At 39.0% G+C, this 72,089-nt stretch overlaps 1 protein-coding gene across 1 annotated transcript; it reads right to left on the bottom strand.

The window, feature by feature from the left end:
• Positions 1–46,133: 46,133 nt before the first annotated feature.
• LOC107826878 (transmembrane emp24 domain-containing protein p24beta3-like) lies at positions 46,134–51,878 on the bottom strand. Its single transcript, XM_075257329.1, has 4 exons — positions 51,554–51,878; positions 48,917–49,103; positions 48,484–48,591; positions 46,134–46,578 (listed from the first exon to the last, which is right to left on the bottom strand). Exons 1-4 carry the CDS (start codon positions 51,779–51,781, stop codon positions 46,445–46,447), a joined length of 657 nt encoding a protein of 218 aa, XP_075113430.1. The 5' UTR covers positions 51,782–51,878; the 3' UTR covers positions 46,134–46,444.
• Positions 51,879–72,089: the final 20,211 nt, after the last annotated feature.

Raw genomic sequence — 72,089 nt, 5'->3', positions numbered from 1 at the left:
CCTACAAGTTTTCAACAAAAACTTCTTGAAACCAATCGATTCCAATAAGAATTATTAGAAACTTAGCAACGTAAAATTTTGCGGTTCTAAAGGAGTACAGTGCAACCTTTTCCAAGAACATCATACGGATTTTTCCTACACGAATATGTTAAGTCTAAGCCCTTTTTTTATTTTGGCATAATCCCATATAAATAAATCGCGCATGAATTAGATTTTTGAGCTTATCCTATTCAACCAGTGATCTTCTAGGAATAATAAATATTTATGAGAAAAACTTTGGCAATATTTGTTATGGTTATTCATAACAGAAACCGTACAATTTGTTTCAAATCAAATGGTTAGGTAATTATTTAATAATAGTTGAAAAATTATATTATATACATTTTTGAGTGAACGTGATTTTTCTATAAGGTATTTGTATAAATTTGTATATAAAAGAAAATGAGTTTCTTTAACTTTTAGGAAGCAGATTGCATTTAAAACCTTTACAAAGTAGATATATTCCTTAAAGACAAACATAACAGAAATAAGGAAATTTTAAGATAAAGCATCAACATAAGTAAAAGATTTTTTTGTATTTGATAGCGAGGCATAAAGAAAAATTCATATCCTAGAATTTACGTATATTTTTCTAGTTTTGTAAGTCACAGTATTCTCCTTATAAGGACTCATACTCAATTGAGTATTTCCTTCTTCCAGTCAAGAGAGCAGAGAGTTTATATATAAAGTATTACATTATTTTCATTACCATCGAGCTATAATCGATGGGCAGGCCCTATTGGGCAACCTCTGATCAGATGGTAAGTTATATACCGAGCCTACTATGGCCGAGCGCTTATGAGCGAGCCCAATTGGTCTAGATACAGAGCCTAGTATGGCCGAACGCCTATGAGCGAGCCTACTACGGCGGAGCAGTTATATATATACCAAGCCTACTGTGGCCGAGAGCTTATGAGCGAGCCCAGTTGGTCGAGATACAGAGCCTAGTATGGCCGAGTGCCTATGAGCGAGCCTACTACAGCAGAGCAGTTATATATATATATATATATATATATATATATATATATATATATATATATATATATATATATATATATATATATATATATATACACACACATATAGGGACGGACAACTATTTTACTTACTATATTGAGAGAGTTGAGTTAGTATCAGTAGATAAGCATACCTTCAGATTATCTTTGACTTCCAGTTACTTGCAGTTATTATATTATCAGTTTAGTTTTAGCTTTCAGTATATTGCCTTACATACTCAGTACATTATTTCGTACTGACATCCTTTTTGCCTAGGGACGTTGCATTTTATGCCCGCAGGTCTAGACAGACGGGTCAAGAGCCCTCCAAGTAGGCTATCAGCTCAGCGGAAGATGTTGGTGTGCTCCATTTGCTTCGGAGTTGCGTGTTTGATTAGTATAATTTAGACGTATACTGTTTGGTGTGGCGAGACTCTATCCCGACCTTTATGATATTTATGTACTCTTAGAGCCTTGTAGACATATGTTGTGTACGTGAAAGATTGTACGGCCTTATCGGCCTATGTTTTGAATTTATAAATGATCATGTTGGCCTATTAGACCCGTATATCACGTGTATATGATGATGTAATAAGAATGATACGTTACGTTGGTACTCGATTGAGTAAGGTACCGGATGCCCTTCACGGCCCATCGGGTTAGGTCGTGACAAAGATATACAATACTGATGTATATATATTTTCTAGAGTTAAGGTATAACAAACAAAAGTATTTTATGCTAAAGAAATAAAGTTTAATGGACATAATAATTTACCAGATCGTTGTAGTCGATGCATGAATCAGTTATAACCACTTCAAATATTGGAGGATTCTCCTCTTCATTATCACTACTAGTAGAAGATTAGGCACCACTCCTAGTAGAAGAGTAAGAAAGAGCTCATTTGGTAGAGGAAGAGTCATCCATAGTTTAGGGTTTGAATTTGTGAGTGTGTTTTATGTTTTGAGTATGTGACTATATATATAGGGACACGCGTAGCATATCGCGGTTAAATACTATATTTTTTGTGAATATATATAGCGCAGTTGAATACTACATTTTGTGTGTTGTCTTGTCGGTCTGAAAAGCTGACCGACTGCGAAAAAGCTATTTCGTTTCAGAAAAAGTCAATATGTATAGCGCGGTTAAATACTAACGTTTTGTGTGTTGTTTTGTCGGTCTGAAAAGTTGACCGACTGCAAAAAAGCTATTTTGTTTCAGAGAAAGTCAATATGTATAACACGGTTAAATACTACGTCTTGTGTGTTGTCTTGTCGTTCTGAAAAGCTAACTGACTACGAAAAAGCTGTTTCATTTCAGAAAAAGCCAATATGTATAGTGCAGTTAAATACTACGTTTTGTGTGTTGTCTTATCATTCTGAAAAGCTGACCGACTGCGAAAAAGTTATTTTGTATCAGAAAGAATCAATATGTATAGTGCGATTAAATACTACGTTTTCTGTGTTGTCTTGTCGTTCTGAAAAGCTGACCGACTGCGAAAAGGCTGTTTCGTTTCAGAAAAAGTCAATACGTATAGCGATGTTAAATACTACGTTTTGTGTATTGTCTTTTCATTCTGAAAAGCCGACCGACTGCAAAAAAGCTTTTTTGTATCAGAAAGAATCAATATGTATAGCGCGGTTAAATACTACGTTTTGTGTGTTGTCTTGTCGTTCTGAAAAGCTGACCGACTGCGAAAAGGCTGTTTCGTTTCAGAAAAAGTCAATATGTATAGCGCGGTTAATTACTACATTTTGTGTATTATCTTATCGTTCTGAAAAGCCGACCGACTGCAAAAAAGTTGTTTTGTATCAAAAAGAATCAATATGTATAGCGCGTTTTAAATACTACGTTTTGTGTGTTGTCTTGTCATTATGAAAAGCTGACCGACTGTCAAAAAGTTATTTTGTATCAGAAAAAATCTTTTACACGCTAAGCATATCGCGGTTAAATACTACGTTTTGCGTGAATATATATAGTGCGTTTAAGTACTACGTTTTCTGCGTTGCCTTGCCTATAAATAACGGACGCATTCTAATTATTTTCTGTGCTTAACAATAACCAATACTAAATACTTCCATAAAAGCAAGGTTTTTTTATGTTTTAACGAATGTCTGAACCCCTTTATGTACCAAGGTGCGAGTGCGGCAAAAAATGCATGATGAACGACTGTTGGGATGATGGTGAAGCTGGACGCCGCTACTGGATGAGTATGAACAAGTTTTATAGGGTTCCCGACGAACTTGTTTGCAATTTTGAGGTATGGATTGATGAACCCTGTTAGCAGGACAAAGAAAAGTTGCAGTATCTTCATTATATGACCAGAAAACAGTGGGAATATGAACGACAATACAAACAAGAAGTTGCGGAGTTGAAGGAGAAACTCAAAGAGGTGGAAGAAGAAAAAAATAAGCTGGAAGAAAACTTTAAGTGGTTGGAGCAGAGAATACTAAGTGGTGGTGACTAAACAATGACATGTATGTATTGAGCGTAGTAGTGTATCTCTAAGTTTCCTGTGTCATCTATTTTTATTAGTTGTACTGAATTTAAGTTATGTTAAGTTTCTATGTTTGTGTTTGTATTGTAGTGTTAAAATAAAGAAGAAACGGGGTAATAAAAACATAATGCGCATATTATGTAAGCATAAAAAATTATTGTTATTATTTACATAAAATACAAAAAAAAATCAATGAGTCTCACAGCCCTTGTACTTCAATGCAGCCGCTGGCCTGAGGCACATCACCTCCCGTCTGGATACACTGTAGGGATTATCCTCGTCACGTCGCCTCTTTATATGAGGATGCGCTGCAGCATGATCGTTAGTTGGGCTGGCAGGGTCGGTAGAAGGGGCCGTCGGTCCATCAACAACCTACAAAACAATAAGTAAGCAGTATATGAAAATGTATTTTAGTAATGTACGTGTTAAGTCAAAAACATTTTCTTACCATGGTCTCGTCGGGCTCCTGAATTTAAGCATCTGTGGTGTCCTCAGCATCGCACAAAGTGGCCTCCGTGATGGGCTGGGATGAAGCCTTAATAAAAAAATTAAAATTAATTTATGGCGAATCAATGAGAAAAAAACAAATTAAAATTTAATAGTAATACAAACATACCTGCGCCTATGATAGATCTATAGCACCCGACGACGATGGGCCAAAACTCAACGTGCACCCACCATCCATGTCTCGGATCGGCCGATCCTCAACTGTGGTCGATGGGCCTGAAAAGAACTGCTCCCAATCTTCGGTGAAGCTCGTGCCTATAATCAACAATGGCTCTGACGGGGTCACCTGCGATATTGGCAGCGACAGTTGAAGGCTGTACGACAGCATGCTGCTGGGATGGTCTTCTGGCTGAGGAATGCCACCCGGCAGATCAGCTCCAACCTCCTCATCAGGTGCCTCAATGACTCTTTGTCGGGGACCACCTCCTCACCGGCCCCCACGACCCCATGGGGCACCCCTGCCTCGTGGGATAGCCCTGCCTCATGGGACAGCCCTGACTCGTCCCCGTCCCCTCGGGCGTGCGACAGTCCTACCCCGATGGTAGTGCTCTGGAACCATATTATCAGGATCATGATCTAAGCGTTTGCCCTCTCTAGCTCGTTACAGTGTTCGGACAGCCAGCTCTGTCACCTGCCGGCCATACTCCTGCAAAGCGACCGCAGGATTGCCGGCATGCTGTTGCATCTGCAGTCCCAACTGGTGGAATAAATGTAGACCAATAGCTTGCACAACATGTAAAATATTAATTACAGAATGCTATATCACAGTTATAAGTAAGAATACCAAATAACACACCAGTGCCTCGTGCCTTCCGGCGTATAGTCTGTACCGACCGCCAGCTTGATGAATGGGATTCCCGACAAAAAATTTGGGTAACGCGGTGATACCATGACGTATAGAGCTAAATAGTTGTCATCCGAATCTGTGAAGGTGGGGGCGGAATCAGGTCTTCCCGCTGGTCCCAAGTATGGACATGCGCCTCTAGCCATGCTACAAATGCGTCGTCTGCCCTGGAACGATCATCCTGCTAATAATGTGTAGCCTCCCATGTAGGCCCCTCGGTATATACTGCGGACGGCCAAACTGGCGAAGTACCCGCTCCGTGGCATGTTGCTCCACTATATCGAGGCACATCAGCAGGACAAAAGTGCTCCAAATTAGTCGGTCGGCCGAGCAATAATCGGGCAAGCCACCTATCAAGCCACCGTTGTATGGCGTCCAAATGAACTATCAAATAAGAACATAAAAGTGAGTATGCGCAACATAAGTGAATCTATACCAAGTACGTTTAGGTACACATTTACCTATGTGCCCTCTAGTATATCCAACACATTCCTACAAAGGGGGAGATTATGATGAGCATTATAATCTCGTACATATCTACGCCGGAGAACCCACCTCCTAGCTAGAGGGAGAAACGGAGGTGGTACATCTGGAGGTAATAGTGGTAGAGGTGGCTGCAACTGTAGGAACCGATCCCAGGCCCAAACCTAACATACAAAGTTGACGTAAAGTTTAAGATAAATTTTGACTAGATAGAATTGGAAGTAATGAATAGAGTATTTGAATATGTTGTCACATGTAGAAGCGATAGAAAACCACATACGTCGCTTTGGGTGCCCATGCTCTCCCGACACAGATGCCTGTACATGTAAGCGAGAACAGCAGCACCCCAGTTGTACTGGGGTAAAGCATCTAGCAGCTGAAGATGATGTAGAAATCGTAAACACAATAGATTTTCTAAAGTGTTCGGGAACAAGACGCCCCCCCCCCAAAAAAAAAAAGAAGGAGCAGCACCAACCTCATATACCAGTGAATATGTAGATCATGTGTCTCGCCGGTGATGTCGGGGTGCAATATCTCCAAATGTTGTCTAATAGCTGTCAAACTCGTGCGACTGGCCCCTGAATGTATAGTCTCATCCTGTGGCCTGAAACCAGTAAGCTGCTGTAGCAAGTCCAAATACTGCACACGCGTCATATATCTCATACCCTGAGGCAGTGCAACGGGCAGTCCATCAATAGGCATCCCATATAAAACCTTCACGTCCTACAGCGTGATGGTGGCCTCGCTAATGGGCAGGTGAAAAGTGTGCGTCTCCGGCCGACACCGCTCTATCAAGGCCATGATCAGAGACCAGTCGAGCTGCAACCGCCCAATCTCAAAAATCCTATAGAAGCTCGTATCCCACAGGCGCTGGACTACACGGGGATGGAAATCTCTGCTCCTCATAAAGTCCTACAAGTCATCCACTCTCCTGGCGCGGAGAGGCTGGACCAATAGCTCTCCCTCCCATACGTAGACGGACCTATGATCTCCTTGTAACACTAATAGCTCATCGGAGACAGGTCCATGATGCACAGGCGGCACGTCCATGTCGTCTACTGTAAATTAAACAATATTAATTGTGTGTTTGTTTTATAAATTAAATAATTAATTTTTATAAATTGTAATTGGACAGAGTATATATCTATGGGTTCCAGACTCGATATTTGAGGCCCAGTAACACCAAGCTATCCTGAATTCTTATGTGTATCAATATTTTTATAATTTTGTGTGTTTGTTTTGTAAATTAAATAATTAATTTTAATTATCTAATCGGACCGAGTATATATCTATGAGTTTCAGGCTCGATCCCAATAGTACCAAGCTATCCTGACTTCTTATGTGTGTCAATTTTAATATTTTTATAATTTTGTGTATTTGTTTTATAAATTAAATAATTAATTTTTGTAAATTGTAATTGGATAGAGTATATACCTATGGGTTCCAGGCTCGATATTTGAGGCCCACTAGCACCAAGCTATCCTGAATTCTTACGTGTGTCAATTTTTATATTTTTCATAATTTTGTGTGTTTGTTTTATAAATTAAATAATTAATTTTTATAAATTATAATTGAATAGAGTATATACCTATGGATCCAGACTCGATATTTGAGGTCCAGTAGCACCAACCTATCCTGAATTCTTATGTGTGTCAATTTTAATATTTTCATAATTTTGTGTTTTTAATTTATAAATTAAATAATTAATTTTTGTAAATTGTAATAGGACAGAGTTTGTGTTTAATCTATCAATATAATAGATGCTTAAACTACAGGTATTCTACGCTAAAAGACTCTATATTTTACTACATTAAAAGGGCACTAGTCTTTAAGCAAAATAAATAATCTAAGCTAAATAAAAACAACAAATATATTTTAATAACATAACATTCACAAAATTACATATAAAACAGTAAAAAAAATTTATAAACATTTCTATTAACAAAAAAATGATTTCTCAATTTTTAAATATTTTTTAAAACACTAATATCTTAATTCGGATAAAAATAACATACTAGTTTAATCGCAAATAAAATACAAAACAATATGGAAACACATTCAAGACAACTAATATGCATTATTATACGAGTTTCGACATAAACAAAATTGGAATACATCGATTTATGTTTTTCAAAAAGTCGATAAATTGAAATTTTGAGCCCGAAACGAGGAAACCACAACAATAGAAGGCTTGGGTAGGATGTGGGACCTACAATCTTATCTTTTTTGTGACGGGTGGGGTCCACTCGGATTTTTTTTGGAAAAAAATAGGAGAGGACCGCAGTTTTGTTTTTTTAAATATGGGGGAAGTCGTCTGGTTTCTATCGTTGGGGAAGAATGAGGGTTTATTAATGAGAAGGTATAGCACGGTATATAAATGCGCTAAACCCAGTATAGCACGGTTATATAATGTGTTATACCTCTCTGTCACATCATGTCAGCATAGCGCTGTTTATTCATGCGCTATACATATATAACGCAATTTTACACCGCGCTAACGGCCAAAACACCGTTAAAATATAGTGCGGTATAAAACCGCGTTATATATAGAAATGTACCTTTTTTTAAGCATTAAAAACTTATTTTGAGTCAAAATCAATAACATTTAGGCTCCGGACTCGCCCCAGTGCCACTGCCAATCCCACCCCGATATTCACATCCCAAAACCACCCCTGTAATCACCTCACATATTTTCTTTCCCTTTTAAACTTTATCTCTTCGAAGGTATATATTATTACAAATAATTAAAAATATTTTTTGGAGCTTATATCTCAATTTCGAGGAAGTATGATCAAGGTTAGAGTTGATTTTGACTAAATTTTTATATTGCAACTTGAAAAAAATACATGACATGCAAAATACTTACTAAGGACATAAAAAATACATATAACTTACATAATTGTATCAAAATTGTGCGTGACCACACGTTTAAAGATGTATCAAAATTGTATGAAAGTTATATGATAGTTGTATAAAAATTATATGAGGTTTTATGAAAATTATATAAAAGTTGAATGATTTTGTATGAAGGCATGCAACTTGTATTTGGCAATAAGTTCATTTTGGAAGATGTATCAAATTTATATGGATGTTATATGATAGATTCGATTTGCTTGTTGCTTTTGAATTTATTTGTGTTGCAATATTTCGAAACAATGTCAAATTTTCTTTTCGATGCTCGCATCAAATTAATTGTTATTTCTGAATATTTTTACGTTCAAGTTTAAGGCTTTGGAAATGAAGCATGATTTCCATTATCGCCATTTAAGATAAAAATTGAAGTTAGTTCTCGTGATTTGTAGCTGGTTAATTGTGTATATGTTTTCAAATAATGTTTGCTTTTTTCAATTAGCAAATTATCGTCAATTTTTGAAGCTGCATGTTGATCGACAATGCCAGATTTCATTTGGACGTGAAACGTCAATGCCAGATTTCATATAGCTATGGGTAAATCCTGTAGAATCTTTTCGAAACTAAAATCCCTAATCATCAGGGGCGGAGGGACCAATACTGTTGGTTGCAAATTCCGCCTAGCTTTTTTTTTCAAACCTTGTATTTATATTAAGAAATACAATAAATATATATAAATTATTAATTTGAAAATTAATAACTTAAAAGAATTATAATTCTTAACCCATAAGTTCAAATCCTAACTCCCCGTTTACTGATCATTAGTACAAATCATGATTTATTTAAAGTAGCTATCAACGAATGAAATCCTCTTTGTATATTCAAATAGTAAAAAATCAATTCACTTTTGGTAAAGTGCAAAATCTAGCTACATCGGGTAAATACTTATCGAGGATGTTTGACAGCAGCTCAAGCAAAGAAGTGTCTGATACACTCTTATTATTTGTTGCCATCAAATTAAATTTAAAGAGTTTGTATACGGTCGAAATCAGGTATGCCCGATTTTCCAGGTTCGAGGGGTCGCCTTAAGCCCGAGTTTGGGATGGATCGAGTTCGAGCTCGATGGACCATGATCAAGCTCAACGACAGAGTACGAGGCTCGAAGAATCAAGTGTTCGAGGAACGTCGGAGCTTAATGTGACCAGCCTCGAGATAATGCCGTTATGGATTTGTAACAGAATGAGCAAGATTCCTGTCACGTCCCCAAGATCGTGGTGTAAATCCCGGAATAGATTTATATGAATCCGTACTAGGCGGTTAGACAACTGTCCCAATAAGATTCTTTACTGTAAAAAAGAAATGTACCTTATTTAGGGTTCCCCTGCTATATAAAAGGGACCCCAATCATTTGTAAACACTATCAATCATTAGCAAAAAATATACTCTCTTACTTTCTGGTTCATATTTTATCAGAATTGTCCTTTTACTTGATTGCTCTTATTTCACTGTTCTTAATCAACCTCGAGACTACCTAGCTCGAGGCCGAGACTGTCTTGCACACTGGTTTGATTTACTTATTTCTTTCGTTTATACGTTATACTTCTTGGTTATTAATTAGAATTGAGCTAAATCACATATCTTTAAAACCATAAAATCAAGTTTAATTGTTACTCGTATTTTCGAGGTAAACAGTTGGGCGCCCATCGTGGGGCTAAAGATAATAGTGATTATTTCAGTACTAATTCTAATAACATACGTTATTTTCACACTTATTCTTGTCAAGAATTTTTGTTCTCAGGCAAAAACATGTCAAACTCGCAAAATGCACCAGTACATGACAATGATGGTCTTGGATTTCATGAGGAAAACAACAATATAGGGGTCGGTGTACCACCAATAAACCCTGGGGAAGTGCCAAATATGGAACCAGTTGATGTTAGTTCACACATTTCTTTGAATGCGGATCTAGGCGCATACCCCGGAGGAAGTGTACGCAGGGAAGCCCGATCTGGGGGACAAGGAACACAGGGTGTAGGAGATGGGGGAATTAGCCTCCAAGTAATATTCAAGATGCTATAAGCTCAATAGATTGCCATCGCTCAACTTCAAAGTCAGAATAAAACTCCACGTATAGTCGAACCAGAAAACACTCGACGTACTGAGCCGGTGCCAGAGAGATCAAACGGTAATGGCTCGGGGACTGACCCCACCATTATGAGGATGCTCGAGGAACTCACCAAGAGGATCAAGTTCGGGGAGAAGAATATTGAGGATAATGACAAAAAAATGGAGCTTATAACTCTCATGTTGATCAAATACCGGGGCACCCCTAGTCTTGAAAGATTTGGATACCAAAAAGTTCATACAAAAACTATTCCCTCCGAGTGCGGCTCCGAAGCCCATTCCTAAAATGTTTTGCATGCCCGATGTACCTAAATACAATGGGACAATCAACCCTAATGAACATATTACCTCATACACTTGTGGGATTAAAGGGAACGACTTGAATGATGATGAGATCGAATAAGTATTGTTGGAAAAATATAAGGAAACTTTGTCAAAAGGAGCCATGACTTGGTATCACAACTTGCCCCCGAACTCTATCAATTCATTTGTTACGTTAGCAGACGCCTTCGTGAAAGCACATGTCGGGGCCATAAAGGTGGCGACGAGGAAATCAAACGTTTTTAAGATAAGACAGAGGAACGATGAGATGCTAAGGGAGTTCTTATCCCAGTTTCAAATGGAACGAATGGAATTACCATCAGTCTCAGATGACTGGGCAATACAGGCTTTTATGCAGGGTTTGAACGAGCGGAGTTCGATCACGTCTCGACAATTAAAGCAGAATCTGATTGAGTATCCAGCTGTGATGTGGTCAAACGTACACAATCGTTACCAATCAAAGATCAGGGTCAAGGACAACCAGTTGGGAGCCCCCTCGGGTTCAGTTCGGGGCGTAACGCTCCTTGGAATGATCGAGGTCAAAGCTCTCGGGGACTCATGAGTAATAATGGTTTTGATAAACATACTGATCTCGCAGAAGCACCTCGATTGTCAGAGTATAATTTTAGTGTATACGCATCGGGGATCGTGTCAACTATTGGAAGAATCAAAGACACCAGGTGGCCCGGGCCCATACAAACCGATCCTTCTCAAAGGAATCCAAACTTGATGTGTAAGTATCATGGCATACATAGACATAGAACCGAAGACTGCAGGCAGCTAAGGGAGGAGGTAGCTCGGTTGTTCGACGAGGGTCATTTTCGAGAATTTCTCAGTAATCGAGCTAAAAACCACTTTAGGGAAAGATATGCAAACAGAAAAAATGAGCAGGAAAAATCGCAACATGTAATCCATATGATCGTTGGCAGTGTCGATATTCCATAAAGGCCTGTATTTAAACGCACCAAGGTGTCGATCACCAGAGAAAAATAGACTCGGAGCTATGTGCTCGAGGGCGTCCTATCATTCAATGACGAGGAAACGGAAGGCATATCTCAGCCGCACAATGACGCCCTAGTAATTTCTATTTTGTTAAATGTGTTCTAGTGGATCCAGGTAGCTCAGTAAACATAATCAGATCGAGGGTCGTAGAGCAGCTCGGCCTACAGGATCAAATTGTACCTGCATCCCGAGTCCTAAATGGCTTCAACATGGCAAGCAAAACAACGAAGGAGGAGATAATCCTACTAGTGAATGAGCCGGAACCATCCAAGATATAAAATTCCATGTGAAGGCGACATGAGGTATAATGCACTTCTCAGGAGGCCATGGATCCATAACATGAGGGCAATACATTTAAAACTTCATCAGATGATGAAATTCCCAATAGTGGATGGTGTGAAAACGGTCTACGGAGAACAACATGCTGCAAAGGAAATGTTTGCAGTCAATGAAGTGACATTGATTCCAGTGCCTTCGACCTCAAAAATATTCGGGGCCAATGATAAGCAGGCAGCCAAATAGCAATCACTTATCGCAGTGCCGATCGAGTTGGAGGAACAGGTAATTGCAGAAGAAGAAGAAGAGGATTTCCTTACTCCTCGAACTTTCGTTGTTCACGAAGAGTCAGACGTAACCAAGTGAATGATCGAGGAACTGGAACAGGTCATACTGATCAAGTACATGCCCAAGAAAAAGGTATACCTGGGGACGGTATTAACCCCCGAACTCAGGAAAAAACTCATTCAATTTCTTATTGATAATATGAATTGTTTTGCTTGGTCCCATTTAGACATGATAGGGGTCCCACCAGAAATAACAACCCACCGGTTAAGCATTGATCCCAAGTTCAAACTAGTAAAGCAAAAATGGAGGCCCCAGTCCGAGGTAAAGCATGCATTCATAAAGGATGAGGTAACTAAACTTCTTAAAATAGGATCCATTCGGGAGGTAAAATACCCCGAATGGTTAGCAAATGTAGTTGTAGTCCATAAAAAGGGAACAAACTTAGGATGTGTGTAGATTACAAGGATTTAAACAAGGCATTCCCTAAAAACTCTTTTCCATTGCCCAACATCGATCGCATGATCGATGCTACAGCTGGCCACAAGATCTTTACCTTTCTCGATGCCTACTCCGGGTACAATCAGATTCAGATGAACCCGGGGGACCAGGAGAAGACCTCATTTATCACTAAGTTTGGAACTTACTGTTACAACATAATCCCCTTGGGGCTAAAAAATGCAGGAACTATATACCAACACCTAGTTAACAAAATGTTCGAGGAACAAATAGGTAAATCAATGGAAGCGTATATGGACAATATGTTGGTTAAGTCCCTACGCAGAGGACCATTTAGCTCATTTGCAGGAAACATTCAAAATCTTAAGGAAGTACAACATGAAGCATAAGCCAGAAAAATGTGCCTTCGGAGTCGGCTAGGGCAAGTTCCTCGGCTTCATGGTATCAAATCGAGGGACCGAAATCAACCCTGACAAGATCAAGGCTATCGAAGATATCACTATCGTAGATAGAGTGAAAGCCGTACAAAGGTTAACAAGAAGGATAGCCGCCTTGGGTCGATTCATTTCGAGGTCATCAGATCGAAGTCATAAGTTCTTTTCCTTGCTCAAAAAGAAAAATGATTTCACATGGACCCCGGAATGTCAGCAAGCCTTAAAAGAATTGAAGCAATACTTATCGATCCCACCTTTGCTTCACACCCCAAAGGTAGATGAAAAGCTTTACTTATATTTGGTAGTGTCCGAGATAGTGGTAAGTGGAGTACTAGTTTGAGAAGAGCAAGGTACGCAATTCCCTATTTATTATGTGAGTCGAACTTTGGGAGATGCTAAAACTAGATACTCTCACTTAGAAAAATTAGCACTTGCATTAATAAGCGCATCTAGAAAGTTAAAGCCATATTTTCAATGTCATCCTATATGTGTGTTAACCACTTATCCCCTCCAAAATGTTTTGCATAAACCCGAATTATCAGGTCGATTGGCCAAATGGGCAGTCGAACTTGGCGGGTATGATATCGAATATCAACCCCGAACGACTATCAAGTCTCAAATCTTAGCTGACTTCGTGGCCGATTTTACGCCGACCCTCGTACCTGAAGTGGAAAAAGAACTTCTTCTAAAATCGGGTACATCGCCGGAGGTATGGACCCTTTTTACGGACGGTGCCTCGAATATGAAAGGGTCCGGGCTTTGCATTGTTTCGAATCCACCAACGGGTAGTACTATTAGATAATATATTAAAACTTCTAGGTTGACTAATAATGGGGCCGAGTATGAGGCCGTGATTGCAAGTGTCGAGCTAGCTAAAAGCTTGGGGGAAGACGTTATCAAAGCCAAGTGCGATTCCCTGTTGGTCGTAAATCAAGAGAACAAAAGTTTTGAAGTTTGAGAGGATAGGATGCAAAGATATTTGGACAAATTACAAGTAACCTTGCATTGCTTCAAGGAGTGGACTCTAGACCATATGCCTCGAGAATAAAATAGCGAGGTCGATGCACTCGCCAACTTGGGTTCATCAGTTGAAAACGATGATATTGTCATGGGGACCGTTGTCTAGTTATCGAGATTTGTGGTCGAAAAGGGTCATGCTGAGATAAATTCTACAAGTTTGACTTGGGATTGGAGGAATAAGTATATCGAGTATTTGAAAAATGGAAAGCTCCCATCGGATCACAAAGAGTCGAGGGCTATGCGAACCAAGGCTGCTAGGTTCACGTTGGATGAAGATGGAACATTATACAGAAGGACGTTCGATGGACCATTAGCGGTATGTCTAGGGCTGGGAAACACCGATTATGTTTTACGAGAGGTCCACGAAGGCACTTGTGGTAATCACTCCGGCTTTGAGTCTTTGATTCGCAAAATTATTAAAACAGGGTATTACTGGGATAGCATGAAAAAAGACACTAAGGAGTTTGTCAAAAAATCTGATAAATGTCAAAGGTTTGCACCGATGATTCATCAGCCCGGAGAACAACTTCACTCAGTTCTGTCCCCACGGCCTTTCATCAAATGGGGAATGGATATTTTCATCCCCCTACCAATGGCCCCAGGTAAAGCTAAGTTCATTTTGTTTATGGCTGACTACGTTTCTAAATGGGTGGAAGCACAGGCCTTCGAGAAGGTTAGAGAAAAGGAAGTTATTAACTTCATTTGGGACTATGTCGTGTGTCAATTCGGGATACCTGCCGAAATCGTATGCGACAGCGGCAAGCAATTCATCGGCAGTAAAGTAATAGGGTTCCTTGAAGCACACAAAATAAAGAGGATCTTATCAACACCATACCACCCAACCGGGAACAGACAGGCTGAGGCAACAAACAATACTATCATTCAAAACCTAAAGAAAGGGTTGGACGATGCAAAAGGAAAATGGAGAGAAGTTCTACCCGAGGTCCTTTGGGCATATCGAACGACATCGAAGTCTAGCACGGGGGCTACTCTGTTCTTTTTAGTATATGGCTCCGAGGCCTTAATCCCGGTCGAGGTCTGAGAACCCAATGCCAGATTTCGACATGCATCGGAGGAGTCAAATCACGAGGTTTTGAATACCAGCCTCGAGCTATTAGATGAAAACGAGAAGCAGCACTCATTCGGATACGGCGTATGAACAAAGAATCGAGAGATATTATAATAGAAGTACTAACCTTCGACACTTCAGAATTGGGAACTTAGTTCTACGGAAGGTCATCCTCAATACTCGAGACACAAATGAAGGGAAACTGGGCCCGAATTGGAAAGGACCATACCGAGTCATCTGAACTCGAATTCATAAGACCTAAAAGAGGCATCCCCTCGACATAAAGGCCAAGTCCATCATACTCGGGGCCTAACCTTTTGAACAAGTTTGAAAGGTTATCGAGAAATAAGTCTAAAAGACATACCCAAAGGCTATGGCCATATTAAAGACTACAATCACATAAAAAAGGCTACGGCCGAAATAATGCGGCTCAGAGACTTTCGCCATAAGTTAAAGGCCTTCTAATACTTTGAAAAAACTGATTAAATTAGGCTACCCTCAGCAAAAGCAAATAAAAAAGGGCTTCCATAAAATTAGCCATCGAATAACTGAAAGGCTTCGATAACATCAACCTTCGAAAAAGCCTCAAGAGATATTCAATTATCTTAGCACAAACGGATTACGAATGAGGTTTCGATCGATCAAACCTTCAAAAAACCCAACGGGTACAAAACCTACATGCTAAGGCATAAAGAAATTTTCACTAAGTCTTTTAGCCGAATAGAGGGAAAAATTATTGCCGCCTTACAGGCCGAGTTGGCCCAACATAAAGAACCTAAGGGCCAATTTAAAAGAGCCTAAGGGCCGAAACATGTAGAGTTTGAGACCTTACTCTCACTCAACTCTGACTCAAGAGTCCTATCATCCCGAGCTCACATCAAATCGACTTAAGGTTAGCTCTAGGATTAACAAAAACTTTAATAGGTATTCTGTTATAAGTTCAAGGATTGCCCATTGATCATTAAAAACCTAAGGGTTTGTTCTATTCAGAATCTGAGCCAATGAAGTCATCATAATTTTTCGCAAAATGAAGACAAAGCAGAATTCAATACATGTCGAAAATAAAGCAAGAAGAAAAGGAATTCCTTATATTCACATAGAGTATTTACAATTCCCACAAAGGGCCTTACACAAAAATAAAACAAAGGAATCTAATCTACTTCGGGGCCACATCCCCGGGAACCACATCTCTGGAAGCCACATCCTCGGGAGCTGCATCGTTGGGAGATGCATCTTCAGGAATCTCCTCCTTGAGGACTTCATCCTCATCTCCCCCGCTCTCGAAGCCACTAGAGGAATCCTCATCATCGGAGAGCAAAGCGACAACCTTTTCCTCCAATGTTTTTTGCTTTTTCAATATTAGCCGAGAGGTCGAAGCCATGAGCGTGCACCTCCTCGAGAGTTTCTCTCTAGGACTGTTGCCTAGCATGGTCGAGAGCACAAGATAACTTAACATTAGCCGCAATGGAGATATCCTATGCCCAAGTGTTAGCAGCTTTGGCATCAGCTCGGTACAAGGACACAAATGCGTCTGCCTCTGATTTGGCCTTCGCAAGTTCAATGGCTAATTTAGCTTCGAGCTCCTCGATTTTTCGGCTCCGGGCCAAGCTTTCCTCCTTTGCATTTTGAAGTTGGCATTCGATTGAAGTCAGCTATTCCCGAAGCGTATCTTTTTCTGAGGTGAGATGGTCCTTGTGTTGATTCTACCCTAGGGTCTCGGCCTCTTTCATCTTGAGCTCTGCTCGAAGCTGCTCCACCAGCTAGCCAATCTAATGGGCTTGCAAAGTTGAAGTGTTAGTCACCTAATCGGAAAAATGCATAACAAATCCTCAAAGGCTATATTACCTTTTCAATAAGCTCGGTCTGTTCTTGACGAGCCTTCGCCAACTCGACTCGGAGATCCCTGACCTCCTCCTCTTCCTGTACATAAAGGCGGTTAAGGCCATCCCTCTCTTCCACGAGCTTATTGAGTTTGGCTTCACATCGGGCAAGCTCAGCCCGAGATTTGGAAAATGCTTGTCGGTGAAACGACACGGCCTTTACGCAAATAAAAGGAGTTAGACTTAGAAAGATGAGAATTAAACTCGAGCGTAATTATGAAGACAAAACTTATTTGTTTGAGAAGCCTTTGGGCCTCATAAAAAATAAATGAGGCATCAGGATCGGGACCATCCTCGATCCCCGCAAGACATTCCCGGAAAATGTCACTCCCTTCATGGGTCGTTCCCACATCAGGAGTCCTCATGGCTCGGGCATCTCGGAGTTTCCCTTCAGAGAATACCAGGCCCAGCGGCGAATCGTCTACATTGATTATCCCAAGTGATTCACTTGGGATATTATCTTTTCTTAAAAGAGCCTCAAAATTAGGCTCTTCGAGCTCGCTCACCAAATATTCCCTGGGACGAGACATACTTTTTCCACCTGATGGCTCAAGGATTTTGCTCGAGCTCCCCTCCGAAATTTCTTCGGTTCGAGATTGAACCACATCTGCCACCATCGGTTTAGCAGCCTTCGAAGCATCAGTGCTTCCTCTTTTCCCAGCTACCAACAGGCAGTCGTCATCTTCTCCCTCTTCGTCCCCGAAGGTGTTGGGCTGCTTCTGGAGATAGGGCCACAGAATCGGCCTTAGGCTTGCGAGCCTTGCTTTTCTTTGGCTTCGGGGAATTTGCAGGCGACCCCTTTTTCCTCTTCTTTTCCTTGGTGGTCTTTGGGATTTCTTCTTCACCGGGTGGAGGTGGCCGCATAGCAACGGCGTCTCCGAGGACTGCATAATGATAAAGTGAGTATTTCACTAAGAAACATAAATATGTGAACAAGAGAACTCACCATGGTTTTTAGCTTCCCATAGACCCTTGGCCAAGTCACGCCAACTGCGTTCCGCGTATGAAGAAGTGGAGGCCAGTTGTCGGTCCCAACGTGCAAGGTCTAGGACCGCGCCAGGAAATCAAAAAACAACTGCATCATCAGAAAGGGATTAGATCGAGAAAAGAATGAGATCGAGAAAGAGTAGGGAAAGCAGAATATTAAGTTACCATCGATAAACCTGTACTTACGTTTCATGTTCCACTCCCCGGGGAATGGCATCCTCTCAGCAGGAATCAGATCGGAGGTTCTAATTCAGACAAACCGGCTCATCTATCCTCGATCCTTGTCCATATTGATGCTATAGAAAAGAGATTTCGGGGATTGGCTCTGCAACTTTATCAGACCACCTCGATAGAGGTGAGGGCTGTATAGCTTGATTAGGTGGTCGGGGGTAAAAGGCAGCCCCTATACCAGGCCCGAGAAATATCTTATCAGATTGACGATGCGCCAGAATGAAGGGTAAATCTTTCCAAACGTCACCTGGTATTGTTGGCAAAAAACAAGAATCGCTGGGTCTATGGAACCCAGAGCTGGATCTATGGGACCCAAAGTGAACGGGTATGTCTACACGCTTAAGTACCCGACCTTATAGGTAGTGATATCCTCTTCAGGGGAAGGGATCACAACATCTTTGTTCTCTCAGTTAGGGATGTGCGTCGGTCGGTTCGGTTTAGTTTTCATGAAGTTCGATTCAGTTTTTTCAGTTTTCTATTTGGTGCACCAATAACCGAACCAAAACTAGTTCGGTTTCTTCGATTTTTGTTATTTCGGTTCGATCAATTTTCGGTTCAATTCAGTTGGTCTGGTCTTGTCGTATTGAGCTTTTCAATCAAACTTTTTTACTAAAAATATGTTTACTTTCATGTTTTAGTGCAATTAAAACTCAAAAATATGATATTATAATATGATTAGCCAAATCATTTATTTGATGTAGGAAATATAATATATATATATATATATATATATATATATATATATATATATATATATATATATATATATATATATATATATATATATATATATATATATATATATATATATATATATATATATATATATATATATATATATATATATATATATATATATATATATATATATATATATATATATATATATGCAAATGAGAGTTTGCTAGAATTGATGGATATTACTTAGCCACAGTCGAGTGGAGAGAACCAGTCATGGGCAGATGAAACAGAAAATGTGGAAGCTCAACCAGTACAGGAAGAAAACTTCGGTTTTTCAGTTTAACCGAAAACCGAAGTTGCAAAACGAGCACCGAACCGAACATCAAAATTATAGAAAACATAAATCGCAAACCGACCGAATAAACTGAAAAACCAAAACCGAATGAACCAAAATTTACGGCTCGGTCGATTTTTTCGGTTCGGTCGGTATTATGCCCACCCCTACTCCCAGTTACAGTCCTTTTTCACCTGCTCAAGCTCATCTTCAGTTATCAAGTAGATGTATCGAGACATGGGTTCACATCAGCCTGGTGTCGATGCAGGTTTATCGATTTTAAAATCGAAAGTTAGTTCGCACGGCCCGGGAATACACTCCTCGATACAAGGTGGCACTACCATTCTACCTCATGCCGGCCGCGATGATGAAGAAGCTTTTTCTTTCTGAGGAATGGTTTTAAATGTTTTAGCTATTGCGGTTTAGAAATTCAAGAGAAGAGAATGAGTAGATGCTGTAGTAAGAGTAAATTGAGAAAAAGGTGAACTCAAAGAAGTTGAAGGAGCTAAAGAGATTTTAAGAATGATTTGAGAAGTAAAGTTTGCAAAAATTGTGAAGTTAGCCTATTTATAGAGGCCGCTTACATGTTTTGGGGAAGCCAAATAGCCGACCATCAGCCGCCTCCAATTAATGACCTTGGGAACTACGCAGAAACGACTTTTCAATCACTTACCATCAGCCGCTGACATCACGAGATTGACATCATAATCAAAGCGTTGGAGCATCAAAGATCAAATCGTTTCTTATCATCTTACTCTAAGAAACTGGGGACTATCTGTATATGGTCGAAATTAGGTATGCCCGATTTACTGGGCTCGAGGGGTCGCCTTAAGCCCGAGTTCGGGATAGATCAAGTTCAAGCTTGATGGACCAGGATCGAGCTCAACGACAGAGTACGAGGCTCGATGAATCAAGTGTTCGAGGAACGTCGGAGCCTAATGTGTCCAGCCTCGAGATAATGCCGTTATGGATTTATAACACAATGAGCAAGATTTCTGTCACGTCCCCAAGATCGTAGCATAAATCCCGAAATAGATTTGTACTAATCTGTACTAGGCGGTTAGACAGCTGTCCCAATAAGATTCTTTATTATAAATAGAAATGTACTTTATTTAGAGTTCCTCTGTTATATAAAGGGGACCCCAATCATTTGTAAACACCATCAATCATTAGCAAAGAACACACTCTCTTACTTTCTGGTTCATATTTTATCAGAATTGTCCTTTTACTTGATTGCTCTTATTTCACTGTTCTTAATCAACCTCGAGGCCACCTAGCTCGAGGCTGAGACTGTCTTGCACACTGGTTTGATTTACTTATTTCTTTCGTTTATACGTTATACTTCTTGGTTATTAATTAGTATTGAGCTAAATCACATATCTTTAAAACCATAATCAAGTTTAATTGTTACTTGTATTTTCGAGGTAAAGAGAATTTTTTCGGTAAATTTATCAAAATTCCACCATTTAATCTCTAAAAATTTAAACCCACCATTTTTCGGTTTAGGTGGTTTGGTCATGTGAGGAGGAGGAGCACAGACGCCCTGGTGGGGAGGTGTGAGAGGTTGACATTGGAGGGCCTACGGAGAGGTAGAAGTAGGCCAAAGAAGAGGTGGGGAGAAGTGATTAGGCAGGACATAGCGCAACTTCAGCGGACCAAGGACATGACCCTTGATAGGAAGATATGTAGATCGAGAATTAGAGTAGTAGAGTAAGTAGTGTAGAGTGTTCATAACTTTAGTATTGGCATGCTCTCTTATTTTCTGCTGGTAGTAGGTTTTTATGACTAACCGTTGTTTTCTTTCATTGCTAATCACTTTAGTGTCTTGTTGTGTTATTCTGCTTTTATATGACTTTTTGATACTATCTCTTTTTGCCTATATTTTTATTAATGTGGTACTTATACTATCTTGAGCCGAGGGTCTATTGGAAACAATCTCTCTATTCTCACAAGGTAGGGGTAAGATCTGCATACACACTACCCTCCCCAGCCCCCACGGTGTGAGATAATACTGGGTATGTTATTGTTTTTTCTTTTTTTTTTTTTTATCCTTAAAAAACTGTATTATAATCGACATAGTTTTATGTCCGGCCTTCAAATCCTGTTGATCCGGTAAGTTAAATATGCAATTGTCTCTATGAACCTTTGCCTCGGGGCGATTTTCATCAAGAGGAACTGCATCTTTTTTCAGGTCTAGCAGTTCTGAAGCTTCAACAATATTAGGTAGGTTATCTGAGTAAAGAGCTTTACGTATTCGAGCATACATTGGATCCTTAAGTGCCTTACTGAAGTCTTTATCACCTTTAGCAACTGAAGCTACTTCCTGCAACAATGGTTGTAAATTACTTGCTGGAACATTCAAGTATTATTTTTATTAAATCACTTTTTAAAGTACAAATATTAAAATATAAAATAGAATGATCTCTGAGTTGGCATTAACCTTTTTATAAAGCGCCTATGAGCTGCCTTGAGACAAAATTGATTAATACTGGAGGAATAAAGTCCAGTTTAATATCAAGTTTCCTATTGTCCTGCAGGTTTTTAAAATAGAAAAAAAAAATCATAATAGATAATAGGAAGTAGTAATATTTATACAACATGAAAGTATAAAAATCAAATTTCATACAACTAATTATATATTATACAACTTATTTATAATTTATCTACAACTTTCATACATTATTTCTATCCAGTTAATACAACTACAATATCATACAACTTAAATACAATTTTTATACAAATTTTATAAAATATGTCTTTGTATATATTTTGTATCTGATTTGTATATATTTTGTTTGTGGTATGTGCTTCTTCCTCTCTAAAATTCCAATCAAAACTTACTCTCTTAATACAATTTTGATATATATCAATAACTTTATGTAAAAAGATTGTATTGATAACTTAGATATAAATTTTATACAACGATTCATACATTATACAACTATTGTTCAACTTTCATGCAACATTCAAATAAAAAAATATATAACTACAACAGAATACAATTTACATATAATTATACTACAATTTTACTATAATTTCGTAAGTATATTGTATGTCATGTCTTCTTCTTCTTCTTCGAGTTTCAATCTGAAAGTTAGTCAAAATCAAGTCTAATCTTCATCAAACACCCTCAAAATTGAGATATAAACTCCAAACAATATTTTCAATTATTTGCAACAACACTCAATCCAAACAAATAATAGTTTTTGAAAATCCAAATTCGAATTCAAAGCTTCAAAGCTTTTTAATGGCTGCTAATGGTAGAGAGTCAAACACCTTCAAAATTTATTGATTGACAATTTCAATTTGGACACCAAGTGTGAAACGTGAAAGGAAATTGCTAAGTTAAAACTGTATAGTAAAAAAATTGAAATCCATTGATGAATTCCATTGAGGAAAGAACAAAAGAATGAGAGAGAGAGAGAGAGAGAGAGAGAGAGAAAGAGAGAGAGCATGAGGGAGAGAGAATAAAGATGGGAAATAATTGATTCCTTATTCAATTCCTAATATAAAGAGATACTTATTTAATTCCTAAAGTGTATATAATTGGTAAATTATATATGCCTATGTAATTAAATTGTAACTTGAATATGGAGGGTAACAATGTTTCAAATAGTATATAGGAAGGTAAAAATTCCAAAGATATATACAATTCTAAGCTACTTAAATCATGTAATAAGTTAGCCAAACCAAAATGCCGTTACAAAATTAAATATTTGTTTTTGATAAATCAAATATACATAAAGTCTTAAAGTTGACATTTTAAATGAGTGGTGGTAAGAATTATATCTTTTTTCACCTCTATAAAAGTAATGAGCTTTTATAACAAGTGAGTCCAACAAACTATGTCAATAAAAAATAGTTTAGGGAAAGAGAACATACAAATTTAAAACGGAAAAAGGGTTTGATATATCCCTCTACTATTAGAAATTGTTTAGAAGTACCCCTCGTTATACTATTGGATCAAAAGAATCCTTACCGTCTTACTATCCAAACAAATATATCCCTGACTTGATGGATTGGACACGTGGTATCCATCCAAGACTTGTGGTCTATCAGATCTTATATTAGACCCGACCCGCCCCACTACCCACATCTCTCATCCACAAATTGGCATAGCCGATGAGCAATGACAGAGGAACATGGTGGCGATGATGCAGAACTCCATATGTGCATAGAATTAATTTAAAACAACAGACAAGCACTATAGCTTATGTATTTCTCAGATTTGTGGCAAACGACATATAACGACCCAGCCGGTTGTTTTATGAATTACCGTTCTGTTTCCTCCATTTATGCTTCTTATTTCCTTGTTCAGCTGTATTTTGTGTTATCAGGTTGGTTGACTCGGATTCGGATTCGGAGAGGTTTTGTTAAGGTTTGAGACACTTAGTCTCTTTTGAGTAAGCCTAAGTTGGAAAAGTCAATCGGATATTGGCTTATGTGTTAAAGAGCTCGGATATGAGTTCCGATAGTTCGGATAGCTTCGGGAGGTGATTTGGGACTTAGGAGCATGATCGGAATGTATTTTGCAGGTACGGAGTAGATTTAGGCTTGAATTGGCGAAATTGGAAGTTTGGCGTTTTCCGATTGATAGGTGAGATTTTGATATAGGGGTCAGAATGGAATTCCAAAAGCCGTAGTAGGTTCGTTGTGTCATTTGGGATGTATGTGCAAAATTTCAGGTCATTTGGACGTGGTTTGGTACACTTTTTGATCAAAAGCGTAATTCGAAAGATTTTGAAACCTTAGGCTTGAATCCAATGCGTTTTGATTGATTCAATGTTGTTTGAGGTATTTTGAGGATTGGTATAAGTTTGAATAGTGGTACATGACTTGTTGGTGCTTTTGGTTGAGGTCCCGGGGGCCTTGGGGTGATTTCGGATGATTGACGGAAAGTTGGAGTTGAGTTTGGAAGCTGAATCATTTTTATTGCTATCATAAACGCACCTGCGATAGGGAGGCCGCAGGTGAGATGCCCGCAAAAGTGGAAGGCAGCCGCAGATGCGGCCAAGTAGAAGGTTAGATGGAACCGCAGAAGCGATCGAGGAGGCGCACTTGCAGTGGCGCAGGTGCGATATTTCAACCGCAGATGCGGAAATGGTCAATTAAGTGAAAACCACAGGTGCGGTGGTCTAGACCTCAAAAATGGTACTGCATGAGTGGGATTTTGTCCACAGGTGCAATTTTGCTGGGCCAGAAAGTATATAAACTCCGCTTCGCGAATTTTGAGTTGTTCTTCACCATTTTTATTCGGGTTTGAGCTTGGGGAAGCCATTTTGAAGAGGGATTCAAGGAATAACGTGTGGAGGTAAGATTTTTTAACCTAATAATCGATCCTATTGCATTATTTCATTGATTTGGCTTGATATTAATGGAAGTTAAGGGTTAAAAATTGGGGATTAGGGCTTGGTATTGGAGACCTTGACTTGAGGATTTGAGGGGCCATTTGTGGTCGACTTTTGGGACTTTTGATATGTATGAACTCGTGGGGAGATAAGGAATCTATTGATGTATATTTTATCAAATTCCGAGATATGGGTCCAGGGGTTGGGTTTTGGTTAATTTCAGGATTTATGTTGTAAATTAATTATTTTCGCATGAGCTTCGTTCCCTTAACATATTTTGACGTCGTAATTCTGATTTTGGATAGATTCGACGCGAGCTGAGGCTGATTCGAGGGGCAAAGGCGTCGTAGGCTAGAGTTTGGACTGGATTGAGGTGAGTAATAATTGTAAATGTTGTCCTGAGGGTATGAAACCCCAGATTATACATCATTGTGCTATATTGAGGTGACGCACATGCTAGATGACGAGCGTGGGGTCGTGCACTGTTGAGACCCAATTTTTTTCTATATATTTTTAATATGCATAAATACTTTCAAAATAGCATACATATGCATATATAAGCATGCACAAGGTTTTTATAATTTTTCTATAATTTTAAAGATTTTAAATTGATTTATTTCCTCCCTTTTTACTCATAAAATCCCCAATAATTATCCCTCAAATTATTGTTATGGTAATTTAGTCATTTAAATTGTATATTTATGCCAAAATACTGTTAAAATATTTTTTTTTGTATTTTTTATAATTACATTTATATTTTTAAAACTAATTTGCATGTAATTGTAATATTAACCCTATTAATGTATAATTACATTTATATTCGCAAAATTGATCTTCTATATTTTTAAAATGTTAAATATCTATTTTAAATCATTGTAGTACACGAAATTATTTTTTTAAAATTATCTATTATTTATTATAAATTATATGGGGATAAATTGGCTATTTAAAATCTAGCCAAATTGTATTTTAATTTTAGCCTCAATTAGACCCAATACCCCAGCCCAATTTCGGATTAAATAACCCGACCTAGGCCCTAAATTCACCTACCCAACCCAAAACCTATCAAATACTAGCCGTTGATCTAAACAACAACCTTCGTTCAGTCTTGCCTTTTTTATTCCAAACGATCCCCCAACCCTAACCATTTTCCCACATCCGCCTCCCTAAGATCCTCTCCTCTCTCAATAACTCTCAATGACACCCTAGCCCTTCAACCACCGACCTCTCTTCTCCGGTCATCTCCGGTGACCTCTCATCATCTTCTAAGCCTCCAATGGCTTCTCTCATGTCATGTCTGCCTTCTCTAAGATCTTCAGGGGCCCAGGGCTATGTTGACTTGCATCTAGGATTCGTCACTTGTCTGTTCTTGACTACTCTAGTGTGATTTCGAGCAAAATTATGTTGTATTTGTTACAATCCTTGGGATTCTAGACAGGTTCTTTCATCTCTATATGGGTTTCTTTTGAAACCCTAATTTCTTCCTATATCTCCTAGATCTGCACAGATCTAGGACGATTTGAGTTTGTTTCTTTAATGTTTTACACTATCCTTGGAACTCTTTACAAAAATCATTGATTTCAAGTGTTTCTCACCTTCTTCTAAAAATTAGGGTTTCGGAACTTCTTTTAAAACCTTGTTTAACTGATCTTTTATGTTTAAACTTCTATTTCTTGCATATTTTGATTGATTCTATGATTTTACTACCTCTTCAACTTGTCTATGCTAAAAGCCCTAATTTTCTAGGTTTCTTCGTTTGGTTCTGTGTATCAGCATGACTGACCGGTTCTTGTTTGAGTATCTGTGACTATCTTGCCTCGAATATATTCCTACTGAGTTTTTTAGCCTAACTTATATCAACTCTATGTGCTTGTGTTCATTTTAACTGTTCAAGACCTGCATCTTTCTATCAGTGCTGTTTAACCTTCATGTTTGCTAGAGTTGTATGTCGACTTTTTACTATCCATGTCTTACTTTACTTATATGTTAAACACTGACTCATGACTTTCTCTTTGATTGATTCTGGATCTCATGTTTCATGGTTTGATTGGAATACCTTCCTTTGAATTTTCGATCCCTACACTTTCTATTCAATTTGATTGATTCGCCTACCTTGTTTGCATTGATACTTTATTCTTACTGACTATCTCCTTAATTAGAGTTTTTCTGAACTTAGCCCTAATTGTGTACCCTATACTTACTTTATTTGAAATCTTTCCTTATTGGTCGTACATTGATTTCTTTCCTTATTTGTTACTTGTTCTTACCGTTTGAACTAATTCCCTCAAACTAAGGGAGTACTTGTACTGATTTTGCTCTAATTGGTTCTGAGTTCCATAATTACTATACTATTGTGATTTTTGCCTTATTTTACCTAGTTTCTAACTACTATATATACATACTCTCTTATTAATAAAAACACACGAAAATTGGTTCAAAACAATTCTCCCTCTCTCTCTCTCACTAAAAGCTTTCTGCTCTCTCTTGTGTTACTTCCTACTGTCTAAAGTCAGCTGGATGCAACCCAAGGCTAACTACTGGGTGCTCTTTCACTTTGTGTTTACTATCTCTTTACTGGTATGTTCTAATTTCTATTCAAGTCCCATAACAATATGCTTCTCTTATTACTTCAATTTGTCATGTTTCTAATATGCTTCTATCTATGGTTTTGTTGTTCAACCTGCAATTAACATGTCTACTTCATTGTCTTCTTTACTGTATGTTATATACCCCCTCAGGAGTAGCCTACTCATGAATCCCTTTCTAGTATGCCCCAATGTGACTATGTTTCTCTGATTCCTGTCATGCACCTTCCTGTGTGAAGTAATTAGTTATCCTAAGCTTGTTTGATTCTGTATTAACTCTAAAGTTCATGTTGTACTTTAAAAGCCCTTGACCCATTTCAAGGCTCCTCTGATTTTGTACCTATGTTCATCTGTGCTTACTATGGGCCCTATGCTTACCCCAAATCCCCATTACCCCTGAGTAGATGTGTGTGCCTGTGTGATTCCCTGTATTGAAGTGCTGATAAACCTCTTCTAGTTTTGTATTTGGTTTGATTGATTGTTATTCACCTTACCCTTTTCAATTTGTCGTATTTAATAACTCCCTATGTTTTTTTTACAAAACAATTTCAAGCAAATCTCTTTTAACACTGTTTTCCTACTGAAACCTTTTCAAACTATGTCAAGCACTCTCACTCTACTCCTAAGTCATTAGGTTCTGCCCTGTCCAGTGTTTGTACTACCTTGGGATCCTTTTGAGAACCCTATGAAATCTGGCACACTGAGGCTGGCCCTTCCACACGACACTTACTCAATTTGGTTACAAAGTTTAGGAGTGAGCACTGCCCGGGATCCTTGAGATCATTAGGAAACTCTGACGCACTTAGACAATGATATTATCTATGAAATTGGCATTTGAGGCTACTGGAGGTTTGGGAAACCAATTGGGCCTGCTTCAGGCTCCCTATAGTGTAACTTCTTCTTTTTCTTTTTATCTATTTATGTAATTCATTCATCTAGTTTGTAATAATTTGTAAATAAATATTGGGGTGACTAGTAAAAAGGGTGGGTAGTTACATATTTGTGGGGTAATATGGGTAGAAACCATGCCTATAGGATTTTATGTTTGCTATGCTTGTCGTACCATGTTAGAAATCCTGCATATAGGTCTCAAGTGGTTCCGTTAATAGAAATCATATTTATAGGTCCTAAAATCAACTTCACAAGTAGAAACCATGCCTATAGAACTTGATCCAGTTCAACTTCTGTTATAACGGGTATTTACATGTGTTTTCATTTGTTATCATGCTTACAAGTTTCTAACGTCAGCTCTTAACAATTAGATATCATGCCTATAGGGAATAACATTAGAAATTCTGCCTATAGATCTAAAATCAGTTTAGTTTAAATAAGTCAATCCAGTTCATGATTAGTTTACTTCGAAACTGGTCTAATTAGTGGTTTGTTTTCCCTAAAATGAATTCTTTCGAGTACTGCTCTAATTTACTATTAGAAAGCAAGTCTATAGAACTCAAGAGTCTGTTTTAAAATCTTCCCACTATTTTACTATATCAAACATAGTTATCATGCTCTTAGGACACCACTATTCAGCGTTTAGGCAAGCCTATAGGGTAAGTTTAAATTCTGCAACTCTGAAACTGTTTCTGCTACTTAATGTTGTTCTGATTAACAGGCTTAAAAATTAGTAGGCAAACTGATAGGGCCATTACTTCTGAGTTTATAAAATAAACCGCTATCTTCTATGTCTTGATATTCACTTAGACATCAGGTCTTAGGATACTGTTTAACAATACAGCCCTTATTTATGTTCGAGTCATGCTGCTTATATGCTTTGTTTGTGGAGGTAAACTTGAGCCTATAATTGCTTCTTTTCTGCCTTATGTGCTAAGTTCCTATTTGTTCTTGCCTGTCGCCTTAGTATTTTCTCTTTTAAACCTTAGGGCTCTTTCTAGAACTCCCTATAGGTAGAGGTCCTAAATTTCCTCCAGGACCACTAAGAAGGGACGGGGTAACAGCACGCAAAAGAATCGCTAACCAACACTCACTTTAATAACCGTTAAGGGGGTGGGAAGGGTAGATATGGGATATGATGACTACGCGCTAATGTCACGTGTAGCCCCTCATTGAGGAGTGTTTATCGGACATTGTGTGGGGTGATCCTGTAGGCTAACCAACCTAAGACCCTCCTTTCCCAAATCCCTTCTATTTAAAACTTTGTTTTATATGTATACAACTTGTTCAAAATCTTTGTCTTATTATTTGAGTTATACAACGTCCAACGTGCTTTACTTGCAAATTATTTGATTCAACTATTTATTTGTTAATAGACTAATTCATAAGTTAAGTTCGGCCGGGACCTACCGTTGTGGACCGCGAGAGGTGCCTAACTCCTTCCCCCTAAGGTTATTTCGAGCCCTTACCCTAAATCTCTGGTAATGCAGACCAATCCAAGAGTTAATCACTCTAGGTGCCCTAACGCACCTTAATCCGTTAGGTGGCGACTCTTCAAGTACCCAATTCCCAAAAGGAAATGAGTCATTACCCCCATAAATGTCGCAACCTGGACTTTCTCCACAGAGGAAAAAGGGGGCGCGATATGCACCGTTGGGGATTGTGACTTAGTCTGTCCCGAATGACTGTTTTACTGTGTATTTGATTGAAAATTATTTGCTATCATCATGTTTTTGGATGAATGTCATATTTGAGCCTCATGCCAACTATTTTGGACCCTTAGGGGATTTTTACTACTATTCCTCACTATTTTGACTTTATACTTGTACTCAGTCATGCTATATTCTACTGTTTTCACAATTCAGCCATCTTTACCTATTTTTGATATTTTAAATAATATTTTGGGCTGAGCATCATGTTTTACTGTTGCCCAAGTGGCTTATGAGATTCTGACTGAGTAAGGCCGAGGGCCTGTGTTGTGAGGATACTTTTGGGTCGGGCTGCACGTCGCAGTAGTGATACACTGATTATTATTTTGAGGTTGAGGGACTGAGATTGTATGCCACAAGGTGGCTTGATATGAGGCCGAGAGCCTATTGATTATGCCACAAGACGGCTTGATATTGCGCTTGGGCCATAAGGGGCCCCTCCCGGAGTCTGTACACCCCTAGTGAGCACGGGTACCCAGTAGATATGTGATATAGCCCAAGGGGCTGATTTCTGTTGGTATTGTGCCCGAGGGGCTGATTTTAAATGTTTATCTTCTCTCGCTGATTTTCATTTACTTATTTAACTATTAAAAGAGTGTTTTAAAGAATCTTATACTGAATTAAGATATTTTTATAAGATTTCAATGTTTTATTACAATGTATTGGTTTTACTCTGCCTCTTTATAGCATGTCGTTGTTTTTACGTGATTTTTTATCGCTTAGTCTTCATTTATTTTTATTACTCGCTGAGTTGGAGTACTCACTTTACTCCCTACACTCTGTATGCAGATTCAGGAGCTTCAGGTCCTTCCAGTGAGGGTTGATTGATCCCAGCAGGCTCTTCGGAGTCCACTAGGTAGCTGCTCGGCGTTCGCAACCCAGTGTTTCTCCCTCCTATCTTACTTTTTGCTTCTAGTTCTGGAATAGACTGTATAAACTCTTTCAGACTTTTAGACACATGTTTACATGCTCATGACTGGTGACACCCCGATGTAGGGCAGTGTTGGTTTCCGCAAATTGTAATATTTCACTATTTCTTTTGGGATTTAATCATGCTAATGATTTAATTTGTGTTATTATAATTGTTAAAATGAATTAGGAGTTGTGTCGGCTGGCTTTGTCTTCACGAGAGGAGCTATCACAACCGGGTCCGAATTTAGGGTCTTGACACGACATGGTCGAATTAGTTGAATTTTAAGGGATAGGGGTATTTACCGTAGATGAAGGCTTTGGATGGTTTAGCTTTGACATTGGGTTTGCTATGTTTGATGGGCAATTTTAGGCATGACTGGGCAGCTGTATTTTAGAGATTCGTGACAAAAAGCACAGTGAAATGAGTTGGGCTTTTATAGGTGAAGGTGTTATAAGGTGATGAACCTTTCTGATAGTTTAAAATTGTTGCACAAGCATCGGAACTACCATTTTTCCGGTAGCTTCTCTGACCAAAGTGTTCTTCTATATTTGAAGGCCTTCCCGTGGTCCAAATAAATTATTTAAGGAGAAGAATGTGATTTGAAGAGTTTGAAATGGAAATAGTGAGATTTGTTATTTGCTGGGATGATGCTTGTAGTTGGAAAAGTGAAGGCGGTGGGACGATAGTGATTGCCAATGAAGAATTGGAGCGCACCAATCCTTTTCTTTTTCTTTTTCTTATTTCTTTTTTTATTTTACTTTTGTTTTCATAAATTTTTATTATTTTATTATTGTTTTTTTATTTCACGGAGCGGGTAACCGGTAGTGGGGCTGGGTCGGGTCTAATCTAAGATCAAATGGAACAAAAGTCTTAGATGAATGCCACGTGTCCATTCCGTCAAGTCGGGGATATATTTGTTTGGATAGTAAGACGGTAGGGGTTCTTATGATCCAATAGTATAACCAATGATAACTTTAAACAATTTATAATAGTAGAGGGATATGTAAGTTCTAAGATTGTAGAGGTGTTCAACAACAAACAATCACTTCTTACCAAACAAAAATTAGAATTAACTACGTTTTCTTATATCCAATCCGCTCTATACAAAACCAGTTCATCCTAAGACCACACCTCAACATTTTCCACTAATACAATTTTGGGAGGGGAAAAATTGAATGCCATCCAGAGGGTTATAAAATGTGCATCACCTAAGGCTGGCAAACGGGCCGGGCCCGAGCCTAAACAAGCCTCGTGGGTCGGTCCTATGTGTGTCCGGGCTAAAACGGTCCCAGACTTCGTGGGATTTTAGAGGTAACCGGACCAGGACCGGGACCACGAACTAATGGTCCCGGGCTAATGGGCTGGTCTCGAGCCTATGTGGGCCTAAGTGGGCCTAGCCTATTTTTTTTAAAAAAAAAATTTATCTAAGGCAATTTCTTGTAAATTTTATATATATATATATATGTGGGGGGGGGCTAATTGGGCCTGACTTTTTCTTTTTAAATTTTTATCTAAGGCAATTTCTTATAAATTATATTATATAGTTGTGACTTAAATTTTTTTAATTCAAATTTAAAAGATAAAATACTGTAAAAATATATTCAAAGGAATGCATTATAATTTTTATTATCATGAAATTAACAAAACATGGCCCAATCTTTCTTAGTCTTCCCCCCCCCCCCCTCATGGAATGAGTACAACCAAGGTGCTAATACCACCATTGAGAAGAAAAAGAAACTAATCAAGATGTGCCAAAATACAAGTTACATATTAATTTTACATGGTATCTCTTACAAATTTCATAAATTTATTAAGGTTCGGAGGAATTTTTGTTGGTGGTGGCGGAAAAAAAGCTTGTTCATCATCGCTTCCGGGCGAAGCTGCATCCTCGGCAAGTTCAGCTAGCATTTCTTCTTAAGATTCGTCTACCTCTAGTTGTGATTCAGCAAGTCCAAAATTTCTTCATTCCGAACGGATCCAATCCTGAAAGTACTAATTTTTCCAAGCTCTCCCTCATAGACGCTCTATAATCACCGATTTGAAGTCTTTCTTGACTGAAAGCGCTCTCCGGTGCCACTGTTGAAGCTTGAATGGTTAAAATGTCTTGGGCCATCCTTGAAAGGATCGGAAAGTATTTTTCTTTGTCCTTCCACCATTCCAAAAGATTAAATGAGCCGTCGGGATTCACTTCCTCAAGTCCCTATGACAAATAAACTTCAAGCTCGTTTAGTCATGAACAATCACTAGTGGTACAACCTTGAGAACCCCTGAACCCGGTCCAAGCAGTAAGTGCTCTTACTCCTACAGTTCTTTTAGATGATTGAGAACTAGAAGAAGAAGGAGTTGGAACATTTGGTCTAGCATTATCTATTGCAATTTGATGAGCACTATAAATAGTTTGAGCATTTATTTTAATTGAGGCGTGTGCGTCCGAAAGCGTAGACAACTCCTCATCTTCAAGTGCTAAACCATTATAAATAGATTGATACCAATATTGAGGACCTCCTAATTTTATAGTAGGATTTAACAAGGCAGCAACACTATAAATCTACAAGCATTTAACATTAGCCCAATCCGCATTTGTAAGGTGCTCATCATCATCACTTACATGAGCATTAAACGTTGATTTTATGGGATTTCTATATTCATATGCAACAACTAAACTTTCATACATGTAATTTCATCTAGTTGGACAAGGTTTAGGAACCTTTCTTTCTCTTAGGCCAAATTCATCACATCTTTTAAAATATTCTCTAAGTCTACTTCTATTGTTTGAATAAAAAAGTCAGTGAAGAGAAATTTTAACCTTTTCAATTTCAACATTTAATATTCTCATATCATCACCCACAATTAAATGGTAAATATGACACATGCATCTAACATGAAAAATATTACTAAATGCAGAATTCAGTGTAGTGGTAAGCAGGCTACAACATTAGTGTTACTAGTAGAATTATCTATTGAAATTGACATTATTTTATCACTAATGCAAAAATATCTACAAATATCTGTAACCGCGCTAGAAATAAACTGCCCTATGTGACGTGAATTAATTATTCTATAAGCAATAATGCGCTTTTGCATTATACATGCCTGATCAATCCAATGACTTGTAACAGTAAGATAATCACAGTCATTACCACTTCTACCAATATCATTAGTAATAGAAACATGACAATTAATATGAGTAAATAAATAGCGCAAATATTGTTCATATTCATGTTTATATTTATAAATATTGCTATTTATGGTTGTGCGAGGTCATCCTTTATAAGTAGGATTAAAAATTCATCTAATATAATGCACAAAGTGAGGGTTAGAAGGAAAACTATAGGGTAAGCACATAACAATAACCATTTCTGCTAATTGTTCCCTATCTTTTCTTGGGTCATAATATAAAATACCATCGGTAACGGTGTTAATTCCCAGTTGAAATTTATTTGACATGGTACTAGGATCAGGCTGACTAGGTAGACTTGTGCCACGACCCAAGTTCGCCCTCCGTAAATTTGTCGTGGCGGCACATAGTCTCTACAACTAGGTAAGCCTAACAATTTCGAAAAAAAAAGAAACAAAATGCGGAAAACCAAATAAAAACTGAAGATAAATAAATATAGAAGCGTTTAAGATGTCGCTCGGCATATACTAATACAAGATCTCAAAAAAATTGAACAACTTCACAAAACCCGAAATCTCATGAAATCACAAGCTATGAATACTACATTGTGCAGAATGTCTAAATCAAGATAAATACAGAAGGGCTAAAACTATAAGAGAGAATGGAAAAGGACTCCTCTGTCTGCAGATGCGGCAGATATACCTCGAAGTCTCTGGAGAATCGCCTCGCCTCAAGCGTAGTAGGGCCGAGCCGAAGAACCTGGATCTACACATGAAAAACATGCACAGAAAGGGCATGAGTACACCACAGTGGTACTCAGTAAGTGCCAAGCCTAACCTCGGTCGAGTAGTGACGATGAAGGTCAGGGCCCTACTGATTATAGCTGAAAACGAGGAAAAAACAGTATAGAATACGACAATATAATTAAATGCTAACAGTATGAAGTAACACAGGATAATAATAATAAAAACAAATACAACAGAGAAAGACATCACAGAAAGAATACAGTTCAACACAGAGATAGCAATCGGGGATCTACCAGGATACCGTCCTATAGCCCCCATATGTAAATATCCAGAAAATTGGGGATCTACCAGGATACTGTCCTGTAGCACCCAAATGTAAATGTCCAGTGGATCTCCCGGTTGTCGTCCCGTAGGCCAACTCATAGTGCGCCGGGGATCTACCGGAATCCCGATCCGTAGTCCCCAAATGTAAATATCCAGTACTGGGGGAATCTACCGGGTGCAGTCCCGTAGTTCCAATATCAATGTGCATGGGGTATCTACCGGAATACAAATCCGTAGTCCCAAAGTAAACATGCAAGGGGATCTACCGGGATACCGTCCCGTAGTCCCAAAGTAAACACAGCAGCAACACAAAGAATATTCAGTTTCAATCCAAATTTTATACCAAGGTAAAGCAGGTATTTCTAACCTAGCATGCTGCACGAAATTCAAATAAAGCAGTTTGAGAAAGTATAACAATTAAGTCAATTAGACATGCTTCCCTAAGCTAACAGTAAGCATAAATTTGCAAGTAGTATAAACAGGGAAGAAAACACAGTAATAGTTACTTAATGAAAACAGGATTTTCAACAATTAGCACATGTACGCACTCGTCACCTCATGTACAAGGCATTTCATATATCAACAATACCAAATCCTAAGGGGAGTTCCCCCACACAAGGTTAGGCAAGCCACTTACCTCGAACTAGCTCAATCAACTCGAAACCACGTTCTTGCCACGAGTATCCGACTCCAAATGGCCCAAATCTATTTAAAGTAATTGCATAATGTAAATATAACTTCAAGTAACTAATTGAACTAATAAATTCGAAGATGATACGCGAAATTAGGAAAAATCGCCCAAGAAGCCTCCCGGGCCCACGTCTCGAAATAACTTACAAATTCGGAGTCCTCACACTCTCACGAGTTCATATATACAGAAATTACCTCAATCCGACATCAAAATCTTGATCAAAACTCTAAAATTAGGTCTAAGAACTTTTCCAATTTTTCAACCCCAAATTCGAATTTAAAGGATGAATTTAAGCATAGATTCGTGGAAATAAATCAAAACCGAGTACGAATTACTTACTCAAAGCACCTAGGTTAAATCTCTTTTAAAATTGCCAATCCCGAGCTCCTAAATCAATTTTTCCAAGTTTTTAGACTAAACCCTCGTTCTGCCCCTTTTCTGAACAGTGGAACCGCATGTGCAACTCTAGGACCGAGCCTGCGGTCTCGCTTCTGCGGAACTCAAGTCGCATTTGCGACATTTCATTAAACTCCCATTTCCGCTTCTGCAACTCAATTACCACACATGTGGTCACGCAGGTGCGTCCGACCCCTCGCACCTGCGATTTCTGGAGCCTAGGCTAATCCCTCTTCTACAATTACCCTGCCACTTCTGCGGTGCCGCACCTTCGGTCCCATTCACGCTGGTGCAGTTATGACAGGTTCAGCCAACATCAAATTTCTCCTAAGTCCAATTCAACTTCCGTTAAGCACCCGAAACTCACCCGAAGCCCCCGAGACATCAACCAAACATGCCCACCAATCCTAAAACATCATTCAAACTTGTTCCAACCTTCGAAACGCTCAAGACAACATCAAAACACCAATTTAATATCGGATTCAAGCCTAAGTACTCCAAAAACTCTCAAATTACGCTTTCGATCAAAAAGTCTATCAAACCTCGTCCGAATGACCTAAAATTTTGCAAGCACGTTACATTCAACACTACGGAGCTACTCCAACTTCCAGAATTCCATTCTGACCCCGATATCGAAATCCCACTATCGAACTGGAAACTTTAAGAAAAATTCAACTTTCGACATTTCAAGCATAAATAAGCTACGAACCTCCAAAACACAATCCGAACACGCCCCTAAGCCTTAAATCACCCAACGGAGCTAACAGAACCGACAGAATTCCATTCCGAGGCCATCTTCACATTGCTTCGACTACAGTCTAAATTCTAAAGCTTAAGCTCTCTTTTAGGGTCTAAGTGTCTCAAAACACTCCGGAACTCAAAACCAAACATCCCGGAAAATCAAAATAGCAGAAACAAAGACTGGGAAAGTAGTTAGTAGGGGATCGGGGCATTAATTCTTAAAACGACCGGCCGGGTCATTACATTCTCCTACACTTAAACATTCATTCCTCCTCGAACGAGCATAGAGATATACCTGAAGTAGTGAAAAGATGAGGGTAACGGCTGCGCATATCCTGCTCGGTCTCCCAGGTCGCCTCCTCGACCGGCTGAACCCGCCACTGAACCTTCACTGATGCAATGTTCTTTGACCTCAGCTTTCGAACCTGGCTGTCCAATATTGAAATTGTCTCCTCAACATAAGATAGATACTTGTCCAACTGGACTGAACTGAAATCCAACATATGCGACAGATCACTGTGATACTTCCGAAGCATTGTAACATGATACACCGGATGAAATCCTACCAGCTGGGAGGTAAGGCAAGCTCATAAGCAACCTCCCCAACACATCGTAATATCTCAAAAGGGTCAATAAACCTCGGACTCAACTTCCCTTTCTTCCCCAAATCTCATAACGCCCTTCATAGGCAAAACCCGAAGCAGAACCCGCTCTCCAACCATATAGGAAACATCACGAACCTTCCGGTCTGCGTAACTTTTCTATCTGAACTGGGCTGGACGGAGTCTATCCTGAATCACCTTAACCTTCTCCAAAGCATCCTGAACCAAGTATGTGCCCAATAATCTTGCCTCACCCGGCTCAAACCAAGCCACTGGGGATCTACACCGCCTACCATATAAAGCCTCGTACGGTGCCATCTGAATGCTGGATTGATAGTTGTTTTTGTAGGCAAACTCCGCCAGTGGCAAGAACTGATCCCAAGAACCTCCAAACTCCATCACACACGCACGAAACATATCCTCAAGAATCTGAATAGTGCGCTCAGACTGTCCGTCCATCTAGGGGTGAAATGTTGTACTCAACTCCACCTGAGTACCCAACTCATGTTGTACGTCCCTCCAGAACCGTGATGTGAACTGAGTACCTCTATATGAAATGATGGACACTGGAATACCATGCAGACGAACAATCTCCCAAATATAAATCTCCACCAGACGCTCCAAAGAATAGGTAGTACACACAGGAATGAAGTGCGCGGACTTGGTCAGCCGATCCACAATCACCCAAATGGCATCGAACTTTCAAAGTCCGTAGGAGCCCAACTACGAAGTCCATGGTGATCTGCTCCCACTTCCACTCCGGAATATCTATCTGCAGAAGCAACCCACCCGGTCTCTAGTGCTCATACTTCACCTGATGACAATTGAGACACCGAGCTACAAACTCAACTATATATTTCTTCATCCGCCTCTACCAATAGTGCTGCCTCAAATCCTGGTAAATCTTCGCGGCACCCGGATGAATGGAATATCACAAATTATGGGCCTCCTCTAAAATCAACTCCCGAAGTCCATCAATACTAGGTACACATACCCGACCCTGCATCCTCAATACCCTGTCATCACCAATAGTCACATCTTTGGCATCACCATGCAAAACTTTGTCCTTGAGGACGAGCAAATGAGGATCATCCTACTGACGCTCCCTGATACGATCAAATAAGGAAGACCGAGAGACCACGCAAGCTAGAACCCGACTAGGATCCAAAAGATCCAATCTCACAAACTGGCTGGCTAAGGCCTGAACATCCATCGCCATGGGCTTCTCCACTGCTGGTAAATAAGCCAAACTCTCTTAACTCTCGGCTCGACGACTCAAAGCACCGGCCACCACATTGGCCTTGCCCGGGTGATACAAAATAGTGATATCATAGTCCTTCAGCAGTTCTAACCACCTCCTCTGACACAAATTAAGATCCTTCTGCTTGAACAGATGCTACAAACTCCAGTGATCAGTAAGGCACACTGTACAAATAATGACGCCAGATCTTTAAGGCGTGAACAATAGCAGCTAACTCAAGATAATGGACATGATAATTCTTCTCATGTACCTTCAATTGTCTGGACGCGTAGGAAATCACCCTACTGTCCTACATCGATACCGCTCCAAGGACAATCCTCGAGGCATCACAATATACAGTATAAGACCCCGAACCTGTAGACAATATCAAAATTGGGGCTGTAGTCAAAGTTGTCTTGAGCTTCTAAAAGCTCGCCTCATACTCTTCCGTACACTGGAACGGAGCACCTTTCTGAGTCAGCCTAGTCATAGATGTTGCAATAGATGAAAACCCCTCAACAAATCGGCAATAATAACCCGCCGAGCCAAGAAAACTGTGGATCTCTGTAACTGAGGATGGTCTGGGCCAACTCTGCACTGCTTCTACTTTCTTCGGGTCCACCAAAATACCCTCACTCGATACCACGTGGCCTAAGAATGCCTCGGAATCCAACCCAAACTCACATTTCGAGAACTTTGCATATAACTTTTTTCCCCTCAAAGTCTGAAGCACTGTCCTCAGGTACTGCTCATGATCTTCTAGACTCCGGGAGTATACCAGAATATCATCAATAAAGATAATGACGAACGAGTCAAGATATGGCCGGAACACACTGTGCATCAAATGCAAGAAGGTTGCTGGGGCATTGGTCATCCCAAATGACATAACAAGGAACTCGTAATTACCATACTGAGTCTTGAAAGTAGTCTTCAGGATATCTGGCTCCCGAATCTTCAACTGATGGTAACCTGAACGCAAGCCAATCTTATAAAACACTTGTGCACCCTGTAGCTGGTCAAATAAATTATCAATACGTGGAAAAGGATAACGGTTCTTCATTGTAACCTTGTTCAACTGGCGATAATCAATGCACATACGCATAGAACCATCCTTTTCCTTCACAAACAAAAGAAGAGCACCCCAAGGTGATACACAAGGCCAAATAAAATCCTTATCAAGCAATTTCGATAGTTGATCCTTCAACTCTTTCAACTCAGGAGGGGCCATACGATACGGAGGAATAGAAATGGGTTGAGTGACCGACAACAGATCAATGCCAAAATCAATATCTCTATCGGCCGACATGCTCGGAAGGTCAGCTGGAAACACATCCGAAAAAATCCCGTACTACTGGTATTGAATCAATTGTAGGGGTATCAATACTGACATCTCTCACATAAGCTAGATACGCATCACACCCCTTCTCAACCATACACTGAGCCTTAAGGAATGAAATAACTCTACTGGAAGTATTATCTAAGGTACCCCTCCACTGTACTCGCTGTACACCTAGCATAGCTAGTGTTAGGGTTTTGGAGTGACAATCAAGAATAGCATAATGGGGCGACAACCAGTCCATGCCCAAGGTAACATCAAAATATACCATGCTGAGCAATAATAAATCGGCCCTGGTTTCAAAAACACTAAGAGAAACCACACATGACCGATAAATGCGGTCCACAATAAGAGAATATCCCACAAGAGTAGAAACATAAATAGGGGAACTCAAAGAATCCTGAGATACACCCAAATGCGGGACAAAATAAGAAGACACATAAGAATAAGTGGAGCCTGGATCGAATAAAATCAATGCATCTCTATGACAAACCAGGACAATACTGTGATGACAGAATTGGAGGCGACAGCCTCGGTACGGGCAGGAAGGGCATAATGTCTGGCCTGGCCTCCCCCTCTAGGGTGACCTCTACCTCCCCCACCTCCACCTCTAGTTGGCTGAGCAGGTGGGGTAGCAACTGGTGCTGTGATCATAGCCTGGGAACTTTGTGGAGTACGCGGTGACTGAGAAGTCTGTGGAGGTGCACCCCTCCCTAGCATAGGGCAATGCCTCACCACATGGCGTATGTTACCACACTCAAAATAACCTCGCGGCTGATGTGGCAGTGGGATCTGTGTGGTACGGGTACTTTGAGACCCCTGAACACCTGAAACACTATGTGAGGCCTGAAACGCAAACTGAGCTGGCTGACCCACAAAACCTCTACCATGCCATACTCTTCCTCCAAAATAAGGACCAGTAGATCTCTCTGGTCTACAAGGTCTCCTCGCTTCCCTATACTCTCTCTCCTGACCTTGTCTGCCCTCTCTCTTTGGACATACCTATCCTCTACTCGGCGAGAGATCCTCACCACCCGCTGAGCTGGGACCACAGGCTGTGTCGCCATGACACCTGGAACTTGGCCAATACAAACTCACTGCTCTGGAGTGGGGGCGGCGGAAGTCTGGGTCCCTTCCCCGATCTGTGAAGTAGTCGGTACAACCTGAATCAATCCTGCATAAACCAATGTACCAAACATACTCAGGAACTGTGTTAAAGTCTCCTGAAGTGCTGGAGTAGTAGTAGCAGCAGGCGTATCAGGCGCCTGGGCTCCAGCTGGGACTGCTGGTGGTTCCTTTGTAGCAGCTCGCGCGGGTGCTCTGGTTGCACCGCGTGTGCGTCCTCGGCCTCTGCTCTGGCCCTGACCTCTAACGGATCTCGTAGGGGGGGCGGGTGTCTGGTCACCTCCGGTAGCACGTGTCCTCACCATCTGTGAGATAATGGAAGACAGAGGTTTAGGATTATGATGTCAAAAATCTCGCACGACATGGAAATCAAATGAAGTGGAATTTTCCTAACGGTTACATAGCCTCTCGTAGATAAGTACAAACGTCTCCGTACTGATCCGCAAGACTCTAATAAACCAGCATGTGATTCATGACTCCTAGTAACCTAGAACTCTGATACCAACTTGTCACGACTCAAGTTCGCCCTCTGTGAACTGTCGTGATGACACCTAGTCTCTACGACTAGGTAAGCCTAACAATTTCGAAAAAAAGAAACAAAATGCGGAAAATAAAATAAAAACTGAAGATAAACAAATATAGAAGCGTTTAAGATGCCGCTCGACATATACTAATACAAGATCTCAAAAAAATTGAACAACTTCCTAAAACTCGGAATCTCATGAAATCACAAACTATGAATACTACATTGTGCTCTAACTCCAGAATGTATAAATCAAGATAAATACATAAGGGCTAAAACTGTAAGAGAGAATGGAAAGGGAATCCTCGGTCTACGGACGCGGCAGATATACCTCGAAGTCTCTAGAGAATTGCCTCGCCTCAAGGGTAGTAGGGACGAGCCGAAGAACCTGGATCTGCACATGAAAAACATGCACAGAAAGGGCATGAGTACACCACAGCGGTACTCAGTAAGTGCCAAGCCTAACCTTGATCGAATAGTGACAAGGAAGGTTAGGGGCCTACTGATTATAGCTTAAAAACGAGGCAAAACAGTATAAAATATGACAATATAATTAAATGCTAACAGTATGAAGTAACACAGGATAATAATAATAACAACAAATACAACAGAGAAAGAAATCATAGAAAGAATACAGCTCAACACAGAGATAGCAATCGGGGATCTACCAGGATATCGTTCTGTAGCCCCCAAATGTAAATATCCAGCAAATCGGGGATCTACCAGGATACCGCCCTGTAGCCCCCAAATGTAAATGTCCAGTGGATCTCCCGGGTGTCGTCCCGTAGGCCAACTCATAGTGCATTGGGGATCTACCGGAATCCCGATCCGTAGTCCCCAAATGTAAACACCCTGTACTGGGGGAATCTACCGGGTGCAGTCCCATAGTTCCAATATAAATGTGCAGGGGGGATCTACTGGAATACAAATCCGTAGTCCCAAAGTAAACATGCAAGGGGATCTACCGGGATACCGTCTCATAGTCCCAAAGTAAACACACAGCAGCAACACAAAGAATATTCAGTTCAATCCAAATTTCATACCAAGGTAAAGCAGGTATTTCTAACCTAGCATGTTATACGAAATTCAAATAAAGCAGTTTGAGCAAGTAAAGCAATTAAGTCAATTAGTCATGCTTCCCTAAGCTAACAGTAGGCTTAAATTTGTAAGTAGTATAAACAGGAAAGAAAACACAGTTATAGTTACTTAATGAAAATATGATTTTCAACAATTACACATGTACGCACTCGTCACCTCGTACAAGGCATTTCATATATCAACAATACCAAATCCTAAGAGGAGTTCCCCTACACAAGGTTAGGCAAGCCATTTACCTTGAACCAGCTCAATCAACTCGAAACCACGTTCTTGCCATGAGTATCCGACTCCAAATGGCCCAAATCTATTTAAAGTAATTGCATAATGTAAATATAACTTCAAGTAACTAATTCAACTAATAAATTCGAAGCTGGGACGCAAAATTAGGAAAAATCGCCCAAGAAGCCTCCCGGGCCCACGTCTCGGAATTGGGTAGAACTTACAAATTCGGAGTTCTCACACTCTCACGAGTTCATATATATAGAAATTACTCCAATCCGACATCAAAATCTTAATCAAAACTCTAAAATTAGGTCTAAGAACTTTTCCAATTTTTCTCCAATTTTTCAACCCCAAATTCGAATTTAAAGGATGAATAAGCATAGATTCGTGGAAATAAATCAAAACCGAGTATGAATTACTTACCCAAAGCACTCAGGTGAAAATCTCTCTCAAAATCTTCAATCCCAAGCTCCCAAATCAATTTTTCCAAGTTTTTAGACTAAACCCTCGTTCTGCCCCTTTTCTGAACAGTGGAACCGCATCTACGACTCTGCGGTCTGCGGAACTCAAGTCGCATCTGCGACATTTCATAAACTCCCATTTCCGCTTCTGCGACTCACTTACCGCACCTGCGGTCACGCAGGTGCGTCCAACCCCTCGCACCTGCGGTTTATGGAGCCTAGGCTAATCCCGCTTCTGCGGTCACCCCGCCGCACCTGCAGTCCCATTCACACTGGTGCGGTTATGACAGGTTCAGCCAACATCAAATTTCTCCTAAGTCCAATTCAACTTTCGTTAAGCACCCAAAACTCACCCGGGGCCCCCGAGACCTCAATCAAACATGCCCACCAATCCTAAAACATCATTCAAACTTGTTCCAGCCTTCGAAACGCTCAAGACAACATCAAAATACTAATTTAATATCGGATTCAAGCCTAAGAACTTCAAAAACTCTCAAATTACGCTTTTGATCAAAAAGTCTATCAAACCCCGTCCGAATGACCTAAAATTTTGTAAGCACGTCACATTCAACACTATGGAGCTACTCCAACTTCCGGAATTCCATTCCGACCCCGATATCAAAATCCCACTATCGAACTGGAAACTTCAAAAAAAAAATCAACTTTTGGCATTTCAAGCCTAAATAAGCTACGGACCTCCAAAACACAATCCGAACATGCCCCTGATCCCGAAATCACCCAGTGGAGCTAACGGAACCGACGGAATTCCATTCTGAGGCCGTCTTCACACTGCTCCGACTACGGTCCAAATTCTAAAGCTTAAGCTCTCTTTTAGGGACTAAGTGTCCCAAAACACTCCGAAACTCAAAACCAAACATCCCGACTAATTAAAATAGTAGAAACAAATACGGAAAAACAGTTAGTAGGGGATCGGGGCGTTAATTCTTAAAACGACCAGCCGGGTCGTTACAACTTGTCCCCCGGCCGCAGCTTTCATTTGATTATATTTAACTTTATCTTGAAGGTGTATCATTATGTGTCTCCTCAAACATCCCATCCCCTTCCCGTCCCCCCCCTCCCCCCTCCCCCTACGAGTAACATAGTTAAAAGCTAACTCCTTGCCACAAGTTTTACATTTAGCTTTATTTTTTTTCTTTTATTTGAATAAAAAATGGCTAAACAAGAGATGTTTCGGTCCGTTTAGAAGGTTGTCTAGAAAAAGTAGGGGTAGTAACAGGGGAGTCAACTGGGGCATCATTTGGATTAGTTAGGTTAACTTCAGCAACAGAACTAGTGGGTGTATCGTCATCCGGTTGCGTTTCATCTAAATCTATTTCCTGCTCATCTTCTTCATCAATAGTTGGATTACCATAAAGAGAATTCATATATTCATCATCTAAGCATTCACCACCACCAACATTATGCACATATTGACTCTCAGTAAATTGTAATAAAGTATTATCACTATCAAAGAATAGCAGCTAGTGGAATGCGGGTATGGGGTTTGGGTAGGAGAGCCCGGAGAATTAGAGGAGGAATAGATTGGCCACTAGATTCACCACTCTTGAATTTTCCCTTATTTTTACTAAATATTTTTTTAAGGAATAGACCATCTTAATTATAATTATACAAAGTAAATAAAACAAACAAAACTATAATATTAAAACTAAAGAGTTGGAACGAGTTTACCTAATTGACGAACAACTTGTTGAAAATTAATTATCATTGAAAACTTGAATACTTCAATTCACCAACTTCACAATTTTTCACACAAATTACAACAATAAAGTAATCAATTATAGAAGAAAATTAGAGAGAAATTGATGATTTTGTGAGAAAATGAAAGAATGAGGGGGTATTTATAGTTGAAAATAGGAAAAAAAATATAATTATAAAATGTTTGGGGTTAAAACAAAGTTGTGGGAGGGTAAATGGCTATTTTGCAAACCCCAAACGGCTATTTTAGCAGGCCCAACGGCCATATTTTAAATGAGCCAACGGTTAGAATTTTTTTTGGATTTTTTTTTTTCAAAAATTTAGTCGTTGGGCCCATTTGGGACCGGTTAGGACTGGTTGAACCGGCCCACTTAGGACTCAGTCCCGGGCCCAAACGGTCCGATCCTAACGGTCTTTTTGGCTTAACCAGCCCACTTAGCAAGCCCACCCCTGGTCTCGGTCCTATCTGGTTAGGCCCGGTTAGGCCCACTAACCTAATGGGCTCGCGGGCCTGGGCAGGTCCCGAGCCCAACCGGCCAACTTGCCAGCCTTAGCATCACCATTGAAGGTGCCTAAAGGAAAAAGGATATTACCACATTTAGCCCGCGCCATAAACTATTTATATCTACTAGCAAAAAAAGTATAATATAAAATTTGTATAATTTTTAAATGTAACATACAAAATGTATATATATAATATAACAAATATACATTTTTTCGGCTATTATTTTTACAAAGACTATAATGTCTTTTTTCCTAGGAAAAAATGTCGACAAGTCAGCTAAATTTACCAGCATGTTTAACTATTCAAGTATACACACTACCAAGTCAATAGTCAGTCACAATCAACCACCCTATGCAATGAACAATTCATTAGCTGCCACTTTTTCCAATATTTTCCCGTGTTAAGTGGCGTACTAGTGACAAGGCGGGATATATATATATATATATATATATATATATATATATATATATATATATATATATATATATATAATACCGCACATAAAAGATTTTAAAAAATCCGGAACAGGAGAAAACGACTATCCATTCGTCAAAATAATACCGCACAACTTTTACAAGTTACCGTAACAGCAACATCTTTTCAAGATGACGTCTTATAAATAACCAATGTTGTGAATCCATCTGAAGTACTTCTAAACGAACGAACCATATCCATCATTCACAGAAATTTAAACCTGCTTTTGAGAATGGATCAAATCCTTTCAAATAATAACTTAAGAAAAGATGCTACAGAAGGATGCCCTTCTCTCAACTGACCAAAACAACTCTAGTTCCTGTAGAACAAAGGTGAAAAAACACTATGCTACAACCAAAATTGGTCAAATCCGGTTATAGCCAACTGACTTGCTGAATAGTTGTCGGATATACAGAACTTGAAGCCCGCTTGCCAATATAAGCAACAGATACTCTCCAATTGTGTAAAATATAACACGCTTCCTTGTGCTTTCATTAGCTGTACCAGATGAACACACACATCAGATAAGCAGTAGATCACATGATGAATGAACTCTATTATTCAAGATTAACCCCATGGGCAAAGATCAAACGTAAACAGGAAGAAAGAAGCCAATGGAGATTTTACATCCACCATCATAAAGAAGTGAATATAGGTCCAGAAACATTGGTAAAATTCAGAAGAAAGCATACTCATAACACCCACCAAACGAAATATTTGAATTTTTTGTTTTCTTTTATTGGCCATTTTGTTTAATATAAGGGAACTTCACTTTAACTATTTCCAGACAAGGTGCTTAATAAATTTTAAACCTCAACTTTACTCATCTTTTTACCGTATCATAAGAAGGGAAGATACATAAGAAGAGCACAACATACTTTGGAATTAGATAAATAACACCCCTAGAGTGCAGCAGAAGACTTGCCTTATACGCAATAGCTTCAAAAGCTATTAACCTGTCTAAATAACACCATTTTATCTAAAAGTCAGCATGACTTAACACCTAGCAATATTTTAATGAAGCCTAGAGTAAGCTACAATTGGAGTGACATCAGTAGATGATATTGCTTTTTGTCTTCAAAAAATGCTATGCCATCACTAGGAAATGAATTGTTGTTAAGTCACCACAGGTCGCATTTTTGCAGCACCATTTTCAGAAGTAAGCATCAGTTGGTTCAAATGTAAAAATAGACAGTTGCCTACTGCTGGCAGTATCTTGTTTAAAAGTAAATCCACCAATCCAGGTTTTATAGGCACAAATATTCGGGATCCTCCTAAACTTGGCAATTTTTATTTAGTTCCCCCTTAAACTTCACGTGGTCTTTAATACCCCCTGAACTTGAAAATTTGACAATCTTGACCTCCCTAGATGCTGATGTGGCAAAGAGCGTAAATACACTCTCTTTTAGGTGCGTGGAAGGGAAGAAAAAACAAAAAATCAGCTTCCAAGTGGGGGTATTTTTCAAATATTAATTGCCACGTAATCAAATATAATGATTTATTTGTTCCAATTATATTTCTCGTTGTTTCTTCTTAATATACATTGCATATCTTATCCCAATTGTATATTTTTAGATACAATGAATATATGTTTCAACTATGTATTTCTTTTCTGAAAGTTAGTTGAAACTCCATTTATTTTAGCCAAATAAAAAGAAGATTTAGCCAAAGTAATGAAGTTCAAATGATGTATTTTCTACAAAAAGAAAAATTTATGTGTACTTTATTTTCATGCAATGACTATTTATTTAAACTATGCATTTTTCTTTTTCGAGACAAATTCACAAGTATTTGGTCGGAATTTTACTATTTTAGCTAAATATTCATTTAGCCAATTTATGGAGTTCCAACAACGTATTTTATTTAGATGCAACGATAATATGTTCTAATTATGTATTCCTTCTTTTGCTGATCAAATATGTAAAAGTAACTTGATTAAAATTTTATTATTTTTAGCAAACTAAAAAATTATAATCAAAATAACGTTTTTTCAAGTTTTTTTTTTAGATTTTGGAACGAAAAAAATAATTTAAATAGTTGGTGGACTTAAAAACATAAAAATATATTTTTTATTGTAAAAGAATGCCACGTGGACAAAAAATTCCATGTGGGTAGCACGTGTGTCACACTCTCATGGATTGTCAGCATCCGGGGGGTCGAGACTATGAAATTAACAAGTTCAGAAGGTATTAAAGATTATATGAATTTAAGCAGGAACTAAATAAAAATTGCCAGGTTCAGAAGGTCCCGAACTATTCTGATAAGTGCAAGAGTAGACCCAAAATACAAATAGCAAATAAATGACATTCGGCATACTAGGATAAAGGAAAACCAATCAAGTTTATATCCATTTCAAATAAAAGAGCAATAAAGTCCTTATCAAAAAAAAGAATGAAGTCTTACTATGACGATGACGAGCATCACGTGCTCTTAGGTACTTCTGCTCTGAAGTAACCGACTCCAATGCCTCTCTTAGTTCAGCAATTTTGACATTAATGGGGTCCAAATGTTCTGCACAAAGGTTAGTAAATGTTAAATGAGAAAAGAAAAGGGACGTGAATAAAATATAACAGTCTGCAGCTAATCCTAGCTATGCATAAAGAACATATCAGTCAAAAAACATAATACATAATATCCCACTATCCCAGCAATACATATAAGAACATATCAGTCAATTAACATAATGCATAACAGCCTGTCAGCCTCCACAGCTACTGAAATACCATAAAGAATATATCAGTCTCTTGTCACCAACGGAACCAAATTTGTGTAAAAGCAGAAATTAATATTTCTAAAATATTAATGATAAAACAATAACATGGCAAATAAGACCAACCATCTTTAGCAAGGTCATGCTCATTGGGGATGTGTCCAATATGTATGTAGAAAGAGACTGTTTCTGGTGTTGAATAAGGATTCTTAAAACAGAACTTGTACATCCCACTCCGAGGGGCCTTGAACTCAAATTTATCCCCAGATGTTCCCTTCATTGTGTGTACAACATTTTCCCCGGGTGCTGTCACCTGCATGAGAGTAACAAGACTTAATAAGAAAGATTCGTGATCTCTTTTTCACTATGAGGTTGCGGCGAAAGTAAACAAATAAGAACATATTAATAATGAGGTAATAAGCTCCCATTATAAGTTACATCAAGTGCAGACATGGCTAAGAGGTGGAAGCAGTCTGTTGTGTATAATAAATTTTTTGACATTAACATGTGCTGGATTCCCATGACTCGTCATCACCACCAAACAAAGACTAACTTCTGATGCTGGAGCATCTTTCTTATACTTTACCCAAAGGCTCAAATAAAGGGGAAAAAATAAAATAAATTTGTATTTCAAGAATAATTATTTAAACCCAAAAAATAATTACTAACAAAATTGAGAAAATTTACAATTAGAAAAAATGTTTAAGTTTAGTAATACTCTCTTCCAGAGAGAGTCCATGGGATGAGGCGCACAGCTTAGTCCCTTGATCCTGCACCATCTAAGCAAGCTAAACTCATAGCTTCTTTTGCACCTAGCTTCAGGGCTTAAGTGTGCCTTGAGCAAGCTTATGACAACAGTGCTTCAGTGATAGCGCTGATTAATGGAACAGGGGATTACATGTGAGTTTGCAAAGAGAAGAATAATGGTTATTTGTGCATGTTGAAGAGGCTACAAGAGGAGGAAAGAGGAGAAAAAAAAATCAGGTAGAGGGAAGCAAAGGTTGTATAATTGGAGGATAGTTGAGAAATCATGTGTGGTATTTGAAAAAAGAGATTTCAGGTTTATGAATAAAATTTCTTATGACAATGAATCTGGTCAAGCACCAGAACCGAAAAAAGTTAAGAGCTTTTATGAAAGAAAATAAGATATCTCCGAGTCAAATGAAGTTCAGCCAATTGAAATGAAAGAGTACAGTGCTCTGAAGCAAGCTCTAGTAAATTTCTCAAGGAAACTACGTGGACTAGTCAAACCCCCAGTTGAGTAGTACCAAGTCAGGCGTAAAATCCTCAATAAATAGTGATCCATAAATTAGTGGTTCAGCAATGGATGGCTCCAAAGATGATGAATGAAACGATGCATGTAAGATGAGCATGATAAAGCGTATGTCTACATCAGCGGGGGCGAGAACCAGAAGGCAATGGCTGGTTCCTTCAGAATAGGATATATACAGATTTAAAGAGCTAATCCAAGAGCTTGTCTAATTCTCTGAAACTAGATTTTGTCTGGCCTCTAGAACCAAACGATGATATAGTATGACTCATAATTAGACATACGTTCGTTGGTCAGCCAAAGATGCTATCAAGCTAGCCGAAGGTATGAAGTATGAACATAGTTAGGAGAGTAGAAATTTGGAAATCATGAAACTTTAACGAGCCCCAACTTGTTTCGGACTGAGTCTTAGTTGTTGTATAATACTTTAGTGAGGGAAGACAATAAGGCAGATCATTTAGTATTGGAGTGAAATTAACCTCAGTAAAGCAAAAGTTAATAATATAGCCGACCTCAACAGATTTGGACTTGAGGCGCAGTTGATTGATTGATTTTCACTATTTCATTTAAGTTAAAATGGCCAAAATCGCTGGTATTGTGGGATGATTAGCAAGTGCAAATAATAAGCAGACAAAAGTGCTAATATCTAAACAAAAAGCAAGTGATGGCAGTAAGTAGCAGAATATACAGTCTTGAAACAAAAAGCAAGTGATGGCAGTAGGTAGCAAAATGTCCAGTCATTGAAGCAAAACATTCAAACCAACTCAAGGATCCTAAAACATAATACTAGGAAGAAGTGATAAGCAATTTTCCTCCCTTCAGTGTAAAGTCATAATTCCTGCTCTATGCTTTGAGAATTTCAGAAAACTAAACACTTGATTACTGCAAAATAATTATTGGAGAAAACTATTCTCTTTCACGGAGGGACGTATGTAGTGTACAAGTTATGGGTTCATTCAAGTCTAATATGTAAAAAACAAAATTCACTAAATAAGTAGAAATAATAGATTTGAACACAGTAAATCAAATAGGTTGTAATAGAATTTCAAACTCGAAGCCATAAAGTTCAAATCTTGGATCCGCCTATGCCTTCCATGAGATTCACTTCACTTAATGATAATTCATTTTTTACCTTAATTTACATTAAAAAAAAAAAGAAAAAAAAAAGAGAGGAAACCTTTACAGTCTATCTGAATTTCAACAACAATTCACCTTTAGATAAACAAATTTCAACAGCAATTTTATATACAGTATAAACGTTTTCCTATGAAGAATAATACATGCAATAGCTCTTATAATTGTTATCTATCAAATCTATAAAAAATCTCAAAAGAGCTAAATCTAAAAAAATCAACTAAGTGAAAAACAAGTGGATCCAATAACGTGTAATCAATCTCAAAAACAGTTCACAAGTAATGGCATAAAGTCGATTTTGAGAAAAAACAAATACACAATTAAGCTAAAAGGGAAAGAAAGAAAAAAAGAAGACATACGACGAAATCGATGCCGGGATGATCGGAACTCCAAAAGATGTCATGATCAACGACGACGAAGTTTCCAGAAATCATGTCGTTTTCATAGAGAACGTACTCGTACACGCATTCCTCATCGTTTACCGTTACCGATAACGCCGTTATGTCGTTCACGAAACTGAATAGAAGAATTGCCACCAAAGCGAAGACCTTTGACCGCCTGATTCCGTCTCCGGTTGTTGTTTCCATCTCCGGCCCCGACGAGCTCTTTTAGGATTGTGAAAATTCGTTTTCGGAGATTTTGGGGCAGATTTTGTAATTGTAAGATACAGAAGTGACGTGCGGGTGTCTAATTTTACACTACCATCGAACCCGACATCGTTTTGTTGGATGGATTTTTTGTTTATTTATTTTCTGGCAAAATACATAAGTTGTCACCCGAACTATGACCCAAATCCCTGTTAGACACTTTTCAGGAACGAATATTACTTTACACACCCAACCTTTCCAAAGTGTATCTTAGACACACCATTTTTTTCTTAACCAGTTTTTCAGAATATGTACAATATCACGCACCAATCAAACAGTGATACGTGTCATTTTTTAAAATTAAAAATTAAAAAAATTTAAATTACAATTATACCCCTCATCTTCCTCATCTAAACTATCACGGTTGTCTTCCTCCTCTCTCACCATCAAACACCATAGCTTCTTCCTCCACCTTTTACTTAATAACAAAGCCACCATTAATTAACAAAAATCACCAGAAAAACACACCCAAAACTCCATCTTTTCCGCTGAAATTGAATCAAATTTTTGAGCCCAGATCTAACTCATTTTTCATTTCACTTCGGTAAAAGTTCGACCGTCATTAACTGTCATCGCCACAAGTCAACTATTTAAAAAATCATCCATTAATAAAATTAAAGAATGTGCAAAATCTTGAGCTAAGCTTTAATGGTTGGAAAAAATTTCGGAAAATTCTCGCTTTCTAAAAATTTGACTTCGCCATGGGTAAAGCTCAAGTTAAGCTTCTCTATAACGAGAAGAGATATAAGAAATCGTGGTATATCTATTTGAGAAGAAGGAGATCGGGTGATGGAGCTCAAGGAGTAGCTATGGCATAATTTTTAAAAAGGAAGAAGATGACTCAATTTAAAATTTTAAAAAACTAAAAAAAAATTGACATCTGACACAAAATTCTTCTGTTCACGCGACTCATTTGTTGGGAAAAACACGCACTATCCACGTGGGCAAAGTAGTGTGTATTAGATACACTTTAGAAAGGTTGGGTGTGTAAAGTAATATTCGTTCCTAGAAAGTGTGTAACAGGGATTTGGGTCATAGTTCGGGGGGTAACTTATGTATTTTGCCTTTATTTTCTCTCTTCCAGGAGAAAAGGAAAATAGAGAGGGACTACGAGGTGGCAAATCCAATACTCACTAATAACATAAAAATATGATAAGTGATTTTATGGTGTGCCTCACACAACTGACATTAGTTGTGTGAGACCTCTTTTTATTTCAGACATTTGTGGACCCATATCTTACACATTTGGGTCCACAAAATTCTGGGATCACACAGTTGTAAGATAAAAAAAGAAGCTTCACACAATTAGCGTCAGTTGTGTGAGACACAAAATAAAATTTTGCAATACCTAAACTACTAAGATTTCCCGTTGTTTATTTATTTTTGTTTGTTTTAAAATCTATCTATATATAAAAGAAGAGGCAAATCCATGATATTATGCCAAGTGTCACAATGGAATATCGACACGTATCATGCTTTAAGACAAATTCCAATAAATTTGGATATTAAATTTTTTTTAAAATTGTACAAAATTTTAAAGACTTAACCAATTTAATTATTCACAGAGTCCCACATTTTGGATAGATATTTTTTTCAAACTTAACAGTAAAAAATATAATTACTCCAATTCCAAAAAATGGACTCCCACGTTTTTTATTAGATTTTTATTTAACTGCATATCGTGAAAGCAAAATTTGGCAACCGTACAACATAATCCATGGAACGTTTTGGAACATCTTTTAATGGAAGTTATAAGATTCAGTTTATTCACAAAAACTTCAGCCCATCATTTTGTATCTATCCAGCTCAATTTCATTAATTCGTGAATGAAAGTTACAGAGTTGGGTTTTCACAATTAGGGTTAGGGTTTGACTTTAATGTTCGTTCAATGATTTATTGGTGGGTTTCGTCAATTGAAATGAGAAAAGTGAATCTACCATTTATAGTTGCTTTCCCATAATTAGATTCAGGTAGTGTAGTTTTCATGGTAGAACAAGCATTTAAAAGGTAAGATTTAAGATCAATAGATATATATCTGTTTTGTTTATTCTGAAATTTTATTTTTATCAATTTTGGAGATCGTGGTTGCTAAAGTTTGCTTAGTTTTCAGACATTACTTATAAAGACTGAATTAGAACAAACTTGATGCTTCGCCTTCACTCTGTGACCTAACTGAATAACATTTAAAAATCAATTTTTTTTCATTTGTAGGAATTAGTGCATCCCTTACTTCTTTCTCAGTGGAGAAACTATAAATTTATAACTATGCTTGCGGCTAGTAATAAGATCTCCCACTTTGATTTGAAGTACTTTCACATTTCAATTCTCTTGTTGTTGTTTACTAATTGGCTCCTTCTTCACACAACTTTTCATCTGCAAAGGTCATAATACTCTATCTGGTTTGTAAATATTTTGTTGTTAATATGTCACGAAAAGATTTTGGTTTCTTTCTTTAGATGCTAAATACTCGATGCATTTACCACTTAAGTGATTGCCACCCTTTTTTCACATTTACTTCACATCCCTGTGCAGGTTTGTAAATTAGTCGATTATCTTATGCAGTTCTTTTTTATATCATGTTGCTTCTGCATTTGCCGCTCATGCCATCCAAGATATAAGCTGTTACGACCCAATTTCTCCTATAGGTCGTGATGGCGCCCCACGTTACCGCTAGGCAAGCCAATAGTGGACCAACTATGTGATTGTTTCTTTTAGCAATTTAAAAATAGTTGATTTTTAATTATTGAATAAATAAGAATTGAAAAGTTTCATAAAATGAGTATTAGACAATTAAAGAGTAAATGAGATGAAGTAAATAATCAAAATCAACAAGTGTCTACTAGCATAATTTCCAAGACCTGGTGTCACAAGTGTATGAGCCACTAGTAGAATATACAAAAATACTACATTACTGTCCGAAATGAAGTAGACAGCAAGTAAAAGCAAAAGAAAGACTCAGGATACTGCAGAACGGCTCGGAAGGCAGCTCACCGCAAAGTCTCATGAAATTAGGAGTGCGCGTCGGGATGATATCCAGATGCACCTACCTCAGATCTTGCACGATTAGTGCAGGAGTGTAACGTTAGTACATAAACAACATGTACCAAGTAAGTATCTAGTCTAACCTCGAAGAAGTAGTTGAGGGGTCGACTTCGACACTTACTATGGGCTAATAATAAAATACTGAAATTCTAAATAAGCATGGGTTATATAAATGAAACTAAAACTCAATAACAAGAAATAAATAACAATTCTTTTACTGATCATAAATCCCAAATCAATTTCCATCATTTAACAATTTGACCTCTCAAGGCAATACCACGATATCAAGTATAGTTGGGCTCCAAGTATTATTATTATTACGCACGAATTATGTCGAGGCCCGATCCAAAATACAAATATATAAATTGTGCACTGCCGAAGATCAAATGGCACGAACCATAGATGCATCTATTCTACTGCCGAGGCATTCGACCCGCTCCACAAGAAGAGAAGATACTTTATAAACAACCGATGCAAAGATTTATTAAGAGGCTAGTATACAAAGAAGCACCAATTCCTATTAACGGTCAAGTAACCTGTCAAAACTCAAGTAAATGAAATTCGATCTTTTACAATTCCTTTATCAATTTCCAATATAACTTAAGCACTTAAATTAACAAGTAGGGTGCATATAACATGATTTGGGTCATAAACTACCTGGACATAAGCATAATTAGTAGCTACGCACGGACTCTCGTCACCTCGTGCGTACGTAACCCACACAATTAGAAGCACATATTAATTCAAGTCACCTATGGGGTAAATTCCCTCTTATGAGGTTAAAAAAGAGACCTACCTCGTCTCAAAGCTCACTTATGATCCACAAATATGCTTTAAATCCCCAACTCGGTGTCAAACGACTCGAAACTCGTCAAATATTATATAAAATAGTCAATACATGTTCAAATTTCACATTCTAACTATTAGAGTGGTTACCCAACCCCAATTGAAGGATTCCCAAAATTCACTCATGGGCCCACGGGCCCGAATTTCGAAAACTATTGAAGAAAGTTGTTACCCATAATCTCACGAACCCAAATATATGATTTTCACTCCATCCATAACCATTTTCGTGGTTAAATTTTATTTTTATCAAAATCTAGGTTTTTCATCTAAACCCATAATTTTTACAATTTTATATGTTAAAATCTACCCTTAATCTATGTATTAAAATCACATTGGGTAGGAATTACTTAGCTACAAAAGCTAGGTTTAAATCCCCCTTTTTAAAGCTCCAAAATCGTCCAACAGTGCAATAAATGAGCTCAAAATAGCCTAAGTCCCGATTTGAAACAAGACACTGCCCAGGGGTCCTTATATGCGATCGCGTCCAAGAATATGCGATCGCTAAGGAAAAACATGAGGAGCCCAGGAAAAGCATCTACGCTAATGCGGGGCCTGGCACGCAAACGCTAAGGGAAACTGGGTGGCCCAGGCCCAAGCTGCTATGCGAATGCGGCCCTCCAACCGCGAACGCGAAGGCCAAAGGGCCCAGGCCTTCGTGAACGTGGCCCTGCCTATGCGAACGCGAAGGGGAAAATTCCCTCCATCCCCAGTACTCCAAATCCTTCTACGCACAAAGGTCCTTCCGCGTTTGCGAAGAAGGAAACCAGAACTGAAATTTCTGGTTTTCCTACATCGCTTCGTGTGGTCCAAAACACACCCGAGCCACTCGGGACCCCGTCCAAATGCACCAACAAGTCCATAAACATAATACGGGCCTTCTCGAACTCTCAAAATGCATAAAACAACAACGAAACAAAGAATCGCACCCCAAAACTGAATTGAATCAAATTATGAATTTCAAGTTTCCAAATCGCTCAGAACGTGCCGAATCATACTTACACTATTCGGAATGACACTAATTTTTACGTGCAAGTCTTAAATCACCATACGGAATTATTTCCAAGCTCGGAATTCCAAACGGACCTCGATAACACCAAAACCTACTCCGAATAAAATTTAAAGAACTTTAAAACCTTCCATGAGCCAACTTTCACTATTAGGCGTCAAAACGCTCCCGGGTCATCCAAAACTCGATTTGAACATATGCGCAAGTCCGAAATCGTCATACGAACCTATTGGAGTCAAATTCCGATTTCGAAGTCATTTACTCAAAACGTTGACCGAAGTCAAACTTAGCCTTTTAAAGCCAAACCAAGAAACCAAGTGTTCCGATTTCAACCCGAACCCTTCCAAATCCCGAACTAACCATCTCTGAAAGTCATAAAATAATAAAATCACATATGAGGAGTCTTATTTAAGGGAACGGGGTTCTAGAAAGCAAAATAACCGGTCGGATCATTACATTCTTCACCTCTTAAACAAATATTCGTCCTTGAATGGGTCTAGAATCATACGTGGAGTGCTGAATAAGTGTGGATATCTTCTACGTATGTCCTCCTCGGCCTCCCAAGTTGCCTCCTCGATTGGTTAGCCCCTCTACTGAACCTTTACCGCAGAAATCTTCTTGGACCTCAACTGGCGAACCTGCCTATCCATAATAGCAACTGGCTCTTCCTTACAACCCAGGCTCTCATCTAATTGAATCGTGCTGAAATCTAACACATGCGAACAATCGGCATGATACCTATGAAGCATAGACACGTGAAAAATCGGATGAACTCCTAATAGACTAGGAGGCAATGCAAGCTCATAAGCAACTGATAACTATGGATTGTGGTGCATTTTACACTCTTTTTTACTTGAGTTTTGATTAAAAATGTGTATAAAATAGTCCCAAAGGCTTACATGTTATACTTGTTTGTAGGGTTTGGTCAACAAGGTGACAATTCGTCAAAACCAGCTCAAAAAGGTGTGAAACATGCACAAGTACCAAGGACAAGTCCAAGCACAATGCAATAGGTCCAATGCGGCCGCACTCCATTATGTGCGGTCCGCAATGAGGAGTTCAGAGAGGTGCTCATTTCAGGCACTCAAGCAATGCAGCCGCAAAGTAGTTTGTGCGGATCGCGGCCGCACTCGATATTGTGCGGTCCGCAAAGCTGAAGTTTAGAGAGTTGCTAATTTGGGGAATCATTGCTAATACGGTCCGCGATCCTTTTTGTGCGGGCCGCAATAGAAGCCACCGCGGCCGCGGTGCATTTTGTGCGGCCCGCGGTGACCAAGTTCCGAGAGCAGAAGTTTTAAGCCAAGAGCCTCAGTGCGGCCGCACTCGATTTTATGTGGACCGCACTACCCCCGTAGGGGTATTTTTGTCCAGAAAATTTGGCCTAGTATAAATAGTTTCTTTTCCCATTTTTAGGTCATCAGTTGTATTCTAACTAGCAGATGCGCTCGTGAACAGTGTTCCTTTACCATTTTGAGTAATTTTACAATAGTTTTACCATTGAATCTTCAAGTTTTATCTTGTAATTAAATATTATGGGTTTTTTTCATCTATTTCTTTGTTTTCTTCTATTATCATGAGTAGCTAGACCCATTAGCTAGGGTTGTGGCTCAACCCTAATGTGGACATTTGATGGGTCTTGTGTTTTAGGGCCTGAATGTCTATAGGTGTTTGATATTTGGACTAATATGGTTACAATGTTGAATTAGTGGTTGCAAACACTAATTTGTGCCTATTTGACTTAGGCTCTTCTTGAGAAAGAGAGCTTAAGTCTAGAAAAATTAGTCCAACAAGGAATTAGGGCGTATTCAAGAGATTGATAGCACCAATTAAAGGGTTAAACCTAGAGATAGTAATACCCGACTTGAACCTCAATTGCTTGTACAAATTATCACACCCAATTGGTCTTGAGAAAGTTAATTACGGCAAAATCACTCAAACTACCGAGAGGTATAGAGTGAGGAGTATCGTGCAATGGTTATATCGTAATCCCCAACATGACAACCTAGCCTTAGACTCGAGAATCCGTCAAGTATCCACCTAGGAGAAAGTCACTTTCCTAGTGCCTTTTAACTATTTAGACAACATTCAACTTTTTTACTCTTAGCTTAACTTAGCTTAATTTAGCATCTTATTAGTATAAATTTAGAAGTAATATCAAAACCAACTATGATTAGAAGTGCAATTAAGAGCAATTATGCATCTCTAACTTAGATAGAAACCCAATTCTCATTTCTAGCTCCCTGTGGAAATCGATCCCAACCTTCTCAGGTAAAAACTGCTTCGACCACTCTCGCTACTTTGTAGTAGTGCAGGGTTGGCCTCGATCAGCAACCTCCCAACTTGCCTCAACACCTCAAATGGGCCTTTAAATCTTGGGCTCAATTTGACCTTCTTCTCGAACTTCATGATCCCCTTCATCGGCGAGACTTTCAAGAGAACCTTCTCGCCCACCATAAATGATAAATCACGTGCTTCTGATCCGCGTAACTCTTCGGTCTGGATTGTGATGTGCGAAGTCGCACCTGAATCAACTTTACCTTTTCCAAGGCATCCTTCAGAAATTAGTATCATATAACTTAGCCTCGCCGGACTCAAACCACCCGATGGGTGAACGACATCGCCGACCATATAAAGCCTCAAACAGAGCCATCTCGATGTTGGACTGATAACTGTTGTTGTAAGAAAACTCGGGCAAAGGAAAGAATCGATCCCATTTCCCATCCAAAGTCAGTCATACATGCTCTGAGCATATTTTCCAAGATCTGAACTATCCGCTCTGACTGCCCGTCGGTCTGCAGATGAAAGGATATGCTGAGCTCAACCCGGGTCCCCAACTCACTCTATACTACTCTCCAAAATGTGAAGTAAACTGAGGGCCTCTATCTGATATGATGGAAATAGGCACACCATGCAACCGAACTATCTCCTGAATATAAATCTAGGCCAACCTCTCTAAATTATATGCGGTCACAACCGGAATGGAGTGTGCCGACTTGGTCAACCTGTCGATAATGACCCAAACTGTATCAAACTTCTGCAAGGTCTACGGTAACCTAATTACGAAGTCCATAGTAATGCGCTACCATTTCCACTCAGTTATAGTCATCTACTGGAGTAGGCCACCTGGCCTCTGGTGCTCCTACGTAACCTGCTGGCAATTTAGACCCCTCGCGACATACTCAACTATGTTCTTCTTCATCCGCCACCACCAATAATATTACCTCAGGTCGCGATACATCTTTATAGCACCTAGATGAATATAATACCGAGAGCTATGTGCCTCCTCTAGAATCCTTTCCCTCAGCCCATCAATATTAAGAACACATAGATGACCCTGGAGTCGTAAAACACCATCCTCGCCGATAGTAACCTCCTTGGAGTACCTTATAGTATTGTCTCTGAGAGCCAACAGGTGCAGATCATCAAACTGACGAGCCTTGATCTGCTCCAATTGTGAAGACTGGGCAACGACGCATGCAAGAACTCAGCTGGGCTCTAAAATATCCAACCTTACAAGTCTGTTACCCAAGGGCTGAATGTCCAAAGCTAGTGGCCTCTCCTGTGCTGGGATGAATACCAAGCTACCCATACTCTTAGCCTTTCTTCTCAAGGCATCCGCAACTATATTTGCCTTGCCCGGGTGGTAAAGAATGGTGATATCATAGTCCTTTAGTAACTCAAGCCACCTGCACCGCCTCAAATTGAGATCCCTCTGTTTAAACAAATGTTGCAAGCTGCGATGATCAGTGTAAACCTCACAAGACACCCCATAAAGATAATACCTCCAGATCTTAGAAGGCATGAACAATCGCAGCCAACTCCAAATCATGTACGGGTAATTATTCTCATGAGGCTTTAGCTGATGTGAAGCATATGCAATAACTCGCCCCTCCTACATCAATACACAACCCAAACCAATGCGTAAAGCATCGCAATACACAGTATACATCCCCGAACTGGAAGGCAACACTAGAACTTGTGCTGTAGTCAAAGCCATTTTGAGCTTCTTGATGTCGCCCAAACTCAAACCACAATTATAAGTAGTGAGGCGGTCGAAGCAATAATAAAATCCAATTTATACTTTCACATTCTTGTTGGTTGTTTCTATTTCTACTTTAAACCATTGATTGCAATTAATAAACTAGAAGACAATGTTTTTGGTTTTGGTTATTTTTCAAATGATGGTTACGTAACAGGTTGTAAGCTCTAATGCAATTTAGATTAGTCGGGGTCGTAGTATAGCAATCACATGCAATTACCCACTCTATACCTCTCAGTAGTTTGAGTGATTTTGCCCAATTTGACTTTCTCAAGTCCAAATAGGTATTGAACAAATCAAGTGATATATGCTCAAGTCGGGTCTTACTATCTCTAGATTTGATCCTTTAATGTAACACCCCATATATTTGACTTAGGCATGGGCATGTTAATTGAGTAGTAATGTTACATTTTAGACATGTGAAGTTCTATTGAGATGAGTATGGGTGGAAATAGTTGTTTTAGAATCAAGATGGAGAGTGAGGTGCATAAGATTCGACAAAATTGACTAAGTTTACAAAAGGCCAGTCTTCCAGCAGTTTTTAGTGAAATTGCATAAAGAATTTGGGAAAACTCCACACTTTCCTTGGCGTTGGTGCCTTAGCCTTAAGCACTACCAATTCTGGCATGTCAATCACGTGTTCCCTAGACTGGTTCACTTCTTCTTGCGTATCCTCCACACTTTCATCAATATCAATTCTCACTTCTTCATTAGCTTGAACCACATTGCTTGGGATTTCATCATCTTGTACCACAACATCTTCATCCATAATCCTTCTTTTACTTGAGGTGGTTGCTTTTCCACATTTTCCACTTCTAGTAGTCACGGCCATAACATGTCCCGTATTATTTACACCCTTCGGGTTTACCACCGTATCACTAGGTAGTGCCACCTTAGGACGAGTGTTCAAAGCTTGTGAGATTTGGCCTAATTGAACCTCCAAATTCTGAATAGAAGTGTTGTGCGAGGCTAATTAAGCATCGAAGTGGGAGTTCTTCTCCATCATCTGTTTAAACATGTTTTTAATTCTACCCATCTCATTGGTAAAAGAGCTCGGACCTTGAGAAGAATATGGAGGTGGATTGCTCGATTGTTGGAACATCGGGGGCTTTTGAAAACCCAACCCCCGATTGTTGTTGTTATTGTTCCACCCTCCTTGGTTATTTCCTCTCCAATTGCTTTGATTGTTTCCACCCCAATTGCCTTTATTACTCCAATTGCCTTGATTGTTCTAATTTCCTTGATTAGGATTGCAACCACTCCAATTGCCTTGGTGGTTTTGGTTGTTCCAATTACCTTGGTTCCCTTGCGACCTCCATTGTTGTTGGTTTTGTCCTTAAGCATTGTTTCTTTGGCCTTGATAATTGTTGACATATTGAACTTCTTCTTCTTGCTAATTGAAAGAATCACCTTGATCATAACCACTATCATATTGCATAAATTGTTCCGGACGGTTTTGCATTTGTTGACCTTGTTGCCGTATTTTGTTTACCATCATATTCACACCTTCCATTGCATGCACTTGTTTCGGCCCTTGAACTTGTTGAAGCTGAGCTTTGGCAAATTGGTTCATGGTAGTTGTCAACTCAGTAATAGCTTGCTTATGATCATGTAGCTCCTTGTGTAGGTGAATAACATTAGGGTCACCTTGCGGAACATTGGCTCTACTTTGCCATGCCGAAGAGGTATCCACCATCTAATCAAGAATTTCACAAGCTTCTACATATGGTGTATTCATGAAGTTCCCCCCGGCAAGTTGGTTAACCACACATTGATAAGTTGTGTTGATCCCCATGTAGAAGGTCTGTTGGATCATGGCCTCAGTTATATCATTGTTCGGGCACTCTTTAGCCATGGTACGATATCTTTCCAAAATCTCGTGCAATGGCTTATTGGGTTCTTGCTTGAAAGCAAGAATCTTATCCCAAAGCGTCGCCATATGTCCCAGAGAAAAGAATTTGGAAACGAACTTCCCTGCCAACTCATCCCAAGTGTGGATGGAATGATTGGGAAACCTCTCTAACCAGTCTAATGCCTTTTCCCGTAGAGAAAAGGGAAATAGCATCAACCTCAGCGCGTCCTCAAAGACATTTGTTTTCTTTCTCCCCTAACAAATATCGACGAACCCCTTGAGATACTTGTAGGCATTTTGATTCAGAGCACCGGTGAAGAATCCCCGTTGCTCAAGTAGTGTAAGCATCACGTTGGTGATTTGGAAGTTTCCCGCCCTAATGCGGGGCATGACTATAGCACTTGCATAACCCCCATTTGGTAATTGTTGGTGGGGTGCCGCTCTTGGTGGAGGTGGGGGAGGGGCGGGCACATTATCGTGAGGCGGGAGACCTCATCTATTAGCTTGAGGTTCAAGAGGAACCTCACCCATTTGATTATCGTCCACTTCCTCCCCCAATGGCACATTTCTGATGGGCTCGTTGTTGAGAGCCATTTTCGTACCTAAAATCTATTCAAAAACAAAATTAGTGACTTGGAAGGAAAAGAAGACAAAGCACACAAAACCTAGATATATAGCTAATTCCGTTTAACTCCCGACAACGGCGCCAAAAATTGATGTCGCCCAAACTCACACCACAATTATAGGTGTAGACATGTAATATTTGACCCCTCCCCGAGATTTTACACACTTTGGCATTTTAAATATTTAGTTTAGGTCTAATATCACTATTTTTACTAGTTTTGACCCTTTTACTTTATTTTATTACAAAAATAAAAATTACAAAAATATTTTCTCTTATTTAGCTAATTGATATTTTATTTAGCTACTTTTAGTTTATCTACCTTTCATAAAATTAAAAACTATACAAAAATAATTTTATTTTTTAGTATTTAGTTTTATTTTGGTAATTTATTTTAATTAGGAATGATTTCACAATTTTATAGTTAGTATTTTAGGAATTAATAACTTTAGTCTAGTAGAGTTAAATGACCACTTTTAAAGGTATATTTGGCCAAATTTGTCCCAATTCGGATCTAGTCCATAATTTTCAATCCCATAATTCCTAAGCTCATACTCCCCTAACCTTAAAAAACCCTAACACATGAAGAGCCAACCATTTTCCATAAAAGAGCCAAGCTTCTTCATCTTCCTTAAGAGAATTAACCCTAGAGACACCAAAAAGGAAGTAGCCATGAGAGAACCCTAGAACCTATGATTTCCACCACTACCACTCCACCGGTGACCACACGCACACAGTAGCCCGCACCCCCATCGCAAAAACATGCACACACAGATACACAGAGAAAGAAGACGAGGTTTTTGGTGTCTGAATTTTCCATTTCTTTTTTAATATCCTAGTTTAGATATCAAGAATCAGTTCTATTAGATTTCACAATAAAAAAAATAATACAAAAAAACTTTGGTTTTCTTCTGTTGATTCTGACGAGAACATTTCTGCTTCTGCATTTGTTTTCTGATTTTTGGTCTTCGAATATGAGAACGGATTTAAGTCGAGGTTGATTTGAGTTCGTCGCTCGTGATAGATTTCTGGTGCCGATTCGAGTTCCCGTCCGCGATTCGTCATATTCTCGAATTCAAAACCGTGACTCAATCAAATTTCAAATTTACTTTGAGGTTTATTTCTCTCTCTCTTACTATCTTGGTTTAATTTTAGGCTTCTGTAATTTGTTAATCTATTTTGATTTGGATATTTGGATTTAATTTTGTTTCTCTGCTCATGATTCCTTAGCTGTATTTGTTTTTTTTGTTCTTTTGTTTTTGTTCATCTATTTCTTTCGTTCAATCCACATTGGGAAGGTTATAATGTCTGGAAGTAGTTTGTTGTTCCCTGTCGTATTGTTTCATTAAAGATAAATGTTCCATGCTTCAAATATTGATGACAAGAATTAAATTAACGTAATTAGATAAAGGAAATTAGCATTTTCAAAACCTAGTTCAACATTTATGCTATGTTTAAGTCTAGACTCATGGCTCAACAAAAGTCCATGTAGATCAGAAAGTATTATAGTTTCAGGTCTAGAGGTTACAAATACAACAAGGGCATCATAATCCGGACCTAGCCATCTAAGAATAAGAAGCATAAGATCTTCATCAGTAATGGGCTGCGCAACACTAGCCAAGTTATTAGCAGTAGATTTCATTTTCTATAAATAATCTGCCATATCTAGCATCCCTTTCTTAGTCTTCTGGAGTTGAATACGTAACTGCATCAATCGCGCCTTTGATTGAGAAGCAAACATGGTCTCTAGCATTTTCCACACGTCTTGAGCCATATTGGTCGCATTGCTCATTCCAAGTGACAAAAAGAATTTACAGTATTGTAAGGAAATGAATACATTAGGGAGTAGAAAATAAGAGGATATAATACAAACCAGTAAATGATCTACACATAAGAGGTGCAAAACGCAATAAACTAGTTGTAACCAAATGATATTTGTTGTAGAACTTTTAATTGATTAAGTGAATATACTTGTATTAAGATCCAGCTACATTAGCTCTCTAACAAACATCATTAGGAGTGGACTGTTGAGTAAACAAGTCACTCATCTAGACTGATGCTTAATCTTTCCCGATGTGGGGGTGGGCATCAAGAATGAAAAATTGAATTTATCATGTTAATTATTTTGCTTTATTTTGTTTTGACCGTTGGGAGCATGCTTAGGCCGTTAATATTCATAAATATCGTAGCTTGCTTTAGGCGCGATAAATAAATCATCATAGCTACGGGTACGGTTCCTGTGACGTAGTTGTGATACATAATTTCCAAATCCGGGTGCACATTTCATGTGACCCGGCCACAACTTCTAATAATGTTAATAAATTAAGCATGTTGTGGATCCTGGGTACGGATCCCGTGACACGATTCTCAATGTGTACCAAACAAATAAGTGTACGACAATCGTAACTTGTTCCAGAATAATTCCATAAATAATTAAAAGCGGTCAAAGGTTAAAAATGCACAATAGGTATAAAATATGTAATCAATCAGATAATTAGGCCAATAATAATAGTTGAGCGACTGTGCTAAAACTACGGAACTCGAGAATGCCTAATACCTTCTCCCGGGTTAACAGAATTCCTTACCCGACTTTCTGTATTTCGCGAACCATAAATAGAGTCAATCTTCCTCGATTCGGGATTTTAAACCGGTGACTTGGGACACCATAAATTATCCCAAGTGGCAACTCTAAATTTGATAAATAATCCCGTTTCGACTATTGTCACTTTAATTGAAAAAACTCCCTTATATACCCCTCTCGGGGTAGAAAAAGGAGGTGTAACAATAGGTAGTGAGGCGGTGAAAGCAATAATAAAACCCAACGCGAGTGGGGATCGATTCCTCAGGGAGTTAGAAATGGGATTAGGTATGCACCTAGTATAATTGTATAATGTGCCTCAATTTACACTTCCACATTCTTGTTGGTTGTTTCTATTTCTACTTTTAAACTATTGATTGCAATTAATAAACTAGAAGATAATGTTCCACCTAGGTGGATACCTAACAGGTTGTAGGGCAAGTTAGATTAGTCGGGGTCGTAGTATAGCAATCACACACAATTACCCGCTCTATACCTCTCGGTAGTTTGAGTGATTTTGCCCAATTTGGCTTTCTCAAGTCCGAATGGGTATTGCACAAATCAAGTGATATATGCTCAAGTCGGGTCTTACTATATCTAGATTTGACCCTTTAATTGGGGCTATTAATTTCTTGAGCTCACCCCAATTCCTTATTAGCCAAGTTTTCCTAGACTTAGTCTCTCTTTCTCAAGTAGAGACTAAGTCAAATAGGCATGAATCAATGTTTGCAACCATTAATTCTAGAATTCAAGCATGAACAAGGCAAAATATCACTAGCCCATTCACAAACAAGCCCTAAATCAAATATCTATTAAGTATCCACACTAGGGTTGGGCCATAATCCTAGATAGAAATTTAGCTACTCATGAAAAATGAAGAAATACAAGAAGAAATTAAGATAGAATGCATAATAATTGATTATATAAAGAAAATCTAATATTTAGAAGTTAATCTAGTACAAACTTACTCTAAAAAGTAAAGAAAACGGCTCAGGTGTTCTTCTGAAAACCAAAACTTGACCTAAAAATGACAAAAGTTCTATTTATACTAAGTTGAAAATATCTGACAAAAATGCCCCTACGAAGGTTGTGTGGCCGCATAATTCTGTTGCAATCCGCACAATGGGCTTCTGCGGTCGCACAATTATCGTGTGGTCCACATTCTTGGAAACTTGAGCTTGGAACTTCAGGGCTTCTGCGGTCCGCATAAAATGGGTGCGGCCACACTTCTGATTATGCAACCGCACAAAACTGATGCAGTCCGCACTCCCTGCTTTTGGACTTGAAACATCTATCTGATTCTTCAATCCTACGTACCGCATAATAATGAATGCGGCCTCACTTGACCTCCTGCAGATGCACAATTTCGGTGCGGTCCGCATGACTTTAGCTGGCCCAAACACTACTCTCTAAATCTCCCCTCTGCGGCCACACTAAAATTGTGCGGACCGCACTGCTGGCTTTTTTGCTCTGTTTTGGTTCTTGTTCACTTTTGACTTCTTTATGAATTGGTTTTGATTTCTTTGGCTCGTTTCCCAATATTCCTGCAAGTAAGCACATTTCGTTAGTTTTCGGGAATACCTTTAAGCATTTTTGAGCTAAAATGCAAGTAAAAGAATAAATAAGCAGTCAAAATCCCTACTTATCACTTATGAAAGCTCGCCTCACAATCATCGAACCAACGGAACGGAGTACCCTTCTAGATCAATCTTGTCAAAGGTGCTGTAATAGATGAGAAGCACTCCACAAACCGACGATACTAATCTGCTAACCCCAAGAAGCTCCTGATCTCAATCATCGTAGTAGGACGAGGCTAGCTCTAAATTGCCTCAATCTTCTTGGGATCCACCTTAATACCCTCTCATGATACAACATGTCCCAATACTGCTACTAAATCTAACCAAAACTTACACCTAGAGAACTTAGCATATAGTTTCTATTCCCACAAGGTCTAAAGCACCACTCTCAAATACTGCTCGTGCTCCTCCATGCTACGTGAGTAGATCAAGATGTCATCAATGAAGACAATGACAAACGAATCAATATATGACCTGAACACCCTGTTAATCAAATCCATAAATGCCACCGGGGCATTAGTCAGGCCGAAGGACATCACTAGAAACTCATAATGGCCATATCTAGTCCGGAAAGCAGTCTTTGGAACATCCAAATCCCGAATCTTCAACTGATGGTAACCTGATCTCAATTCGATCTTAGAGAACACCCTAGCACCCTGCAACTGGTCAAACAAATCATCAATATGTGGCAATGGGTACTTATTCTTAATGGTGACTTTATTCAACTGGTGGTAATCAATGCACATCCGCATAGTCCCATCTTTCTTCTTCACAAATAACACTAGTGCACCCCATGGCGATACACTCGGCCTGACGAACACCTTTGCTCGCAACTCCTCAAGCTATTCCTTCAACTCTTTCAGAGCCATACAATATGGTAGGATAGATATAGGCTGGGTGTCTAGAGCCAAGTCAATGCATAAATCAATATCACGATTTGGTGGCATGCCTGGAAAATCAGAAGGAAACACATCAGAGAAATCCTGGACAATAGGCACTGAATCAATCACCGGAGTCTCTGTAGTAGCATCCCAAACATAAGCTAGATAAGCCAAACAATCCTTCTTGACTATTTGTTGAGCCATTAGAAAAGAGATGACTAGGCTAGATGCACGGGCAGACGAATCCTTCCACTCCAATCTAGGCAACTCTGGCATCGCCAAGGTAATAGTATTGGCATGAAATCAAGGATGGCATGATATGAAGATAACTAGTCCATGCCCAAGATGACCTCAAAGTCGGTCATATCAAGAAGCATAAGATTCACTCTTGTCTCATAACCATAGAAAGTAACAATGCAGGACCGATAGAGCCGATCCATAACAATAGAATCGCCCATTGGAGTAGACACATAAACATGAGTACCCAAGGACTCACAAGGAACATCCAGTAAATGAGCAAACAAAGATGAAACATATGAATAGGTAGACCCTGGATCAAATAATACCGAAGTATCCCGACTGCAGACAGAAATAATACTTATGATCACGACATCTAAGGCCACTGAATCTAGTCTTGCCGAGAAAGCATAGAACCTAGCTGGAGCGCCACCTGATTGGCCTCCATCTGCCTGGTCTCCACCTCTAGGACGGTCCTTAACCACCTGCCCTCCGCCTATGGGCGGCTAGAAGACTGGTGCGGCTACTGGTTCTATAATCATAGGTTGAGAACCCTGTTGCACTGCCTTGCCCAGAATCTTAGGGCAGAACCTCTGCATATGGCTGAGATCCCCGCACTCGAAACAACCTCTCGGTATGGCACACTGCTGACCCTGATGGCCTGAATACCCATTGGAGGAACACTGAATATCTGGTGGGTGGTTGGAACTCTCTGGAATGGTGCTAATAGGGTCGCACTGGAGCACCCCGGGGAGGCGACAGTGCTGGATATGTGGGCCTACTAGGCGGAAGTCACCCAAACTAAACTCTACCCCCAGAAGGAGCACCATTGAACCCTCCCGAATAACGAAACCGCTTGTCCGCTAACGAACACCCTCGATCCTCTGAGCTATCTTCACAACTATCTAGTAAGAAGTATCATTCCCCAAACCTGACGAGGCGTGGCCGGCACCTGGTGCCATACTCGGCCCGAGCGTACCACTTTATAACTGTAAACTCTAGAGGGTTAACCCTCAACTTAGGCCGATGAGGCCATATTCTGAATCATATGAAAATATCATCTATTTCATCTGAGGGGTAAACATACCCAAAAGCTTATATATATATATAATTGTGCAAGCTGACGAGGCCGCCATGAATATATACTGAATACAAACTAACAGGACTTGTCTACAAGCCTCTAAAGATGACTGTATAATGGTCATGACAGGGCCTCGACCTACCCACAAACTTGAATAAGAAAATGGACTCCAAGGTCTAAACTTGGTAACTCTAGGGAAGTGGAGCTTACCAACCAAGCTAATGTTTAACTTTGTCTACTGGGAAGGTCTATCTAGCTGTTTATCAGGACCTACATGCATGAAATGCAATGTCCCCGACAAAAGGGACATCAGTACGAAATAATGTACCGAGTATGTAAGGCAACAAAATAATTGAAAGCTGAAATTGAACTAATAATATAATAACTTAAAGTAACTGGGAGTCAAAGATAATCTAAAGATGTGCTTACCTGCTGATACTGACTCAACTCTCTCAATATAGTAAGTAAAATAGTTGTCTGGCCCTATAAGGCTCGGTATGTGTAATTGCTCTATCGTAGTAGGCTCGCTCATAGGTGCTTGGCCATACTAGGCTCTGTATCTCGGTCATAACTGGGCTCGCTCATAGGCGCTCAGCCACAGTAGACTCGGTATATAACTTACCATCTGATCTGAGGTTGCCCAAAAGGAGTCTTCCCATCAATTATAGCTCGATGGTGGCGAAAATACTGTAATACTGTGTACATATATATAGACACTCTACTCTCTTGATTGAAAGAAGACAATACTTAACAGAATAGAAAGTCTCAATAAGGGAGAATACTGTAACTTATGAGACTAGGATAATGTGAATAAATTCAGAAATACGAACTTCTCTTTATGTCTCATTATCAAACACATGTCGTCATGGGATCATGCCAAAATGAAGGAAAGGTTTAGCCCTAACATACCTTATCACAATCTGTTCAACAACCACGTTAAATGCGTCTCGTTGCACCTTAATCTACAACAATGATAACAATACTATGACCAAGTTATGGAAGGTACAACTATCGCACAACAAACGACAAGCTTATTTTATAATAAAACGGGCAGCATCTCCCCTATAATCTTTACTTCCTCCCAATTCGACATAACACCAACAACAAGAACAACATGTATCCATCATTTCCAATCTTATATCCATCATTAAATACCACAAAATAGCCCATACACCCCAATTATTTCATACACAAAACGACAACCCTAGTAGTCTCAAACAACTCGAAAATGCAATGACGAACGACCAGCCAACCACCCTGACATTATGTGGTGTTTCTCCACACATTTTCTCCTCCCAAACTCCATAAAAATAGTAGAAAAAGAGACAACCCAACAACAACACGAAATAGCCCACAAAACAGTCCCACAAGTTTAGCAACTTAAAATTGATTTTTCAGTTTACTAAAACACATTTCGACTTGTCTTTTCTTTCAAATTGAGAAACACAACCAACAGTACATAATTAAGCCTCTTATACTATAAACCAGCCATGAATGCAACTTGAAAATAAGTTTACAACCAGTCAACAGTGACTCAACAATAAACAACGTACCACTCTTTCGAAACTCGCTAGGTCTAGTCCTTACGATCGAGTTACAACTCGTACAAGCCTAGATAATGGAAGGAGAAGCATAAATTTACCATGAACTGAGTAGAACCCACGAAAACTATCCCTTTTTCATCCAAAATCAGTCCCCCAATGGAGCTACAAGAAGGAGAAAGAGAAACTAGCAAGTTGTCCGGGCTTTTCAGCACTAGAGTCACATCGTAACACCCGAGATAATCTAGAGTTTGTATGGGATTTTTGGGGAGGAGTTGCAGGGGTTCAATTTGGTTTTCTTGGTATGAAAGATGGGTGAAAGAAATGAGTTGATAAGACCTTAAAAGTACCCTCTTGGCCGACTTTATAACATACAAAATAGATTGCTCAAAAAGCTTTAGTGACACACCTACGTGTCACCTATGTAGTCTCGTGAAACTACAAATAGCTCTCTACTCCTATGTCTTATCAATGAACAGTTTAATACGTTACAAAATAGACTCATAGATATTCAGTTTGGTAGGTACATCATCCCCTAATTACAATTATTTTGGGATAAAAGCTCCCCTACATTCGACCTAATTTTCAGTATATTTATGAGTGTAACTTGTGATAATCTTTGCCAACTTTTGTTCCACAACTCGCTTGACTTCAAAACATAACACACGACTATTATAAGACTAAATAACTCATAATATAACCTCATTATCATTTTGAGCACCCAAGTCTCACTCCAAAATGACATATTATAACATTCACAACTTGTTGACTTTCGACGAAACCTATTTTCTTCAATTCGTTCAACTTCTAAGCCTTCCAGCCCTCTTGGTACTTGCAGTTCATGATCTTAAATATTTGTTACGTCAATGTTAACATAATTAACTTACTTTATGTACTTTCAAAGATGATCTCATTTATGATCTTACATCAATTAACTTACAACGCA

This window comes from Nicotiana tabacum, chromosome 7, assembly GCF_000715075.1.
Source record: "Nicotiana tabacum cultivar K326 chromosome 7, ASM71507v2, whole genome shotgun sequence".
Lineage (NCBI taxonomy): Eukaryota > Viridiplantae > Streptophyta > Magnoliopsida > Solanales > Solanaceae > Nicotiana > Nicotiana tabacum.
The sequence above is the reverse complement of the archived record's forward strand: the minus strand, read 5'-3'. Positions and strand labels throughout refer to the sequence as shown.

Bases quoted from the DNA above. Each gene is read 5' to 3' on its own strand.
- LOC107826878 (XM_075257329.1), bottom strand. From the start codon at position 51,781: ATGGAAACAACAACCGGAGACGGAATCAGGCGGTCAAAGGTCTTCGCT. The intron at 48,592-48,916 runs GTTGGTCTTATT...ACCTTTGTGCAG, and splicing joins GCATGACCTTGCTAAAGATG to AACATTTGGACCCCATTAAT. The intron at 46,579-48,483 runs GTAAGACTTCAT...CATCTGGTACAG, and splicing joins TGATGCTCGTCATCGTCATA to CTAATGAAAGCACAAGGAAG.